This window comes from Notolepis coatsorum (assembly GCF_963971535.1).
Source record: "Notolepis coatsorum genome assembly, chromosome: 8".
Taxonomy (NCBI): Eukaryota; Metazoa; Chordata; class Actinopteri; order Aulopiformes; family Paralepididae; genus Notolepis; species Notolepis coatsorum.
In genome coordinates, this window is record NC_140172.1 from 26,877,318 (window position 1) to 26,949,406 (window position 72,089).

Consider the following 72,089-nt stretch of genomic DNA (forward strand, 5'->3'; position numbering starts at 1 on the left):
CATGGCCACCACATAGTCGTGGATGGTACCTGCTTCCGTGAAGTCCGCCAGAAATGTGGGTCTGTGTTCACAACACACACAAGACATCTTCAGATTCACAGGATGAACCCCTTTGATGTGTTCAGTTTCCTCTGGATTTATTTAGGAATTCTAGAACTTTGAATCAGGCCAGTGTGATCGCACACATAAAAGCAATAGAGTAGAGTAGACCATAGAAGTGACATTCCACTAGTCCTGCCCCCTGGTTCAAAATACCTTAAATTTAACATTGTGCAAATGTGCATCGGCGAATACTGTTCTATCTACAGTAACGATTGTTTAATATGTTGTAAACAAATACAACTGCTACCAATAATGATAACCGTGTATTCACATTTGCATACACATTTACTATGTTTTACACTTTTTTTTGGGTTACAAGTACTCATTAGTAGATGATTTTTCAAGCAAATTTATGTTGTTTAATGCAAAATGTCATACAGTCTCCATAGTAAAGTACAAGAGCTTTTTGATTTTGTGTCACTTCTCCAGACAATTATTTTGCAATGAATTCTGTGTGTGTGTGCGTGTGCGTGTGCGTGTGTGTGTGCGTGCGCCGCTGACCTGTATTTCATGTACCAGAGGATGGTGGTACAGCCAAACCCTGTTGCTAAACTGAGATGTGAATCGGGTTTCGGAAGAGAGGACAGGAAGCTGCTACTGCAGCGGCCATCCTGCCAGGTAACCAGCGGGCTGGTGTCTTCGGACGTGAAGCTGTTTGTGGACCACTCACAGCCTGGAAGGGTAATACAGAGGGGGAAGTCACACTGCTGTTGTTAACACTCTTTCCCATTCATTTGAAATACAAACAGGCCTATACAATTATGTAATAAATGATGGTATGGTACATGGTTCACTTAAGTCACTTTACAAAAGACATGTTCCAACCTATTGCGATAAATGATAAATGTAAAATCTCAATTATTGCCTATATAATCAAATCCACGAAAGAAGACTTAATGTTTTGCCTAAATGGCTTAAAATACATTGTAGAATCAGTGTTTTGAATATATATAACCACGAGGTGGCGACATCAATTTAATTCCACACACAGACAAATGGATAGGACAAGTGTCATAGTATAATAATTATTCAAAAAGTATGCAGATATTTTGTTACACAGGCATGTGGTCTTTTCTTACCGCCCATGGACTTCCAGAACAAAACGCCATGCATTTGTCCAGACACTCCGATTCTAATGACATTTTGAAGTTTATCTCTGGGCAAAAGGGCGATGCATTCGTTGAGTGTTCTTATAATTTGGTCGGTATCCTGCTCTTTGATCTGTATGATGGGCAAACAGATGGTCAGGCCCATAGATCTCTCTCCCCACCGTATGTATATTTCTCTCCCACCCACCCTCCCCTCCTAGTGTACAGTCTCCTCCCCACCGTATGTATATATTCTCTCCCCACCGTATGTATATTTCTCTCCCACCCACCCTCCCCTCCTAGTGTACAGTCTCCTCCCCACCGTATGTATATATTCTCTCCCCACTGTATGTATATTTCTCTCCCACCCACCCACCCCCTCCTAGTGTACAGTCTCCTCCCCACCGTATGTGAATGAATGAAAACTTTATTTAACATATGGGTACAATACAGTACGGCTCAATACATACAATTGTTAAGGGGATGCAGACCTGAGAAAGACGTTTGTCTTGTTTCCATCAGGGTCCCCCATTTTCAATTCATAATATGTATATTCTCTCCCCACTGTATGTATATTTCTCTCTCTCCCACCCACCCACCCCCTTCTAATGTAGTCTCCTCCCCACCGTATGTATATATTCTCTCCCCACTGTGTATATTTCTCTCCCACCCACACACACCCTCCTAATGTACAGTCTCCTCCCCACCGTTTTCTCTTCCCACTGTATGTATATTTCTCTCCCACCCACCCACCCCCTCCTAATGTACAGTCTCCTCCCCATCATATGTATATACTCTGTCAGGATCTATGGGTAACAGTATTATTTGCATATCGTATATGTCACAAATGTAACAGTACTATATATCTGTATGTCATAAATGTCACTATGAATTGAAAATGGGGGACCCTGATGTAAACAAGACGAAAGTCTTTATCTGGTCTGCATCCCCTTAACAATTGTGTGTATTGAGCCGTACTGTATTGTACCCATTCTGCAATCTGTTAAATAACGTTTTCATTCATTCATTCATAGATGACGACTGGTCAGGTCAGTAACTTACATTTGAGAAAATAAAAAAATTTGCACACTTACCTGGGAACTGTTATTGTCAACAATATCCGCCTTAGTAGGTAAACAGTAACTTGCGACTACAGTTTTAGAGGCAATCTCTAATAAGACCACTTTGATTGAAGTAGTTCCTATGTCTATACCCAAAACATATTTTGACATGTTTACTGAGGTTCAGTGTTTACAATCTCCTGATATCCTCCTTATTTTGGCCACAAGGCGACACCGTAGAGAGGATCCATTCGGTTTGGGGGCGTTATTCTTTTTCGTAGCCGCATTTTGCGGAAAAAAATAACGCGGTTTTGCGTGGTATGATTTTAATTTTATTTAATTTATTTTGTTTGTGTTTAGGTTTTATTTGTATTTGTATTCGGTTTGTATAGGGTGGTGATGTTAGTGTTGGGTATTTTGTTTAGTTTGTTCTGGGTTTGTTGGTTTTTCTTTATTGTTTTCTTTTCTTTCTTCCTGGTTCTTGCCGTATCCGCTCCAGTTGCTGGGTTGTACAGTAGGTGGCGGTATGCGCCTTTCTGTGGTTGCGACCCGCCATTAATTCCAAAGAAGAAGAAGAAGAAGAAGAAGAAGAAGAAGAAGAAGAAGAAGAAGAAGAAGAAGAAGAAGAAGAAGAAGAAGTAGAAGAAGAAGAAGAAGAAGAAGAAGAAGAAGAAGAAGAAGAAGAAGAAGAAGAAGAAGAAGAAGAAGAAGAAGAAGAAGAAGAAGAAGAAGAAGAAGAAGAAGAAGTTTAACCATTTCAGTAGTGTTTTTTTTTCTTCTTGAGTTTGTTCGTGAAAATGTCAATTATTTCACTGCAAAGTGTGATGGACGCCATCGAGAAGAGATTTATTGATTGATTGAAAAGTTTATTAACAGATTGCAGAATGGGTACACTACAGTACAGCTCAAAACATACAATTGTTAAGGGGATGCAGACCAGAGAAAGACTTTCGTCTTGTTTACATCAGGGTCCCCCATTTTCAATTCATCATATCAAGATCAAGTACTTTGTTTGCTATCCATGCACATTATGTGTTACCATTGATGGCAAAGAAGAAATATTTAGTATTACTAAGAAGTCATCTATAAATCCCACTCATATTAGAATTAATAATGAAGTTGTCAATGATCCCTCTCAATTGCACTTGCCTTTAATCAGCACTTTAATTCTGTCTGCAGACTCAAATTTAATGACCCCTCATATTCTGATGTGCCTCTTAATAACACCAGATGCAACAGCTCCTTTTCCTTTAGAAGTATCCGTCCGCTTGATGTTCAGAAGGTCATTGATGAATTAAGATTGGGTACTAGCTGTGGTTCAGATGGTATATGGAGATCAAGTTCATCAAACTTGCATCTCATGTTTTATCATATCCTTTGTCGGATTTATTTAATTTATCTTTAACAACTAATGAAACTCCATTAAGCTGGAAATGTGCAAAAGTCATTCCATTGCATAAAGGTGGTGATCCTTCTGATCTCAATAATTAATTATAGACCCATTTCAATTATTAATAGTATAGCAAAAGTCTTTGAAAAACTAATTTTTAATCAATTATCCCATTATGTTAATGAATCTCATATTTGATCCCCATGCCAATCTGGTTTCAGGCCATACTACTCCACAACTACAGCCCTTCTGAAGTTGACCAATGATGTTCACTCAGCAGTCAGCAATGGACAATAACATGGTTACTGGTGCAATATTTATAGATCTCACAAAGGTTTTTGATTTGGTTGATCATTATCTTCTTCTTGACAAACTGTGTGCTATTGGTGTCTCTAATAATTCTTTACTTTGGTTCAATTCATATCTCCACCATAGACGCCAGTGTGTATCATATCAGGGTAAACAGTCTGACTTTTTGATTATGGATAAAGGTGTTCCTCAGGGTTCATCTTTAGGACCATTATTATTTTCTATATTTGTTAAGGATCTCACCCTGATACCATCTGACTGTCCTACTCAATTGTACGCTGACGATACAGTGATTTATTCTTCTAACACCGGTTCCTGACAGGGAGCGAGCGAGCGAACTAGAGACGAAATCGCGCGCGACACTGTCCTGATATGAGGCGGCGCGTGTCCGAGTGTGTCTGTGTGTGTGTGTGTTACCTGGAAGCACACGTGGGGGGGGCTGCGATTCTTGACCAATAAAAAGTGTTTAGGGGCGGGACTCGGCCGCGTAATCGCTCAACTAGAGACACAGCGAGCGAATATCTGAGGGGTGGACGACATCGCTGCTCAGTTCGCTGTCGCTCGCGGCAGGTCAGGATAGTCTGATTGAAACGAATACATTTTAATCATTTTCGCAATCACGCTCGCTCGCGTCGCTCCCTGTCAGGAACCGGTGTAAGTCTGATATTCAACAAATTCAGTACTCTTTACAGACTCATTTTGATGCTGTCCAGAAATGGTTAGCTTTAACAAACTTTTATTAAATAAGAAGAAGTCCTATAGTATGCTGTTTGGTACTAGATCAAATCTGGTGCAAATATCAAATCAGTTGTCGATTTTAAGTTTTTAGAACATTCTCTTTGACACTCCGCCTCAGACTCTTATCCTTTGGCACTAAAAGCTAGACAACATTGTCACCGGTATGGCTGTCCGCAACATGTCATTAATTGCGTGCATGTGTGCGAGAGGTCGATCAGTGACGACACTTAGGCTTGCAGGTCTGCAGCCATTATTGCTGGATTATGAATAGCCCCAACTTTAGCCAAGGTAACGTTAAGCTAAAACTAGCTTTTCAGCTAATGCTAATAACACCAGCAAGCGAACACATCAGAGCTCCCCGTCACACCACTCTGTCGGGACGATGGCATTTAAGAAGGTATCTGCTGTTAAAATGACAAACAGCATTGACACTTTAATTCACGGTCGATTAAAAACACGTTTGTTTTATAATGCTCACTCTCAGCAGGAGGATACCGCATGTGTTGTTGATAAATTACGTCATATGGGATCGGAGCATAGAATTGAAGCGTACTCGCCGCTACCGATACCAGCATTTTAGGCTGTATCGGAGGCATTTCCGATACTGGTATCGGTATCGGAACAACTCTAATCAAAACCAATTGCTTTTAGCTTGTCAATCAGAAGGGTGTGATTGACAGTGTCAAAGGCCTTTTGTAGGTCCAGCATGACCGCGTCTATACTTTCCGTAGCCGCATTTCTGCAGGACGCTCTCTGATTGGCCACTGACTGACGCTCTCTGATTGGCCACTGACATGTTTGCCCAATCGCGTGACGAGCTGTGTCTTTGCCCATTTCCGTGTCGAACAGCCTGCAAACTACCTGGCGTTCTATCGCCATGCTCTAAGACAAACTCTAACCTTAACCTACTTCGAAAGAGTGCCTAAGCCTAACCAGTGTAGAAACTGACGTCGGCCAATCAGAGAACGTCCTGCAGAAATGCGGCTACGGAAAGTATAGACGCAGCATGACCATGCCGCAGTATTTGCCCGCGTCCACCTCTTGTTTGATGTGGTCGTTTAAATGGAGAAGGCATGTGTCAGTGGAGTGGGATGTTCTGAAGCCAGATTGGAATTTGTAGATTCAAATTTTTTTCCGCCAGGTACTTTTCGACCTGTTCGTATAAAAACTTTCCATGACTTTCGAGATGGAGGTAAGGATAGAAACAGGGCGGTAGTTGCCTGGGTCTAATTTGCTGCCCTTTTTGTGCAGGGGTGTTACACTCGCAATTTTGAAGTCCTTGGGCACATGTCCCTGTTTTATGGAGAGGTTTATTATGTGTGTGATGATGACTGGGGTGATGGCGGCTGCTGAACATTGTCACAGGACATGGAATGGCGCTGGATACACACAGTAACAGTTGTGTATTGAGCTGTACTTTGTACTATTGTACCCATTCTGCAATCTGTTAATAAAATGTTCAATCAATCAAACCAGTCACTGATCAAACAAACATTTCCAGCATCCAATCAGAGGTTTGGGGGAGGGCTCTTGGTGTTTCAGATGTTCTAGCAAATTCTGGATCTGTCGTTATAGAGTATGAAGTATCACTCCGCTGTGATTTGTTTTTGTAGATATTTTATATTTACAAGTGTATTTTGCGTCCGAATCTGATTGTAATTTTTTTGATTAATTCAGCAAGATAAATACGACAAATGTAGATTAAATTGTGTTGTACTTTGGAATATACGGTACTATTTTAAAGGCGGATGGATACCACCAAATGACGTATTTAGGTTTCGTATAAATACTGTATCCATCGCAACGTCGAGCATTATGTCGAGGTTTATGTCTTTCTTTCTTCTCGGGAAATATTATTTCCAGAGAAGAAAGAAAGACATAAACCTGTTACTGCTAGCTATACCAATATCGAATCGTAAGTAATGTTCTTCCTTGTATCTTTATTTAATGTAAATAAGGTCGTATGTGTCTTTTATTTTTTTTATCTAGGCCCAATGCTAACGGAACAACATGGCTAACATTAACACGGACACAATATGGTACGTTTTGGGACAATTTAACGTTAACACTTTGAGAGCCAGCCGTGTTTTCCTTTTTACCCCCTTGAATGCCCACATCCACTCCAATGTTAACGTTAATATCGCCTAATCTATGTTTTAAATTATGGCTATGTGTCTAATCTGCCCGTCGCTTATCAAAGACTCATTTTCCAGTCAACATTGTCGTAGCAGATTGTTTTTTTTATCGCTTCATTTCCGTTTGATAGCATTTTGAAAATCACTCGTTTTCTCGGAAAAAACAACACATTCTATGATAATCGCCTTTTACTGGAATATTCTAGAACGTTGTCATTTTTCGGCCTATTTATGAATCGTTTTCAAATAAACGCTAGATGATCGATAGTATATGTGTACGCATGCACGCTCATGCCGCCAGTTGAAAATCGATTATCCTATTTCCTGACCGCGAGCAGAGTCAAACAGCCTATCACCATAATCACATAAAAGCTTATATCCGTGAAAACGGGTCTGATTATCCTAATACTGATAACATAGATTCCTTACCTGAGATCAGATGGTATCCAAATGGATTATTCCAATTTGTGATCGCCATTCGAAAAAATCGTTCATGTGATTGATCCATCGTGTATATTATTACAGTAAAACACATATTCCCCGCGGTTCCGAGGCTCCAGAGTGAAGCTGGTAGACCCCGGTTACATGAGTGAGAAGTAAAATGTGGAGTGCAGGGTTTTTTTCCCCTTCATTTTCATTGAGTCCAATCCAAAAGGGTGATTTACCATCTGGGAGACGATAGGGGGCGCTTTTTTCACATCCGAGCGCCTGGGGTGACTGGATCTCCAACGGTAGACTCGCTTGATGCAATATGATTTCAGATCGCTAATAAAAACGAATAAAACGAATATTCTCGTGATGGGCATTCAACCCGCGGGGGGTAAACCCGAGAAATCTCGGGCGTGGCATGCAAAGTGTTAAGTTAGCAATGTATTGTTGTCACCAATTTCGTCACCTGTGTGTTTGCCGTTTTATTATTGACTTCGACCGGTTAATTTCTGGTAGCTTAGGTAATGTTAATGTTACAGAAACGTAGCGTTAGGCCTCGTGAGTCAGTGTTTCTAGTGTCTGTCCGGGAAGCGGAACACAAGATGGCGCCCGGACTCTACCAGTAACGTTAACCCATTCACTGCCACACGACAGCCGGTTAACCCTTTCACTGCCACACGAGAGCCGGTTAACCCTTTCACTGCCACACGACAGAATGTTAACCCTTTCACTGCCACACGACAGAAGGTTAACCCTTTCACTGCCACACGACAGAAGGTTAACCCTTTACTATCACACAACCGACAGCGATGCGGATGCTCCATCATTAGCTCCGTGGAGTTTTTATTATGGAAGTACTTTACGAACCCATTGTAAATAGGAATATATAAATTTTTTCTATATATATATTTTATACTTGTGATTTGAATAAGTGACTTAACTTGAACAACAACAGACATAGAATAAATACAACATATGTATATACCCGTCTATTGTTAATGTTGGGCAAGTCCTTGTCGGATTTAACAAATATATAATCTATAGGGAATATAGGCTTGGTCCTAAAGGGATATAACACTTTACATTTTCGTTTCTTTGTTTTAGGCCTAGTTACTTTTCACGTCCCTCGACTAGCCTCGAAGCGGCATGTAGTCATTTCAGGCATTATCCAATAATAGTAATACCAGTGGGTTCTGCTTAGGGGTGGGTGGGCACTCCCATGAATTAAATTATGAATGGCGACTCTAAAATTCATATCTATATAGGCTATTCATCAGGCTAATCTTTGCCATCTGTTGGATTTAGCCAGGTATATCTTAGTTCTTGGCTCATGATAGTCAAAACCATATCACAACACTGAAATAGATTTTGATTATCTTTAATTTATCTTAGAAAAATATAATCAATTATCAGCCCCCCCACCCACCTTAGTACGGCTAACTGTAAGATAATGCTATTTGAGATTATGACTAGGTTTGCAGTGGGCTTGCCTGAAATGTATGCTTGATTTGTGGATCTATATAACGTGTTGCACCCTTTATTTTTTTTACTGTACAGGTGCAGAGATGCAGATCTTCGTGAAGATCTGAATAACCGACAAACCCATCACCGTGACCCTAGAGGTTGAGCCAAGTGACACTATCGAGAATGTCAAGGCCAAGATCCGGGACAAAGAAGGCATTCCCCCAGACCAGCAGAGGCTGATCTTGCCCGGCAAGCAGCTGGAAGACGGACGCACCTTGTCCGACTGCAACATCCAGAAAGGATCTACTCTCCTCCTTTTCCGGCGTATGAGGCCTGAGGGGGTAGGCATGCAGATCTCCGTGAAAACCCTTACCGGCAAAACCATCACCCTAGAGGTTGAGCCAAGTGACGCTATTGAGAATGTCAAGGCCAAGATCCAGGACAAATAAAGAGATTATTTTTGTTTTTGTTACTGGTCATAAAACATTGCATTTCAAATTTTTGGCATTGTTGTTAAAATATGGATAATGTATTTACTACTTTTATGGATCTACTAATGGTAGTATGCAACATTTCACATCCGCATCAAGTAAACTGGCAAAATACTGTTTCAGATAGGCGGGAAGTGACATTTCTAATATGGCAGATACAGTGGCGGAAGAGATCTCCAGGTCATAAGACATTTTACTCTGGTGTATTGAATCAACACTGAATACATTTTCTTAAGCAGTACAATTAACCAGTGAAGGCTCTTAAATGTGTTGACTGGCTGTGCTTTCACTTGCAAATGGGGGCCTGGATTCTAGATAATTAGAATCCAGACCACCATTTGCAAGTGAAAGCACAGCCAGGGTCTACTATATACAAATGTATGGGACTCATTTAATTAGTTACTCTTGGGAAAGAGCATTTTGCATACAATATTATACATTATTTTCATTAACCATATGGTTTTGTATGCAAAATGTTGTCTTTCCCCAGAGTAGCTAATTAAATGTCCAATACATTTGTATAAAGTAAACCCAACATTTGAAGCCTTACAATAAACCATACAAGACTAGATTTTGTGTGTGAAGTTGAACATGCTGTTGTAAAATCGATTTAATCTAGAGTGAATGTTTTATGTCTTGGAAGTACACAACCTCTACAGTCTAAATCTGAATAAACTAACGTATTTAGATAAGGTTATTTGGCAATATCACTAATCTGAAAACTAGATTCTTCATCTCAATGTTTAACTTGGAAGCTGAAAGGATAACCTCTCCAAAATATTAATACTTATACAATTGGTTGTCATTGCTACCTACTGTGCAATACTCATAAGTGTCTTCTAGGCTCACATTTGGTTCATAGTGCCTCAAAATTATTTTGTTTTAGGTATGTATAGTAAATGTGTGTAAAGAGTATTAACAAATTAATTCAGCACGATAAATGTAGATTCAATTGTGTTGTACTTTGGAATATATGGTACTATTTTAAAGGCGGCATGGATACCATCAAATGACGTATTGGGTCTGATTGATTTATTGAAAACTTTATTTATGTATTCACTGACCTTTTGGAAGTATTTTGACATGTACATGGGTACCTTGGTCGTGTAGTGTATCTTGTAGACCAGGCCCATTGCAAGTTGCTGTACTCTGCCGTCTACTCTAAGCCATCCTAGGTTGTCAAAGTGGGCAGGGGTGAGGTGGGTTCTAGGAGTCAGGTCAAGCAGTAGTCTGACTAGTTTGTTTTGAGATGTTTGTAATTTGGTTTTTAGTGCCTTTGAGGTGCTTTGGTACCATGTGGTGCAAGCATAGTCGTAGTACCCTTCAGGGTATTCTTGTTTACCAGAGAGGAGATCCGGTACAAGAATCGAGTTCGTTGGTTGACTTTTTTTATTCCATTGGATGCCATTTTGTCACAGGAAAGATTAGCCTCTAGGATGGAACCCAGGTAGGTAATTTCATCTTTCCTTGTGCCAATATTGTCACCTACTGTAACTGAGAAACCGTCGGTATTGCTGAGTTTGTTATTTGAACCGACGAGAATGGACTCTGTTTTGCTCATGTGTAATGATAAGTTTGTTATCGGCGAGCCATATGCAGATTTTGCCTAGTTCCGAGCTGAGGGTTTTTTCAACCTGTAACTTGTTCTTGTCAGAGACCAGCAGGGCTGAGTCGTCTGCAAACAGGAACAAGTTGCAGTCACAAGCTGACGACATGTCATTTGCATAAATTAGGAACAGTAGCGGTCCTAGTATGCTTCCTTGTGGAACACCACAGCTCACTGGGAGGGGAGGGGGATAGGGTACCGTTTACCTCTCTAGGCTTTCCCTGTGACGTTTCTTGAGCTGCCCTCATATTACCGTGTTGAAGTGTTTAATTCCCTGTCTCTCTCCTTGGCCCTGGGGGTCTAGTTCTTCTTGACCTATATTTTCAGAGACGTAGGCCACAACACGTCACTCCACTAGTGAGTCCTTCACACCATGGACAAGGCACTGGTTGTGTGCACATGGGCGCCACCTGCCGCCTACAGATAGCTGGGCCATTGTAGCTACTAGCTACAGTATAAGGAATCTAACAGAGAGAGATATGCCAGAACCACCAAAATGTCCACTTTTAAAACGTGGATACGAGGACACTATCATAGACATAAAGTGGTAGATGGAGACATTTACAATAGCTTTCCATGGTATCAATCACCATTCACTGACGGTGGTGAAAATTAAATAGCTTCTCATGGTCATTGATATACTGGTAGGTAATGATGATCAGACCAAGAAAAACCATGTGGTCTCCTTGATCTAAAACAGTTCTCACCCAGCCTGGACTGTGCTGCTGGCTGCCTGTCTTCAGCTACAGATAATGTCAGATCTAATAATACAACAGGGTCATTTTGACATACTACAAATAGGCCAAACTCAACTAATTGTGTACAGTACTCTCGTCACGTCAGTAAAAGAAAATACATTCGAAAACAGAAAATTAGCAAACACAAAATACATAGAATAAATAATCATTTTAATCAGTGAACATAATTAAAATAGTGAGCTCTTTATTATAAGGTTTGTATCTAGGTTAAATTCTTTTTAGATGTTTATATCATATTTGAGAGGCATCCATTATGATTTGCAAATTATTTCTTAGATTGAAAAAGTAAAATTTGCAGTCATTGAACATGTTGCTGCTATAGGGAAGGTGTGAAAGGCAAAACAAAAAAAATACAAATACAAAACAACAGATACAAGTCTGCATGCTGACACCGCAATGCTATTTTGATACCTGCTCTGCACCCTGCCTCTCCATCCTGCACCTCACCAAGCTGCACGTTGCTTTCTTGGGTGGTAACCACGATGGATCAGTCTATCTCTATGGACATTGTTGATGCCCTGTTGCCTCTGCTTTCCCGTTACAACAGATTTTCCTTGTATTTTACCCCCCCCCCCCCCCCCCCCCCCCACACACACACACAGTTGCCCACCTCAACATTGCACGCTTGTTGCAACCATCCTTGTTGTCCTTGCGGATCTCTCATTGAACTGTTGTTCTCTCATTGAATTGCCCAGGCCACCCTGGTGCACCCAAATCTGTATACCAAAGTTCAAAAGGGCTTAATAAAGTCAACAAACATCCCAATTATAATGTTAGACAATTTATCCTGTAATCCAGAAATAGATCTAATACATAAGACGCTGAGGCTGTGATAAATGAATGATATAGGTGAGGATTTATTTGCTCTCTGGTGTCTGCTTGATGTTATCTTGAGTGTGTCTTATGTCCTACATTCTTATATTATTTTATATTACTCTCATAAAATATTCTATATTTTTATATTTATAAAATACTAAATAGTGTGAATATACACATATGAATACACATATACAATCCTTGGCACATACTGACTGGTTCCATCAAATCCATCTGCACATTACAATCCATATGATTATATTTGACAGCTCTTCATTTCTTTTGTTTACTCTTTTGCTCTTACTTTATCTATTGTAGTAGCACACTTGGAGTTGGCAACAAACATTTCACTGCACATTGTACTTGTACTATGACGGGAGTATGTGACAAATAAACCTTGATTGATTAATTTATTGATTGTCCTACTGCACTATTATCTTGCTTTTCTTGGAATGTGATGGGAATCTAGTTTTTAAAGAAAAAATGCTATGCTCAGAACATTTTTATATGACGTGTAATGGCACTGTTATTAATAGTTACTGTGCAAAACCATTGTTAAAGGATAATCAATAGGTTACAATTTATTTAATGTAAAATAAAAACAGGCATTCCTATTTCCCTTGTCTTATACAGTGGCATCACTGTACACACAACAGCCACATTACACAGGCTTCAGAGCTATTTATTATACTGGCATATGTAAGTACTGTAGAACAAGTATAACACTATGTACTGTACATGGATGCTCTATACTCACAATGCCCAGCCTGTTGCATGAGAGATTGATGCTTCTGAGTGTGTTGTTCTCGACCAGGACTTGAGATATGATGGTGGCACTGGGCTCAGTCAGCAGGTTGCCTCCTAGATGCAGGTCTAGTAGGGTGTTGTTCTTCAGCAAGGCCTGGCCAATGGCTTGACCCCCCTCATCTCCTAAACGGTTCAGACGCAGGTTGAGGGAAAGCAGGGTGGAGTTCTTGGATACACTAGAGGAACTTAGGGAGGCTATATCTGAATTGCAAAGTGGTAAAGCCCCTGGCTGGGACGGCATTCCACCCGAACTGTACCTCTCATGTTGGGATGTAATTGGACCCCTATTACTTGATATGATTCTACACTCAGTCAAAGAGGGGAACTTCTCCAGGGATGTCAATATGGCACTCATATCTGTCCTACTTAAGAAAGATAAAGACCCCACCGAATGCGGTAGTTATAGACCCTTAAGCCTCCTCGGAACCGATCTCAAGCTGTACGCTAAGGTACTAGCCATCCGACTTCAAAAGCATGTGACATCTTTAGTTCACCCTGATCAGACAGGCTTCATAAGAGGCCGCCTGATCATGGATAATATCAGACGGTTACTGCATGTGATAGATTCCAGCAAGGATGCCGCGCCTCCTACAGCTGTATTATCCTTAGATGCAATGAAGGCCTTTGACAGGTTGGAATGGTCTTATTTATGGGCAGTACTTAGAAGGATGGGGTTAGGAGATGGGTTCATTCATATGATCAAAATACTATATACAGATCCTCCCCACACTTCCCTGTGTCGCGCTCGTCCAGACAGGGTTGTCCTCTTAGTCCCGGACTATTTGCTCTATCCCTAGAACCTTTAGCACAGTATATAAGACAATCCCAGTCCATAGCGCCGATCTCAATTAAGGGCACACAGCATCACATTAGCTTATATGCAGACGATATAATATTGTTCATGCAAAACCCTACCACCTCCCTACCGCATCTTCTCAAAGTAATAGATGATTTTGGCAATCTATCAGGATTTAAGATAAACTGGCCAAAATCGGCCTTCCTTCCACTTAATGTGACTGCGAAGGCTACCACCCTCCCAGCAAATATACCCATGGTAGAACACTTTAGATGTCTTGGAGTTGAAATATTCTCCACCATAAGCCAAACAGTGAAGTATAATTATTCCGGATTGCTAGATAGGATCACAAATTACTTCGGCAGGTGGTCAAAATTAAAAAACTCATTACAGGCCCGAGCGTCAATAGTTAAGATGAATGTTTTACCCAGAGTTAACTTCTTCAGCTCGATGTTGCCGTTACCCCCCCCCCCCCCCCCCCCCCCCTGTTGGTTACTGGCAAAAATTACACTCCGCTGCATATACATTTATTTGGAACAACAAACGTCCACGAATAAAAAGATCCACTGCACAGAGAAATAAAGCCGACGGGGGTTTAGTCTTTCCAGACTTCAACTATTACTTTAAAGCGTTCTCTTTAAGACCACTGGTCACCCGGTTTGATTCTCAAGCATCGGTATCCTGGAGACCATTAGAGGAGAACATAGTGGCACCACATAGACTGCAGGATATAGTGTACACCAACTTATCAATTAAGCAATGCAACTTGAGATATGGCCCTCTTATTACACATGTGATCCGGATATGGCGTGACACACAGAAAAAGTGTACTAACCACCATAAATGGCACAGTCATTCTCCCCTATTTAATAACAATTTACTCCTTATTGCACAACAACCTATCAGATTTCCTAGATGGGAAAAGAAAGACATACACACATTGGGGGATATCTTCGATGACCATGGTTTCTGAAGTTATCAAGATATATTTAACAAATTTAACCTCACCAGTTCCACTCATTTTTTCTATCTACAATTAAGAGCAGCTTTGAGAGCTCATGGAGTCCCATTAAATATTCCACTTGAGCACCACAGATTTCACAAATTATTTTATGACAAGGAGACATCGAGAGGCTTCAAGTTTCAAGTTCAAGTTTCTTTAATAGTTGTCATACAGAAGTACAGAATACTTTTATTCAAAATGCTTCTTACTGTTACGCTCCAGAGACTGTGCTAGACAAGATAAGTATGAAATAAAATAAAATAGTATAGCATGTAAAATAGAAGTAAAAATAGAAGTCACAGTGTTCAGTATAGACATATGTACAATGTTCGATGCAGAATAGAAGTAACTGAGTTACCATACAATATACAATATACTATGCAATGTACTAATATACAATACTATATAGTGCAAAGCAGAAATGGGATGAGGTACAATTTAGGTACAATTTACAGTAAGGTGTACGAGTTGTAGTGCAAATCCTTTACCAATAAATATAAAGTGTGCTTAGGTGATCTAAAGTGTGGAGAGTGGGTGCTGCAGTGTGTTGTTTGTTTAAAGTGAGTGTGTGCGTGTGGATGTGTGTGCTGTGTGCATTTGATGGTTGTTGCATAGTGTTTATTGTTCGTTGAGCAGCCTGATGGCCTGGGGATAGAAGCTTCTTCTGAGTCTTTCTGTGCTCGCCATGAGACTCCGGTATCGCTTGCCTGACCGCAGCAGTTCAAAGAGGCAGTTGTTTGGGTGGCTGGAGTCCTTGATGATTCTCTTAGCCTTACCCCTGCACCGCTTGTTGTAAATGTTCTGGAGGGTGGGAAGCCCCCCTCCAATTGTGCGTTCGGCTGAACGTGTCACTCTCTGTAGTCTGCTTCGGTCTTGTGCAGTGCTATTTCCAAACCAGGAGGTGATGTTGCCAGTCAGGATGCTCTCTATTGTATGAGTAGAAGTTTTTTTTTTTTTATATTTTTTTTTTTTATTATTTTTTAAACATAACAACAAATTAGACACACAAGCATTAACAGTAAACATCCAATGAAATCAACATTTGAATTATTATAAATGTATTTTACGAGATATATACCTAATACTTGCTATCTAATACCATACAAACATAATATGCTCCTGCTCGTTCACCCCCCCCGGACCCCCACTTGGATAATCCATCCATTTTCATTCGTTTCTAACCAGGCACTACACTTCATATGCTAGCTTTTATTCTCTCCACCACTTCTAACCAGATTGCAATGTTGGTTTCACTGACACCTAAAATTCTTGCTGTAGATATTTCTAGATAAATCACATCGAGATAGGTAAGAACCCATACCTTCCGGCACATTTTTTCCGGTTGAATCCATCGTGATGCTATCAGCTTTTTAGCAGCTGTGAGACCGGATAAAACTAGTCTCTTTAGCTGTATAGGGGCTGCAAACTGAAATACATCATTCAACAGCAATACAGAGGGATGTACAGGTATGTTCAGAAATAAGAATACTGATAATTGCTGGGACACTTCTTTCCAGAATATCTTAACCGGTGGGCAATCCCAATACATGTGCATAAATGTACCCTCATCCCCATTTGTACATAAGGAACATAGGGAGTAGAAGTTCTTAAGGATCTTCTGACTGACTTGGAACTTCCTTAGGCGCCTGAGGAAGTAGAGGCGTTGTTGTGCCTTCTTCACAACACTGTCAATGTGTGTGGTCCATGTCAAGTCCTCGGATATGTGGGCTCCGAGGTACTTAAAACTGTTCACTCTCTCAACCGGTGCCCCGTCGATGCTGAGGGGGCTGTAGTCCCTGACCCCCGACCTCCTAAAGTCCACAATCATCTCCTTTGTTTTGCTGACGTTCGTCTCTGACTTTTATCGCCACTTACTTACGTCCTCATATGAGGTCCTTCCCCTAGACTCGGTTTGGAGGAAGGATATCCCAAACTTGGAAGTAGATTTTGATTGGGATGCAGTCTGGGCAAACGTTCGGCTATCATCACGCAACCCAGATCACCAACAGATTAATCTAAATTTTGTTCATAGGACTTACCTGACTCCTAGACATTTGCACCTAATGGGTCTCAGACAAGACTCTCGATGCTCCTTGTGTTCAAACGGTGCTCTTGGTACATATATGCATATGTATTGGGAATGCCCTCCTGTTAAGATTTTCTGGGAAAAAGTAACCAATTATCAGAATGTTTATCTCTGACCATACGTACACTGCCTTCTGTATTGTTGTTGAATGATGTTTCTCAGTTATCGACCTCTGTAGGCCCTACATGTAAAGAGACAAATTTTGGCCGGTCTTACGGCTGCCAAAAAGTTTATAGCGTCACGCTGGATTCAACTGGATAAAATGTGCCCGAAGGTATGGGATCTTACCTATCTCGATGTGATTTATCTAGAGATATCCACTGCACGAATTTTAGGTGTTAATGAAGCCAGCATAGCAGTCTGGGTAGCTGTGGTGGAGAAGATAAAGGGAAGCATATAAACTTGTAATTTTCTGATGTTAAATGAAATAGTGGATGTATAGTCCAAGTGGGGGTCCTGAGGGGGGGGGGGGGGGGGGGGAAAGAGCGAGGAAGAGCGAGCAAGAGCACATGTATTGTATTTATTATTTTTATATCTTTTAATCTACATTTATTTTAATGTAATTACTGGATTGTCATTATTATTATTATTATTATTATTATTATTATTATTATTATTATTATTATTATTATTATTATTATTATTATTATTATTATTATTATTATTATTATTATTATTATTATTATTATTATTATTATTATTATTTCTGTCATTGTCCTGTGATTTATCATTGATTATTACTGTTACTGTATTGTTTGTCTAGTTTCATGTTAAAAAAAGGGAAAATAAAAAACATTTGTTCAAAAAAAAAAATTACATTTTGGTTTTGAAACCAAGCCATGTTTCTTCAACCAGTGTACCATTGAGCTCATTTGACCAGTCCAGGCTCTCCAGTTCAAGGTTAAAGGCCTCGCTAGAGTAGGTTTTGAGGTCTCTAGATGTGACTGTTTTGTGACAGCCGGCCTTTTGTTTTAGCTTTTTGCGGGTACAGAATATCATATAATGATCACTTAACCTGCATGCTATAACCCCTTTATTGGAGATCTTGGACTTGTCAGAGGTCAGGATGAGGTCAATGGTAGTCTGAGTTGATTCACATACACATGTGGGTTGGGTGATTAGCGATAGGTTATGTAGATAACCTAGTTATATTAGTATTGGCTGAGCTCCCGCTCTGAGCCTTACGAGATACTCTATATCGCCTGTGATACCTAATGTATCTCCCACGAACAAAAACACATGCACCCCACCTGTATGGGGCCCCGCCCCTTATGGTGGCACCACCCATATAATCATGACTCTGGTCATGACACACCCTTCCTCGCCAAAAACCCGTCCCAGGAAAAGATCCCTCAAGAGGGAACTCAGGGCGCGCAGAGCGGGAGCTCAGCCAATACTAATATAACTAGGTTATCTACATAACCTATCGTTATATTTCGTATGGCATCGCTCCCGCTCTGAGCCTTACGAGATAATGGGGAAGAGCGGGTGCGAGACCCGACAGATGTACCCCCTGAGGACCCGTAAGCCCACATCAAGGGGTGCGGGGAGCCCTGTCACCCCATCCTTCCTAACGAAGGGGGGGCGCAGTCAACTCCACCTGAATGCGAACAAGAGGGAGCCAGAACCCCTTGAACACACCGTACAGGCGGAACCACGTGTGACTCAACACACTGCGGCCCATACCCATACACTCCCGCTACCCGACCAAAGGACGGGAAGCAGGAAAGGCCACAGACCCCAGAACCGCCTGGGAGACAGAACCCCCGGTCATGTCCATGAGGTAAAACCTTACAAAGGAGCCCGGGGAGGACCATGAAGCTGCAGCACAGATGGCCTCCACCGAGGCCCCACCCAGGAGAGCGGCAGAGGCAGCCACCCCACGAGTGGAGTGCGCCCTGACGCCCCCAGGGGGATCCTGCCCAGCCAGCGTGTAGCAGAGGGTAACACCCTCGCACAACCAATGGGACAGGCGCTGCTCCGACAGTGCCTTACCAGCACGAGCCCCACCGTAACAGACAAAAAGCTGGTCGGTAACCCTGAAATCCTGAGTACGGCTGAGGTAAATCCCCAAGCACGGACTGGACATGACAGGTGAAGGCCCGCATCTAACTCACCAGTGTGAGGAGGAGGACGAAACGCCTGAACCACAATATCCCGGGAGCGGAAGGAACTCCGGATATTCTTAGGCACGAAAGCAGGATTAGGTCGCAGAGTGACACCGCAATCGGTCCGAAAAGACAGGCACTCTGGACGTACCGAGAGAGCACAGAGCTCACCTACGCGTTTAGCGGAAGTGACAGCCAGAAGGAACGCGGTCCTGAAGGACAGCTGTCCCAACGGCGCCCGCTCGAGCGGCTCAAACGGGGCCAAGGACAACCGACCGAGGACCAATTGAAGATCCCAAGTCGGAGCCAAGGAGCGTTGCACCGGCTTAACGCGTCGAGCGCCAAGCAGGAAACGCTTCACAAGAGGGTGGCTGAACAAGACATCCCCTCAAACCCCTCATGATAGGAGGATATAGCTGCTGCATATACCCTCACCGTCGAAGCCGACAGTCTATCAAGGAGAGACTGGAGGTAACTAAGGACAGCAACCAGGGGGCAGGAGACTGAGTCCTGGCCCCCCGCCTTACACCACACTTGGAACATACGTCATCTGCCCGCGTAAGCGCGACAGTGGAGGGAGCATGCGCATTCCAGATGGTAACACCATCAGGATCAAGGACCTGCGCCCCTCAACGTACCCGTCCCAACAACTGACCCAACAGATGTATGGGGAAGAATCCCTGGCGGCACGGCATCGGTCCCAGACCTGCCTGGCCATGTCCAGACGCAATCCTCACCCGTCAGGATGAGGGCCGCCCCGCGACAGTACACCTGCACCCACATTCTCCCTGCCGGGGATGTGGGGAGCCCTTAGGCCGCGCAGATGGAGGACGCCCATAGCCAGCCGCCCGCCGCCTGGTGCAGACAGGGGGAGCGTACTCCTCCCTGTCTGTCGATACACGACACTGACGTCGTATCGTCCGTCCTGATCAACACCATTTGTGGACCAGAAGGACCGCTTTCAACACCAACACATTGAACGTAGCGCAGACCGGGCAGCATGGTTTGCCAGCTGCCCCCTACTGCGTTGGCCCGACGCGTCACCAGCGAGGGAGGCGTCGGTGAAAGCGCGACATGAGACAGCGCCGTAACCGTCCTAGGACGGAACCTCCCGAGCGTGTTGACAACACGCTCTGAGATGGATGCCCATAGCCCTCCAACCGTTGACTGGGAAGAGGAATACTCTACATCCAGTCTACAGCAACCCCAGGCTGGTAGAGACCTGCCTGGTACGAGACCTGACGATCCACCTTGACCGCGAAGGACCAGAACGTCATCAGGGCAGAACACTCCGTAACCCCGGATGACGCAGAGGCCCCAGTGCGGCCTCCACGCACTTGGTGAAGATGCGGGGAGCCAGAGAAAACCGAACGGCAGCCTCTGGTACTCATACGCTAACCCTGCAAAGGAAGCGTAGGTAAGCCCTAGGATGGAAGATCGGGGATGCGCATACGCATCCTACAGGTCTATGGAGGAGAACCAGACCCCCACCTGACAGTGTTCAACAGGTAGGAGACGATCCAAAAAATGCTGAACCTTCCCATGGGACAGGTCCAGCCTGGGTCTTACACCCCTCCCTCCCGACTTCTCGGGCAGAGAACACCGGGAGGAGAACGCCACGACGATGGCTTGCTTCGTCCACAGAGATTGGATCCCGTCGACCAGAGCTGTCCCTGCTGGAGACCCCGACAACAGGGTCTGTACCAAACCTGAAAACGGGTGGGGTTGTGTAAACACAAGTCCCCGCCTCACCATTCTCTCCATCTACCTCGACATATGGTACTGCCGTAGTCATATGTGACGACACTCCCAACGCACCCGCCGTCACGTGGCGCAGGTCCGCCAGGAACTGTAGATAGTTGGCCCGGTCCCCCCCGCTGTGCGAAGACAACCCTGGAATCGTGCGAGGAGCGCGTTCCGTGTCGGAACACCTGACCCTGACACCACCCACGAGGCAATCGCACCCAAGGGGGAACCCCGACAGAAAAAGGGCCTGTCTGATACGGGGGGCTTCCGATCAAAAAAGCCCCCCCACTGAACACCCCTCCAGAACATGCTGAAGGAGTTGTTCTGCAGCCGGACATGCAAGGTGTAAGGCCCCCATGGGTTCCTACACACCGTAGCCCTGCAGTGATATCACTACCACCTCAAACCATGTGAGCTGCGACCACTTGCCAATATTCCAGGAGTGGGAGCACCAACATGATACCTGGCCTGGCGAAGGCGAGGCCGGGGAAGCCCGCACTGTGTGCCTCAAAAGGTTTCGAGCCCCCCTGCTGACAACACTTAAGTTGACAGACGTAACACCAGGCTCAACCAACACAGTTCAAGGTGTGGGAGCCGCTTGACAGCACAACATTCTCACGGACAGACCCAGGCTCAGCCATCAACTGGGTGTCAGCCCCTGTCTCCATGAGAAGCGAAGAATGGGGCCGCATACGCTTCAATGAAGGTTCGCGGCCCGCAGCCAAAGGAGAACGCTCAGAGCCCCGCTTCTGGGGGTACCAGAGAGAGGATTGAACGGGGAGCGGGCTGCTCGCGGCAAAATGACGACGGAGTGGTTTACCAACACCGAAATCACCCAAAATGGCCGATCCCTCGGCCGCCAAGACTGTCGGCCTCGCGATACCCTGTCGATTCTCCAACCAGGGCACCACTGGCGGGGGAAACATGGCCGCCTGTCGAGGGCCCCGTCATCGCCGCTGACGAGGCCGTGCTCTCTCCTCTTCTGGCTGCGCGGTGTGAGGCGGTGTAGGGCCTAGGACAATACCGCCCGCGCTCCAGCAGAAGACCAAAATCCCCTGCGGAGAGGGGAACCCTGAGCGGTTATAGCTTGCGGCTGGGTCAAAGCTAATAACGTCAACATCCTCGACGGAGTGGTTTACCAACACCGTGCGCGATGTGTCGACGTCGGCCGGCCCTCAAGGCCCCTCCACCAGACACCATTTCTGTAATAGAAAAAACACCAATTCGAACACAGTTCTAATCGTTGCCAATTCCATACCGTGGCGGTACAAGCCTTAACAGCCCACCAGCCACTCGCCAGGCCGACCATGGTGTCGGCCGGGCGGGGCATTGTTTCAATATATCAAAAACAAAGGACTGACGTTAACATGGAGCACCAGTGGTGATTGCAAACAGCACCCTCCACTGTGGTGTGGACCATGAAAAGGTTAAATGAATAAAAGAGCTAAACCACAAAAACTGTAGAATGAGCAAACCCATACACACAAAGTTTAAGGGGAGACGGACCAGACCCGTCTTCATTCAAAATATTCACAACAGAACACCAGCCCTAGTTTAGCCCATTTACCAAAAAAGGTAAACAAAGCCCCCCCCCCGCACTACTCCCCCAGTATACCGATTGACCGTCAGTATGAATGGTTTGAGAGGAGAGAAAGCTGTAGCAAGACAGCCTTCTCATAGCAGAGTGACAAAATGAAACAATAGCCCCCTACACAGGGCCGCCCCAGGAGATGGGGGCCCTCGCGTCTAAAAACGCACAGGGCCTCACATTTCTCCCAAGCGGCCCTGCCCTTATACTACTGCAGCCTAACGCCAGGCAATGTGGAACCCAAGACAACAATTGCCTGTGCACAGACACGCAACATGTTTACCATGTCGGCTGGACCCATAGCCCCACTACCCGACGCCAACCCAGATGGGAACACCGTTCAACAAACCCCGCCGGAACACAAGGTAATACCTGGCTAGAACCTAGCCACGACCTACCCCGTTGTCAACCCATTTACCCGAAAAAGGTAAATAGAACTCAAAACCCCACAACAGCTACCGACTGACCTTCATTGATGAACCGGGCAAGAGGCGGGAGAGTGACAACATCTCACGGCGGAGACATTAAAACAGCATAGCAATTAGCAGTAGTGATAGCATGCGGCAGTAGCGATAGCATGTTAGCATAGCTTTAGATGTTTTAGCAGCACGCCCAAGACAGCTTGGAAACCGTTCCCTGCAGAGAACGTTCACCAAACCATCTTGCCCCTGGCGCCAACACACAACAAGGTTGTGTTAACAACACAAACCAGCATTACTAACACTAATACCCATGCCTGAAGACACAGGGCCTACCTGAGTACAAGCTGGCCCGACAGCCAGCCTTGTACAGCTGAACCTCGATGTGCAGTCATCAAACGAGGAACATCCCAGGCCCGTCGTGTCGCCGAAAACATGCGTCGAAGATGCCAGGGGCCAGCAACCTCCGGTAAGCTTCCAACATTATTAATCTTCCTTAATCTTTTCACTCCGCTAGCTCGCATGGTGCATAGCATCCAGTACGCTGGGACGAAAATAGAGGAAGGGTGTGTCATGACCAGAGTCATGATTATATGGGTGGTGCCACCATAAGGGGCGGGGCCCCATACAGGTGGGGTGCATGTGTTTTTGTTCGTGGGAGATACATTAGGTATCACAGGCGATATAGAGTATCTCGTAAGGCTCAGAGCGGGAGCGATGCCATACGAAATATAACTGGCTGAGGCCGTGCAGATCACAAAACCTATTGAAGGATTTGAAGACGGGTGCATCTTTTTGTTGTATATCCGCTGACTCCCAGTTATTATAAAACAGGGCATCGAGCTGACTCCCAGTTATTATAAAACAGGACATAGAGCTGACTGACTCCCAGTTATTAAAAAACAGGGCACAGAGCTGACTGACTCCCAGTTATTATAAAATAGGGCATAGAGCTGAGTCCCAGTTATTATAAAATAGGACATAGAGCTGAGTCGCAGTTATTATAAAATAGGACATAGAGCTGAGTCCCAGTTATTATAAAATAGGACATAGAGCTGACTCCCAGTTATTATAAAATAGGACATAGAGCTGACTCTGACTCCCAGAATGCAGCCGGTGATGACGGGAAGCATGGATTCCCACAATGCATTTCGAGAGAACATGGCTGACTGAAGCGTGAAGAGTGACGATTCATAAAGCTGTGTAGCCATTTGTGCAATATTATTATTACATTATTAGGGGAAATAATAATTGTTTGGTGGATCGTTGAGTCGAGTCTACTACAAACGATGTTCATTTGAACGTGTTTATTATTGGAGGAAGCAGCGAATAGCCCTGTGTTTGTCAAGGTGAGCAGCAGTGACGGCACGCTAGCTAGTACGACTGAACCACTGACGTAGGTCTATATAGACAACTTGTTTTTATTGCTGAACATTTCCATCTAATGTACCGTATTGGCATAGTAATGTCGTCCATTCTTTTTTTTTAACTTCATATCATATTGATAATAATAATAATGCCATTAGCTCGAGAAGAGATCGCTTCCAATGTGGCCTAGAGTGAATTAATGAATGAATGAACTTGATTTAACAGATTGCAGAATGGCTACAATACAGTACGGCTCAATACACACAATTGTTAAGGGGATGCAGACCAGAGAAAGACTTTAGTCTTGTTTACATCAGGGTCCCCCATTTTCAATTCATATTGAAACTAGAGGTCTCAAACAGACTAATATTGCTCATTGTTTAAACTTGTGACAGCAGCTGTGACATGTCTTCTTCTAACCTGTCTTTTTGCATGTAGGAATATTTATGATAAAACATAAGTTGGTTAAGAGTTCACTCACTGACCATGCATCCAAACGAATGATCATCTTTCTCACTGCACTCATACATTACATTTGGAAATAAATATTCCTATTTCATGTGGAAAGTAATAATACAAAATAAAGTCACGTTTTTAAACACAATCTTTCCAAATCCTTGTACATTTTTCATTATCATCCCCTGGTTACAATTACATTAATTCATTAGCATTTAAATGTTTTTTTAAGTAATTAAAGTCAGAAAAATAACCATTACCTCACTATGATGGTATACACATTTTCTGATTTTTGAATGGGATACTTAATTATAACCAGTTTACCTAAAATGGGGCCTACTTTTTTTTCTGTGATGGTCCAGTACTTCTGAATAAGTAGAAGAACCTCTTGGAACAATCGATTGACAACCATCTTGCATCATGTGACTTGACTCGACTGTATCACATCATGATCTGACCGGCTAATGTTAATGTTTCGCCCCTGGCAGCATCTTCCTTGTCGACATGGCGGCGGTGGTTGTAGCCAAACGCGAGGGGCCGCAGTTCATCAGCGAAATCGCGGTGAGGGGCAACGCCGCCGTGCTGGACTACTGCCGGACCTCCGTCTCGGCGCTGTCCGGAGCCACAGCGGGCATCCTGGGCCTGACGGGACTCTACGGCTTTGTCTTTTACTTCCTCGCCTCGTTCCTCCTCTCCCTCCTGCTCATCCTCAAAGCGGGCCGTCGGTGGAGCAAGTGCTTCAAATCCCGCCGGCTGCTGTTCACCGGCGGCCTGGTCGGCGGCCTGTTCACATACGTCCTGTTCTGGACTTTCCTCTACGGGATGGTGCACGTATACTGATGACGCCGTTTATGAACCAGATTAACCCTTAACCCTGCTAACATTATCTTGTATATATAGGCGATGAACCATATGGGACTCTTGAACTCTGCTGTACACGCTCTTTATGCAGTGAATGAATGGTGTCAATCACGGTGTAGCTTACTGTACACCATGCAACAAATGAAATGTCCTGATATTTCTCCTGCACTGAACTTAAAAATGTATGAATTTATTTAACGTTGAACTGTTAAGACGGTGCCCAGTGTCGTCCATGGATGTGGGGTACTGTTGCCGTGTTCATGTGGTGTCTGGTATATCGGACGGATGAGTTTCCAACCCTTAAATAGCCGACCATGTTGGAGACCATTTTTATATCTTGAGTTGTGAAGTTATGCCCTTTGACCGCCGGTGCTCAAGTAGTCCGTAGTCTTACGCACATTTATTTTCCAGGTGCCGAGTAGAAAAGGTTGATCCATGTTCAAAATGACTCGCCCTCATGGGCTCTTTGTCAGATGCTGCCATTGGCCAGTTCAGTCACACAATCAAAAGTAGAAGGAACCACACACCTTTTGGTAGACTGCAGTAGAAAATCAACTTGTTAACCCTTTCACTACCACACTACAGAAGGTTAACCTAACCTTTCACTACCACACCGTGTATTGTCACAGTGAAAGGGTTAAACAGTAGTGGCCTAAAGCCATAGTTTGTTTTTCTGAATTATTTACTTTGTTAATGGTAGCAGATTGGATAAAAAAACGTTGCAAAGTCCGCTAACTCAGACCTTCCGAGTTCCCGGGGCCCATGTGAACGTGGAATTGTGATCATTAACCCTTTCACTACCACACTACAGAAGGTTAGCCTTTCACTACCACACTACAGACGGTTAATAGTGTGGCAGTGAAAGAGTTAACCTGTAGTGTGGTTGTGAAAGGGTTAACCCATTGTCGTGTGGTAGTGAAAGGGTTAACCCTTTGGTAGTGTCGTAGTGAAAGGGTTAAGAAAAGCTTTTAGCTAGGAAACGGGTTGCATCTTGGTGCAAAGCCCTAAGCAGTGTGTTTGCATCAACACGTTTTAGCCTTCTATTTGAAATATAACTGATCTGATTTTTTTTGAATAAATTACGTCAACACACTCATACCTGTTTGTATAATTTATCAGTTTCTGAGACAAACATGACTTACTGTATACATAATTTCCAACAACAGACAATTCAATAAATATGAACGTGACCAACAAAGAAGGAAGAGGCAAGTCCTTTGTATTTTTAAATCCTTCCCAACAGGACAACACTAATCACTTCTGACAATGTGGTGTATAGACGTGTAACAACTTGCAACACTTCATGTTTGATTCCACAGATTCCTTATGTTGTGAATAAAATTCTGTTGTAGCCACCCAATGGCTCCAGCAGGATGTAACTGTCCCCACACACAGCACATATACACCATGAAGAACGGTATGGTCAAATACACCTTTCACAGCGCAAGTTATGCGTTATGGTTGGAATTCCGTTATGGTATGGAGTTATGGTTACAAGTGGAACATAATTAAACAATTAGATCTTTAACATTTTTACCCCTCACATCTGGCTTCCTACAGTGGTTTTCAAATGTTTTCTCTTGAGGGTTCACATTTTCTTTTATTTCTCTCATAATGCAAAACAGATTTTTCAAGCCATTGTGTTGACTGATTTCACAGAATTATCCCCTTTTTTCAGGCGTGAGTTATAACTTATTAGTGTACAGTATTCTATTTAACCAACTTGGTTGCAAGGACTTGGAAAGGGTTTTTAGCAGCACAATAAAGTCACTACTTCTGGATACCATCACTCCTAATTTGGGGACCTCAATTTAAACCTCCCTGACCCAGTCTTGTTGGCTCAGACTGCAGGTGAAAGTGGCCCAAATATCAGATATTTTCTTTAACAGTGTGAACAGCACTAATTACATGGAATCTGACCTTTTCAATTCTGATTTGGGCCACTTTCATACGTGGTTCTAAATCAGATACAGGTCTGGTCACATTAAAAAAAAATTGGTTCTGAGCAATACATCAGAATTGAGCACTAAAGTGCAGTGTGAATGTAGCCAAAATCACTTTCCCTTTGTTACAATACTTAAGTACTGTTTTGGGGGATTTGTACTTTACTCAAGTATTATTAGGTTTGTATACTTGTACCTTTACTCAATTACATTTCAGAGAAAAAAAACATACTTTTTACTCCTTACGTTTAAAATGCAGACCTACAAAGTACAAATCTTGCAGGTTCAACCGTTTTAATTAGTATATTTGTTTCTCTGGCCGAACTAACGTTAACGTTATTAATCCTGCGGCCGCACTTTATTTAAAAACATCCCCATCAATGGAAAATGAACCCGCCCATACCCATGCTGATTGGTCCTTGTGCAAGACTAGAAAGTGGGGATCTTTGATTAAACACCTGCTATCAGAAGAATAGACAGTCAGAAAAAAGGTTTTTACTTTTACTTTTTAGTGTACATTTAAAAGTAGAAACTTTTTGACTTTTACTCAATTGTGTTTTTAGCCAGATACTCGTACTTTTACTTGAGTACGATTTTGAGACGGTACCCATACTTTCACTTAAGTATAATTTCTGGGTACTTTTTACACCCCTGCCCTGGTGTATCTTTCTGCCTTAGGATCTGGTGTAGGGACACTGAGGATATTGCAGGATAATTCCACCTTTCTCTTGGCCAACATACCTTGAATCAGAATATGCTCTAGTTGGTAGCATCACCTCTGCTGATGGTGTAGAAATGGGAATCAAATCCCACTTCATACTCCACTCCCGGCAGCATAACGAGACCATCACGGTGCCATTTTCTTTGGCTTTGATGGTGTGAACAAATTGTTAATTTTGTGAGGCAAAAGTGATATGCTTTGGCTCTCCACCTTGTGAATGGTTTACGCCGCCAAAGTACCGTTGTCCTGTGTTACGTGGAATGGTGGGCCCCATTTTCTCTACTGCCAGCTGGGCGTCCACCGTCGTGAGTTCGATTTCCTCCACCTTTTTGGTGGAGTTGGAGTCCTGATCCGTAGTGTTCTTCCTGTGCTTCCTGCTTCGGTGCCCCGTCTTGCCGTCCTTGTTGTGTTTCTCCCGTTCTTTCCTGTCACATAGAAGATTTCACTTTACTGACAGATAAGCACTGACCAATGTGATAGTTAAAGGGGCACTTCACCAAAAAAACAAAGCTGATTTATTTTGCATATCTCACACACATCCAAAAAACCAAATAATTTGCACACATTAAGTTAGTTTGACAGTTCTGTATCACACTAGCTCCCGCTCTGCGTCTGTTGCATATATCTCGCTTCAGCATATATACACTGAATAAATTTCAAAATGTACCTTTAAATGCCAGCATTTATCTGACCACACCCCCATCCGCTTACCTATATAAGCAGGGGTGGTGCCACACACTCATCTCCTTCTCAAATTTCATCACAAGCAACGTGTTGCTATATGCCCACTTGACGTGGAGAAAAATATTACTCTGAGGAAAGGAAGAACAAGGAGATACGTTGACATCATATCTTTATTTTCTCTCTCACTATTTTCGAGAAAATACGGCGATATTGTCTTCGTACTGGAGTGTCTGGAAGATGATGATCATTCTAAAATCCTCCACCGGTTTTCGTATTGGGAGCACGCCGCTGCATGCCTCTCAACTGCAGTTCCTTGCTGTGTTGGTTGGGGTGAAACCTTTCAGGGCACAGCTGAACTGTAGGACGCGCCGCTGTTGTGAGAAGCGGTGGGTTTCAGGTTGGGTGAGTACTGTTTGCTGGCAGGCTCCACTTGTCTGTTAGTGCTATGGGGGCTAATTGACAATGTTTATGAAAATCGGCCCCAGGCTAGGGTCCTTTGTTCAGCCTCTTAGGCGACAGAAGACCTTGGTCTGAAGCCCATTATAGTTTTAACTAGTGGGCCGCGACCATTAACACTGGTGATCCCTGTGTTTTCTGGACGAGTGGTTATCTCTCTGTCACCGTGTAGCCCCTTCTTTCATATCCAAATGAGAGTATTCCTTCACGAGGAGATATGGGCATAGATGTTCGATAGCGGAAGATCTATGTTCAAGTCAGCTACACAGGCCAGTTTGGGTATTGTGCTGGCTCCGTCGGGTGTTGGTAAAATCACCGTTGTAAAGCTGTGTTGACATCTTGTTTCTCTTTTCTCTTAAAAAGTGAGGAGGGTTTCAGAACGGCGGCCTGTCTGGGTGAGTGTTATATCATTGTGTACAAGTTCAGGTGATAGCTGCTTAGCTTACGTGCTAGTGGTGGCCTACTGTTAGCCAGTCAGCTGTTAGCTGCGGCGCTAGCTTGCTGTGATCACTAGGTGGCCTACTAGGTTAGGCTGGGGAACGTTAGCTTGCTGCTATCGGCCTAGGTCCAGCACGGGGTGGCTCCGGCGCCTCGCGCGCCGCCGCGGTTCCCGACTCCCCTCTCCCTCATGGGGAGAGGCGGGGGGGATTCGAAGCTACTCTCTGGTCGCGCGCGCCGTTCGCTTGGCGTCTCGCGGGCAGGGGCGGTAGCGTCCGACGGTTAGGGCGGCCGTTAGCTTAATGCTACTCTGTTGAACGTGCTTTGATTATAACATGTTTTACACTCTTGACTACGACGTCATCTTTGACAGGGGATGTTCGTCGACCCTGCCCTGAGCCAGGACGGCAAGGATTGCGTCAACAAAGGGGACCGTAGCGACGGGTTGGAGCGGCGACGCTGGCCGGGTCGGCAACACAGGACGGCTGTGTTTACTACGTTTTGCTGTAGACTGGAAGTAGAGTTCTCCTCTTCCCAGTCAACGGGTGGAGTACTTGGGCTTTTTCTAAGCTCAAGGTCTATATGGGCATCCCTCTCGGAGCGGCGGCGAGTGATTGGGTTCTCGGCGCGCTTGGGAGGTTCCGTCCTAGGACGGTCCGTGATGCGCCTGCTGCTGGGGTCCCTCTTGGCCTCCTCTTCATGGGGAGGATGCAGAGGTGGTTTTTTCCAGTACGGAAATGGACCCGGTGTGAGACATATGGAAGCGGCTATGTCAGTACTGGGGGACCTCATCTTCTGGGGAGGGTCTGGTGCCCTCACCTGCGGGGTCCCCTTGGGCAGCAGGCTGTCATACGTCACGGTCTTCACCGACGCCTCCCTCATGGGATGGGGGGGGGTGCCGTGTTGGACCAACGAAGTAGGGGGCAGCTGCCATGCTGCCCGGTCTGCGCTACATTCAATGTGTTGGGATTGAAGGCAGTCCTTCTGGTCCTCAAACGGCTCGACCACCTTGTGGTGGGCAAGCGTGATTTGGTCAGGATGGACAACACGACATCAGCGCCGTATATTGTCGGACAGGGAGGAGTGCGCTCCCCCCGTCTGCACCGGGCGGCGGTCGGGCTCTGGCTATGGGCGCTCTCCATCTGCTCTGCCTGAGGGCTCTCCACATCCCCGGCAGGGTGAATGTGGGTGCAGGTGTGATGTCGCGGGGCGGTCCTCACCCTGACGAGTGGGGACTACGTCCAGACATAGTCGGGCAGGTCTGGGACCGATTCCGTGGCCGTCCGGTATTCTGTACGCTTTCCCCCCCTTACACCTGATAGCTCAGCTGTTGGGGCAGGTATGTCGGGAGCGCTGGACTTGGTCCTGGTCGTGCCGGGCCGGGGCTCAGCTGTGTGGTCCCCGGCCCTGATTCAGCTCTGTGTGGCCCCGCCGTGGCCTGTTCCGTGGTCACCGCGGGCCCTCTCTCAGGCATGCGGAACTCTGTTCTGCCTTCCTGTTCTGGGGCAGCCTCTAGGCTTGGCTGCTGACAGTGTGAATCTGGTGGGGATGCGTCTTGACTATTCTGTGGTTAATGCTATCCGATATGCGCGCTCCGCCCTCTACCGCGGCTTACGCTGGGGAGTGGCGTATGGTCGAGTGTGGGGGCGGAACGTTGTTCAGCCACCCTCTCGTGGGACGTTCCTGCTTGGCGCTCTGCGTCTCAAGCCTGTGGAACGTTCTCTGTCTCCGAGTGGGACCTCCAACTGGTCCTGGGCCGGTTGTCGGAGGCCCCGTTTGAGCCTCTTGAGCAGGCGCCATTGGATCTGCTGTCTTGAAGACCGCGTTCTTTTTGGCCATCACCTCCGCTAAACGCGTGGGTGGCCTGTGTGCTCTCTCGGTGCAGCCTGAGTGCCTGTCTATTCGGGCCAATAGCGGTGCGACTCTGAGGCCTAATCCAGTCTTCGTGCCAAAGAATATCCGGAGCTCTTTTCGCTCCAGGGATATTGTGATTCAGGCGTTTCATCCGCCTCCTCACACTAGTGGGTTAGAGGTGAGCCTTCATCTATTGTGTCCTGTCCGTGCTTTGGGGGTTGGCCTCAGTCGGACGCAGGATCTCAGGCCTGCCGATCAACTGTTGTTTGTTACGGTGGCCCTCGCGCAGGTAAGGCACTGTCCAAGCAGCGCCTGTCACATTGGTTGTGCGAGGGCATTGCCCTTTGCTACACGTTGGCTGGACAGGTCCCCCCTGGGGGTGTCAGGGCGCACTCCACTCGTGGAGTGGCGGCCTCTGCCGCCTTGTTAGGGGGGGCCTCGGTGGAGGACATCTGTGCTGCGGCCTCCTGGTCCTCCCCGGGTCCCTTCATTAAGTTTTACCTCTCTCCCAGGCGGTTCTGAGGTCTGGGACCTCCCCTGCATCCCGCCAGTTGGTGGGCTAGCAGGGGTGTGTGGGTGTGTGCCACACTGCCACGGGGTGCTGTGTCACACGTGGTCCCGCCTGTACTGTGCGCTTTTAGGGGTTTCTGGTTCCCTTTTTTTTGCACTTTGGTGGAGTTGACTGCCTCCCCCCCTTCGTTAGGACGGGCGGGTGGACGGGACTCCCCTCCTCCCTGGTAGTGTGGCTTACGGGCCCTCAGGGGGTACACTTGTCGGGTCACGCGTCTGCTCTGCCCCATATCTCATAATGGCAAGAGCGAGACGCGATGACAGTATGATAATATAACGAAAGGTTATCCTATAACCTAGTTATATGAATACTGGCAGAGCGTCTCGCTCTCAGCGCCCTGAGGTCCCTTGGTTGGGTTTTTCAATGTTGGAAACTTTTTTTCCCGAGGGAGGTAGAGTGTGACCATGTCCGGCGTCTTATAGGAAGACGCTGGGGCGTGGCCTGGTCACGTGCATGGGTGCAAATTGTTTGTTCATGAGCACAGTAGGTGCTAGGAGATAAGAGTTATCTCATAATGGCAAGAGCGAGACGCTCTGCCAGTATTCATATAACTAGGTTATAGGATAACCTTTCGTTATTCAGAGTAAGTGATGTCATCAGGGACATTGAATCCTTGTGTTGTGTTAATTACAGCAATAATTTAGCAAGCTCATTTACTCTCAATAACTAAATGGACGTGTGTTTCTTGGTGAAGTGCCCCTTTAAGTTGTGGTATTGATCAATTAAAAACACCATAAATAAATAAATAAATAAATAAATAAATAAATAAATAAATAAATAAATAAATAAATAAATAAATAAATAAATAAATAAATTAATTAATAATAAATAAATAAATAAATAAATAATAAATAAAAAAAAACATATTGAGTCATACTTGAAATTGATGATTTCAAACTTCCTCTCTCGGTAGAAGGAGCTTGTGCTCATCATGTAGAGTAGGATCATATCACAGGCGAACGCTCCCTGAAACAGAGGAGGGTATTATTGTAAACTTGATTTAAATTGGGCAGACTGCTGGGAGACACGCAAGATGCTCCTGCCATTGAAACATTGAATTTAGGTGAACATTTAAAAAATATACCATCGAATTTATGGCAGCAACTAAGTTGGCAATGTGAGATACTGTAACTCCTTGTGTGTGTCAAATAAGGCTGAGACGATATGCTATTTGGAACAATCGATAAATCGGGACAGAATTATCGATAAATATTGATATCTATAATTATTATTATTATAATTATTTTTTTATTATTATTATTTAAACAACTCATTTATGTTTATTTTGCAGCAATTCTTTGTCGTTGCTGCCATCTTTAGTATTACAGATTTCCCCATTCAAAACTACCACAGTGATCCTTCTCATTTTATAGTCGGTGGTCTCTGGATGTGATGGAGGAGTGCACTGCATATTGAATGCACAGTGCAGAGTTGCAATTTAACTGAATTTACATGAAATGGGGATGTTTTAACTAAAACATGCCACAAGACCTAGTATTTTAGTATAGTAGCCTATAAAGTATTAAAAAATATATATCGATTTCACACAGTTATCGATAATTATCGATAAAACGATAAGTGGTCTCAGCCTTAGTGCCAAACGGCATTGCCTAATAAGTAACCTTTTGTATCACTGAACAGAACAAGTGATCAAGCTTATACCACCCTCTTCTAGTGGTGTAAGAATTATTCAATGTATTCATAGGGGAGAGAGAGATGATGTACTAGTGCTAGTCTATCGCTGCTGTCTGGTGAAAACCTTGTATCTCCATGAGTGTACACTTTTAAGGATTAAAGGAAAAAACAACCACATTTTCAGATTTACTTTCAATTAAAGTAAAAAACATGAAAATCAACAAGGTTTTCACACAATAAACAGTAGTGTGAATCATTCTTATAGTACCACAAGAGGGCGCCACTGCGGTTTCACCATTCAATAAATTGTAATATTTAATTAAGTACTTACTGCTCCCAACAAAGCAAGGCCAGACCCAAGAGCAATTATTGTCGGAACGATATTGAATTTTCCAGCCTGAAAAATGAAATGGAACATAAGTAAACTGACATTCATGTTTACTGCTTCACTCCATATGGTGCAGTTGTGTCTGACTCCTCTGGTAGTGTCTCTATACACGTAGCATCTAGTGAAATTCTTTATTAACCGCAATAATTTTACTATGCAACACAGAAACCCAATGTTCTCTTGAGATCATAAAACATAGTTATATATTCAATATAGTATTAAAGTAGTGAGTTTTGGTTAGTAGAATTTCAACCTTGTTTTTAACCCTTTCACTACCATAATACAGAAGGTTAACCTTTCACTACCACACACTACTGTCTGTTTCAGCCCCTGCCCTCAAGTAGGGAGACGCATGCAGCTGCAGACCGCTCAGCAGCGCCACCCACCCAATGGCTGAATTGGAGTATTGCACTGTGCGGGCCACGCTGTGAGATCCGCGCGAGGCCAGAGGATGTAGCTACATACTGTATGAGTAAATTAACTATACTTTTGCTCACACAATATCTTGAATGAATGCGTTTATTTATTTCGAACATAAATTGAAAATAAATAATAATAAAAAACAAGTAATAAACAGATAAAAAAACAAACAAGCAGGAGTAGGATGAAGTGTAAACGTATGTATTCCTACCCCCTTCACACTCTATTATCTTATGCAACTCATATTCACTCCACAAACTGAAATATACATACATTGTTGAATGAGACTCTCCTCTAAATTGTAACCCCCCTCTCTATAACAACTTTTGGATGTTACCCGGGAGTGAATTGTTTCGTGCTTTAAACATGATTTGTGCAGTCTTAAATTCAGCCAGGTCCTCGAGTTTCATGGCATGTGATTTAAAAAAGAGTGTGTTTGTGTAAGTGTTCCAGATATCCTACCTTATTGATAATCAAATCAAAATCAAATGTATTTGTAAGGCCCGACAACACACGTTAATGTCCCCATGGGCCAGGTAACGGTATACTTTTGCTATATGCTATACACTACAGTCTATGTGATGTGGGTATGATGGTAATTAAGGAATGGTGAATATTATGTTTAATGTAAATATGCATACTGGATATGAACAGCAGTATTATAGGCCTACAGCAAGCAGTATTGTACAGCCAGCAATATTATACATTATTATACATGACTATTCTATGCAAGTAGGCTATGTCTAAGCTATTTTACAATATTATACATGAACTATATGCAATTATGCACAAGACTACATAAGACACTACATATGTGGGTATGTCAGGTGGTCTTGTGGTCAAAGTTATGTCTGTGGAATCATATAAGAACGTTCAATTTGACCAATTAGGCCCAATTAGGCCCTCTTTTCTAGATGCATATCACAATTCAAAATGGGAAATCTTTGCCGGAGCTGCACAGATGCACCACGTGCTGCCAGCATTTCCACTGCCCTTTCTGCAATACATCTGTATGCAAGCCGACAAAGTTGAGCAAATTGAAGTGCCTATAGCTGCACTGCTGCTATAGCTCTCTCTCTAAAGTGACGCTTTACTAACATTTACAATGTCTCTCTCTCTCTCTCTCTCTCTCTCTCTCTCTCTCTCTCTCTCTCTCTCTCTCTCTCTCTCTCTCTCTCTCTCTCTCTCTCTCTCTCTCTCTCTCTCTCTCTCTCTGTTCCGTCCTCTGAGCTTTTAAAATGGACAAACTGGTTTAGGAAACTTAGATTACAAGTCAGTTTTTGGAAAGTTATGTGAACACAGTGGGGCAGAGCTCGAGTTTTATATTAAGATATTATGTGAGCAAAAAAGAAAAGAGAAATCTAAGTATATATTTTACTCATACAGTATGTACATCCTCTGGCCTGTTTGTAGAACTTCCCTGTGTTGTTGACAAAGCTAAACCCTATTGATATGAAGTCTAAATATCATGAGAGGATGCCGTCATTATTGCACTACTGAGTTATCTGCTGCTATGTTTCAATATTATAAGAAGAATTATAATAATACTTTTGAGTTTTTATATTGTTTAAAACTTCAACAGCAGAAGCTTATGCTAACCATCAAAACATTAAAGAATATTTAGAGCAATTCCATAAACCTTTCAATATCATAGCAATATCCGAAACTTGGTTTAGCTCTGAGAAAGGAGTTGACTTTGAGTTGAATGGATATGAACTCAATTATATTAACATGATTGGGAAAAGAGGTGGAGGTGTAGCCCTATATATAAAAAAAATAGCCTCAAATATAAGGTTGTAGAATGCAGGTCAACTACCATTGACAACTTGATGGATTGTATCTCAGTAGAGAGAAACGTGATTGTCAGTTGTGTTTGTACTGTCTATCTGTATGTCGTGTATGTCAGGGGTTCCCAAACTTTTCAGGCCAGGGCCCAGAAAATAAGGCGTCAGAGAGCCGCGGCCCAATGCACATCGTCTGGCTTTTTTTTTTTTTTTTTGCCAGGCGACCGATTTTTTAAGCCAAATATCACTTCAATCCTATTAAGTTAGTTCAAGTTAATTATTCATTTATATGTGCTATTTATGAGAGGGCTAACTTGTTGCAAAATAATAATGATAATAATAATAGCCTCATTAAAATACTATTGTTGCTTCGGTTGTTTTCAGCGTTTTATGTGCATAATCTGTTATTTAGTTTGAAATGTTCGTTGAAATAAGTAGATTTTTCGTTTTTGTTTATTTATTAAGTTAATATAAAACCATATAGTCACATTTTAGAATACAATAGAATAGAATTTTAGAATACAATTAGAAACACTGTCCTGGCCTGCTTCTAAGTTCAGTGGCCTGACAAAAAAATAAAAAATAAAAAATAATTTTAAATTTTTTTTAAATCATCTCGCGGCCCACCCGTGGCTGCTCGCGGCCCACCTTTGGGTCGCGACCCCGACTTTGGGAACCACTGGTGTATGTCATATATGTTATGATGAATTGAAAATGGGGGACCCTGATGTAAACAAGACAAAAGTCTTTCTCTGGTCTGCATCCCCTTAACAATTGTGTGTATTGAGCTGTACTGTACCCATTCTGCAATATGTTAATAAAGTTTTCAATCAATCAATTCAATCAATCAATCAATCAATCCTACTCCTGCTTTAAAAAAAAAAATCTGTTTATTACTTGTTTTTTATTATTATTTATTTTCAATTTATGTTCGAAATAAATAAACTCATTCATTCATGATATTGTGTGAGCAAAAGTATAGTTAATTTACTCATACAGCTCACAGCGCGGCGCGCCCGCACAGTGCAATACTCCAATTCAGCCATTGGCAATTCAGCCATTGGGTGGGTGGCGCTGCTGAGCGGCCCTCACAGCGCGGCCGTCAGAGCCCTGAGACCGCCGCTGGCTCTGCGGCTCTGCGGCTCTGCAGCTGCATACTATTGCAGGTAGGCGCTTCAAGTCCATCCTCTCAAAAACCACCAACTTCAAGGACAGCTTCTTCCCAACCGCCTGTCGGACCCTGAACTCCCTTGGCCCCCCTCTCCCCCTCCCCCCCTTACACTAACCAAGCTCCTGACCTGATGGACTAGTCTCTTCCGTGTATTTATGTTGTGCTGTGTCGTGCTGTGCTGTATTTATGTATTTATTGTGTCATGTTGTGCTGTATTATGTATCCATTTCTGGGAAGAGGGGGGTAAATGTATCTATGTTCCAGTTGTATGTACTGTAGTCGAGCTTATTACACTCTGTACCGATTAAGAATACCACCAACCTGGTTGTGTAGCAATAAAGGAATCTTGTATCTTGTATTTACTGTGGTTGTGAAAGGGTTAACCCTTTGTCATGTGGCAGTAAAAGGGTTAACCTTCTGTATTGTCACAGTGAAAGGGTTAACCCCTTGGTAGTGTGGTAGTGAAAGGGTTAATAGCTGTATTCTGGTTTCAACAGAACTTTCTGCAACATGCTTTACCTTCTCGCGGGAACCATAGGTCTCGGTGTTGCACAGTAAAGTTTCCTCCACTCAGAACCACGCAGGTCTCGGTGTTGCACAGTAACGTTTCCTCCACTCAGAACCATTTTGCCCCCATCAATTTGAAGTCCTATCCACTTCCCTCAAAATGCTAGGCCTATATTCCTTCAGCCCTATGTAACTTTAGGCCAACATTATGGGACATGCGCTTACCGTCTTGTCCAGAGTCAGACCAGAAGAGATATATACCAGTTTCCTCTCTGCATTCAGTAGAATGCTATCTGGCTGCCTAGCCTTGTCTGACTCTGAAGAAGACAGTAAGCTGTGCATTCCTCATAATGTTGGTGTGTTCCTTTAATATATGTTGAGGAACGTTGGGCTGAGGGGACATAGAGGTTATCCCAATTTTTGTAACTGATCTTTCATTTTTGCCAGAGGCTACGATTATAGAGAAAATACCTCTGTAGCTCAATAGTTCCATTAAAAATATATATAGTTCAGATTACAGTCATACCTTGCCGTTGATCATAATATCGAAGCGAATCCCAAACACTTTATACAAAGTCCGATAGTTTACACCGGTTTCATCTTTATAGTACCTGGCATATCTGAAGAACAAACAAATCAGCAGATTTGAAACGAGTAAAGTGCATCAAAACAGCATATTTCCTATTACCACTACTAAACATTATGTACAGGATGGAGGCAGTGGTTTGGCAGCTTCATGTACTGTATGTTATTCTCGACCACCAGAAGATGTACCTGAAGTTGTATCCTGACGTGATAGAGTTGTTTAAGTTCATGTCCAAACGTGTGAAGCTGTACTGTGGGCTACACAGTGAGTAGTCCTTATCCAAATCACAGTTCCAGTCAATAAGAATACCAACAGACCCACCCTGAGAGAGAGAGAGAGAGATAGAGAGAGAGAGAGAGAGAGAAAGAGAGAGAGAGAGAGAGAGTGAGACATTGTAAATGTTAGTAAAGCGTCACTTTAGTATCAGGTCTTAGGGTACAGTGATTAAAGGTTGCCAACAAACATGCATGTTCTGCCTGCTAGAGACAATTGGTCACCCTTGAATTGAAGATGATCCACACAACCACTGAACAAATCAAATAACCCAACAACAATTATGATAATAGTTAGGGATGCCCCGATCGATCGGCCACCGATCGTTATCGGCCGATAATCAGTATAAATATGCAATCGGTGATCGGTGATAATGCTTTATTTTCGCCGATCGTCAAAACCGATCGAAAAGCATGATCCAACTCTGAGCGGAGATCTCACTCGCTGAGTTCTGTCTCAGACACACGGAGAGAGCAGCGGCGTCTGCTCCTCCTCCTCCTCCTCCAGCCCCTCCCGCACCTGTGTACTGTAAACACTAGTATAGTCTAGTCTAGTGGGACACTGGGACCTCCGTGAGCTAACGTTAGCTACCATTACAAAATGACCCAGTCAACTATTCACTTTTAGTTTAATACATGAGGCATTGTTAACGGTATCTAGCCGGCTAGCTACTGATAGCTCCTGATATCAACAAATGCTCCAGCAAGTCTAGTAGTGCATGATAGCTCACGTTAGCTCACGTTAGCTCACGTTAGCTCACTGTTCAAAACAAAACATCCCATTAAACTAAATAGTTCACTGAGGCGTTGTCTTAACGTTATATAGCCGGCTAGCAGAAGCTACAGATAGCTCCTGATATCAATGTCTTATAACACTGATTCGATGCGTATTCGAGCTGAGGGCATGTTGAATGTGATCAATATGGTCCAGCTGCAGCTCCGGAGAATCCTGGCCGTAGCTGGAGGCTACTAGAGTACACACAGACAGTGGAGCTGTTTGCAGATAGCGAGCAATTTGACTTGTTGCGTGGTGGCGATGTCTCGCAGATAATACAACTACAAGTATGATTATATAATATATATATTTTATTTAAAAAAAAAATTATATAAAATAACATTTTTATTTTAATTTTTTAATCAAAAACGATCGATATCGGCCGATATGGCTCAAGACGATCGGTATCGGTGGCAAAAAACGTGATCAGGGCATCCCTAATAATAGTACTAGTAGTAACACGTTTAATCTATGAAACACTTTCAAAAACTGAATTAACATGAGCAAAATACAATAATAAATAAATAATAAGTTAATTAGTGGTAGCACTTTATAATAACACCCTGTTATAATACATTTATAAGGTATTTGTAGATAATGAACTAATCATGAACAAACCATTTATATACATTCATAAATGATTATTAAATCATTTATAACTATATTTGTATAACATTTACAAAGTATTTATAACGCATTAGTGGATAATGAACTAATCATGGACAAACCATTTATATACATTCATAAATGATTATTAAATCATTTATAACTATATTTGTATAACATGTACAGATTAGTTCTACATGATCTATAACTCATTATCAACATTGTGTGTACTTGATTTGTTCATCATTAAATAATGTTGTTTAATGTGTAGTAACACATTTGTAGACGCTTTGAAAAATGGATATGAAAAAACGACTATACTGTATCTCCATTTATTTGTTCATGTTCAACAAATGATTTGTTAAGACATTCATAAAACATCTATAAATCATTTGCAGATGCTATCGTGTGCCCTAATCTGAAGTGAAGCCTATTCATCATTAACAAATGTCTAATACAGTTAATTATTTGTTTACTTTTTCATCACCTGTTACAAATGTTGTAGACAGCTTTCGGATACACCCTTCTTTGTGACATCAAACAGTGACAGAATTAGGACTATAGATAATGCAATTTTATTAACATATAAAATACATGTGCATGACATATAGTGTAACATGGAGGGGCACTAGGACCCAGGAGTACCCTGGCCAGGGCTTGAAGAGTATCTAGAGAGGAAGTCTCACGCGAGTGAGACTTGACGTCACGTGTGTTGCCGTCTGTTTGAATGGAAGCACGATACATCCAAGTTATCCGTGCTGCTCCTGCCCCACGCTTTTAATAAGGTATGAGCAGGTTAAACACCTTTTTTGTTGGTAAATCTATTCCATAATTTCCGACCTACAAACAACTCTTATATGTTGTGTAGACGTACTTGATGTGGTGGGCGCTAACGTTACATTTGTTCCTAATGTGTGCTCAGTGCTCAGTATATTATGGTATGTGATGAACACGAGAGTAATAATTATTTGTATTTTCAGACTGTATAGGCGCCGATACAGCCTGAAAATACAAATAATTATTACTCTTGTGTGTCGTGTCATTATCTACAAATACCTTATAAATGTATTATAACAGGGTGTTATTATAAAGTGCTACCAAATTAGTCAATAGAAAGAGAGGGGGGTAGTGTGTATAGATAGATGTCTGGGAGTGAAGGCTATGTGTATGTGATTGTGCATGTGTTGTATGTGTATGTGCGTGTGGGATAGTAAGAGAGACAGAGAGAGATTTGTGTGCGGTGTGTGTGTTAGAAAGAGCGAAGTGTGTTGGTACATTTAAATATCTTTTGGGTTTAAATATCTTTAGATGAAACATAAGAATTATAGACCAATCTCAAACCTGCTGTTCATTTACAAATGTATATATAATTTGTACCCAACAACTGACATTTTCCTAGAATCTAGACTCTCCTCATGAAGCACTCCAAACTGTGTGACACAAGGACACTCCTCTCTTCACTCCCGCCTGGTGCAACAAACCTCTGCATCCTCGCCCAGCCAGTGAAATATATGTGGAACTATTTGGTGAGATTGCATCACAGACATGTTTTAGGTGTAATGCAAGTAATTGTCATGCCCCTCCAGTCCTCCAGATTCAGATCAGATTCCTTTGTTGTCACTTATTTCAGTACTTTACAGCTAGAAGAGTGAAAATCTATTTATTGTGGTCCCTCGACCATAGCAGCTTCCAATAATAAAAATACAATAAATTTAGCGTCCTTGTCCTCTTTTTGCTCACAGTTCCTGCCTGGCTCCACTCCCTGTTCCCCCATCTTGGATTCCCGTGAATGACCTCTGCTTCCCTGACCATTCTCTCCGTGAACATCCCTGGACTGTATGAGGACCCTCTCCTGGCTACGACCCCTACGCCATCTGACTACCCCGTACCTGCTCACTCCCAGGACCGTCTGAATACCCGCTCCTGGCTACGACCCCCCTGCTAGTCTGACTACCCTGTACCTGCTCGCTCCCTGGACATTCTCTGAGTATATGCTCCTAGCTACAACCCCCCCCCCCGCTCTGTACCCTGGTGATTCTGTTACTCTTCTTTTCTGATTAAATACACCCGACATTTGGGTTATACTCTGATTCCACATAGTCTCTGCTTGTTTGTGTCTGCACCTGTGTTCTGGCTTAGTGAAATGTGCTTAGTAATACAACAAGTAGTGTAACTAATTACCTTCCACAGGGAGTAATGTGTAATATATTACTTATTTTGAGTATACCAACCCCAAAATACAATGTTTATAACATACAAAACCCTTAACAGCCGCCCTAGGACATGGACATAGCTATTTACTTTTAAATATTGAGATTATACCAACTGTCACAGACCCTTAGTTCACCTCTAGCTGAGGTCCATCTTTGCACCTCTGTCAAAATCGGTTTACGTTTTTAAATCCAAGTGTTACACACATATCTTAACAGTCCAATTATGCATAGATTGAACTCTCTCCTTCTATATCCTACTTTTTTGTGCTCATGAGCTTCCCAAACCTCAGCTTGTCTCACATGAAGGCCCAAGAAGCAGCAAGAACAGAGAGACTCAGACTCAGCTTCTTCCCCCAGGCCATCAGAACACTGAACACTAATCTCTCCACACACAAACACACATGAACACACACACACACACACACACACACACACACACACACACACACACACACACACACACACACACACACACACACACACACACACACACACACACACACACACACACACACACACACACACACACACACACACAGTCACACACACACACACACACACACACACACACTAAGGCTGAGCCCGAACGTTCGAACGTTCGTTCGTTACGCTGACATTCGGACTTTAATTAATGGGTTCGAACGTTCGGTGAAAAAAAAATAAAGCAGGTGCACGACGTTGAGGCGATGTGAAGCGGCGCGTCCCCCGAGGCGCTCGGCTCAACCAGTATGGTCTCTGCCGGGCTGTAGCTGGATAAATTGTCTCAACCAGAGCTCTCACCCAATGCAATAGAACAATTTTGATTGACAGGCGATTCTGCCAATTACGTCACACCGCTTGCACCCGCCTCTGCTGTTACCACCAATCGGCAAGCGTTTATTATTTTTTTTACTTCCGGCAATCCCGCCATTGATCTGCTTGCGAGAAGCATACGTTAGCTCCCCGCCGAGGAAGTAAAACCTGAGGAAGGATCATTAATGAATACCAGCCTTTTTCGGCCACGGAGCGCGAGCTTCATGGCGGGAGGTGGTTGCGTTGGAAACAACTCTGGCCGAGGGCGGACGGGCGGCAGGCGTGTTGGGAGCCCGGCGGGACCCCGCCGGTGTCTCTGTCTCTCTGCCGTCCCCCGTTCCGAGGTAGACGGTGGACGGGTCTGTTGAGGAGCCGAGGCGCGCGCCTCTCTCCCCTCCCCGTCGACCAAGAGTGAATACCTGTTATTGAACGTGTAACACTAACTATATAACGTTAATAAACGAATGCCTTTGTTTATCTAGCCCCTTACGTGACTGCGGTGTGCAAGGGCTATTGTTTATCATAAGTAGTAACTTTGATGCAGTAGCTTGTTTATTTTCTTCTGAGTGCTTTGTTTAATTACATGTTTACATGAACAGCCACCACTGTAAACAACGTGTTTTTCACCAATAGACTATGCAATGCCGCCCTCCGTAGGATCTATAATAATACAATAAAAAAAATATATATATTATTAAAAAAATTTAAAAAAAATTTTTTATTAAAAATGTTTTTTATTAAAAAAAAAAAAAAAAAAAAACGAACGTTCGAACGTTCGTTCGATAAACCCTGGCGAACATTCAAACCCTAAAAACAGGGTTCGGGGGACAGCCTTAACACACACACACACACACACACACACACACACACACACACACACACACACACACACACACACACACACACACACACACACACACACACACACACACACACACACACACAAACACACACATCCTGCACACAAACACACACACACACACATCCTGCACACAAACACACTACAGGTCACTTTAAAAAAACATAACTGTATGTTTTTGTATAGTATAGTATAGTTATATATAGTATAACTGTATATTGTATAGTATATTGTATAGTAGTGTATATAGGACTCATTACCTTTCATTCGTAAGCTTAGCATTGTATTGTATTTTATCTTAGTACTTTTTATCATGTCTATTTTATTATCTATTCTATTTTATTCTATTATTATTTGTATTTTTTGCACAATCAAGGCGGGCATGGCCACCTTCATTTCACTACATGTCTTGTGTATGTATGTGACGAATAAATCTCTTGAATCTTGAATCTTGAAGATCAAGACAAGTCAGTGCCGCTATCTGTTACTCTTTGCATGGTCTCTTTCCCTGGAAGTAACCACTGTCAGGACCCCTCACTGGCCACGCCCCTCCCTGACCATATATACAAGTCCAACCATGACTGATATATATGAGATATGATCTGTTGTTACACCCAGGCAACAATTGTCTTTATATGGACCCTTGCCTGCTCTCTGTTTACATTCTCAGCACCAGATAAATATGCAGCCCACGCCTACCCCTGCCAGTAACCTGCCTGCACCAGCTTAAGACCTCATCCCATTCTCAATGACTCAAGAGCCCTGAGGATTCTGCTGCCTGATGGGACCAATGCCCTTAGTAACATGTATTATACGTTCAATAACATTTTCATTTGTATGTACAGTATTTATACTATTAATTAGTATATTATTATTAGTACTGTAAGTCTCACTGTGATTGCAATCTTTTTAAATTTTAAATTTTTTTTATTACCTGGCCACAAGTGCAGCATAAAAGACATAGAAAAAGGTTGCAAACGGGGGAGTTGTCTAATGTCTGTTGTCTAATGTCTCATCATCAGTTCAAGCGATCCAAGTCTATGCTGGTTGAACTACTGGTCCTGTGTCATCTATTCAGTTAGTGTCTGCTGTGCGGTCCTGTGTTTTGGTGTGCTACTGTAGCTAGATGACTATGCTCTCCACCTTGCTTTGTTCTCTTTTCTCGATAGTCCAACACTCCCACGCCCATCTTCACTTCCATTCGAGATGGAATGACAGAATGACACTTCATACGGTTTAGATTTGTACCTTAACAGCCATTTCCTGGAAGTCATGTCCGGTCCAACTAATCAGGTCTCCCAGGCGGAAGATGGGGCAATAAGGATGCTTCTCTGTGTCATAGGAGCATCTCTTCAGATAGCTGTCATCACTGGTGTCAAGGACATTGGACCTAAGGGGAGAGAAAACAGCACAGCGGACTGCTCAAGGGGACAGTAGTACACTGCTCAACAGCATAGTAGACTGATCAAAAGCACAGTAGACTGATCAAAAGCACAAATAGACTGCTTACGTAAGAGCACAGTGGACTAATGTACTAATGTACTTATTTTTAGGGATGTCCGATATTATCGGCCTACCGATATTATTGGCCGATATTGGCATTAAGATGTGATATTGGAAAATATCGGTATCGGTTTTCAAAAAGAAAAATCTAAAAAAAAAAAAAAAAAAAAAGTACATTTCTATAACCTTTATTTACCCAGGCAAGCAAGTAAGAACAAATTCTGATTTTATTTATTGTCAAAAGTATGCATAATGTTGTGTTAATTCCACAACAAGAGATATGTAATGTTAATTACCTGAAATTATTCCGTTTTGGGGGGGGGGGGGCACACTGCATATATCGGTATCGGTTGATATCGGTTGATATCGGTATCGGAAATTAATAGTTGGACAATATCAGTATATCGGTATCAGTAAAAAAGCCAATATCGAGGAGCATCCCTACTTATTTTTCTTTCTTTTTTTAAACCAGGCCCTATTTAAACATTGTCTGGCATGATGTTGACTGTGTATAGTATATCGTATACAGATCACTTTTGTATTGAGAATTTGACACATGCTCACATATTTTGGACATGCCCCATCACACTGGGTGACATAAGCTTCCCCACTGAACATCTCCCCGGCATGGACCGCTGAGGATCTGTTCTGCAGCTGGACATGCAAGGCGTGCGGTCCCCACACTGCCCGATAGGGTGGGTTCCTACACACCATAGCCCTGCAGTGATATTACTACCACCCAAATCACTCGCGCCTGACTGACCACCGCCGGGCTTCCGGCCGTGGGAGGCACTAACGTGATACCCGGCCTGGCGAGGGCGGGGCTGGGGGAACTCGCGCTGCGACCCCCTGGGCCTCGAGTTCCCCCGCTGACAACCTTCGTCGTTGACAGACACAACACCAGGCTCACCAAACACAGATGCAGAACGTGTGGCGTGGGAGCCGCTTGACAGCACAGCATTCTCACGGACAGACCCAGGCCTAGCTAGCAACTGGGTGTCAGCCCCTGTCCCCATGAGAAGCGAAACGTGGGGCCGCTTGTGCTTCACTGAGAAAAAGGGAACAAATCAGAGCCCGTATCCTGCTGGTGTTGGGGGGGTGAGTGACCGGAGAGCGAGCTAGACACAGCTAGACGGCGACGGTTTTTTAGGGCGTGCTCATCTAATGTAGCCGATCCCTCGGCCACCAAGGCTGTCGGCCTTGTGATCACCTGTTGTCTTTGTGTCCAGGGTACCTCAGGCGGGGGAAACATGGCCGCTGGTCGGGGGCCTCGCCACAGCTGCTGGCGAGGCCGCGCCCTCACCTCTGGCTGCGCGGTGTGAGGCGGTGTGGGGCCTAGGTCAAATACCGCCCGCGCTCCTGCGGAAAGACCAAAGTCCCTCTGCGGAGAGGGGAGCCCTGAGGAGGGAAAAACCTTCTCTCCTCCTCAAGGGGAGACTGTTCCAACCAAAGATGTTTGTGAACAAGCGTTGACAGCATCCTAGCCCTCCCTGCGGTTATCGCTTGCGGCTAGGTCAAAAGCTGAATAACCTCAAAACCTTGCACGATGTTTTGACGTCGGCTGGCCCTAAGGCCCCACCACCCGACACCATTTTTGATGGTGTCGGCCGGGCGGGACACCGTTCCACCATGTCAGAGGCAAAGGACTGATGCCACCTGCTTCACAAGCACGGAACACCAGTGCTGGCTGCAGACCAAAGTCTACGACTAGTGAACCACTGCCTCACTAGTAGGCATGCAGCAACCTCCACTGTGGTGTGCACCCATGAAGGGGTAAATGAATAAATGAACGAAAACTCCACTAACACACTGCAGAATGGGCTAGCCCATACACACAATTGTTAAGGAGATGCAGACCAGAGAAAAACACCAGTCCCGCACACAATTTATAGATTCACAAAAAGCACACTAGCCCTGAGCCTCAGCCCATCCACCCATGTAAATGGTAAACAAGCCACCCCCAACATTAAACACAGATTGACCGTCAGCATGAATGGTTAAGAGGAGGGAAGACCTTTTAGTAAAGACAGCCCTCGGCGGGGAACTAGGAGCGGCGTCCTAGCATTGTAGCATTAGCATTAGCCGCGCGCTCTAGGATAGCCAGAAAAACACCCAAAACAGAGTCATGACGACCATGTTTTCTCAAATATCCTGCCCCTCGCGCCAACACATCACTCGGCTGTCTCACGGGACAACAAGCAGTATTACTCATGCTAGTATCAATGCCTGCTAATCGTCGCGCGACGTCCCTCAGTCCGCTGTCACGAGACGAGGAAAACCCAGGACAGGCCCGTTGCGCTGTTTAGGATGTGCCGAGAAGATTCCAGGGGCTGGTGAACCTCTGGCGAAAACCCAACATTGTGTAATTTCTCCCTGCGTTTCATAACAGCTAGTTCACGGAGTGCACTGCTACTTCCGTGTTGGAAACAAAAAAGAGGAAGGTAGAGTGTGACCATGTCCGGTGTCATATAGATGGGATGCGGGGGCGTGGCCTGGTCACGTGCATGTGAGTGCATTTGTTTGTTCGTGAGCACATTAGGTGCTAGGAGATAAGACATATCTCATAATGGCGAAGAGTGAGACGCGATTGGCCAGTATGATAATATAACTACCATGTAGTTGATTTTATTAGAACAAGGCTTTATGATATCCTCCACAACACATATATAAGCACAGCAAAACTATGTTTCACCATTTTGAAAATTTTGAAGGTATCTGGTTTCACATTTAGTATATTATGATTGAACAACCTCATTTTCATCTTAAAAATAAGGGACATGATGTGTCTCTGGGGCCATAAAATCAAATTACAATGGGATTATATGGTTATGAATGAAACGTGTAGCCAAAATGTCTTGTCCCAGCTCCTTGCGAAGGCTGGAGATCTTCGCCCTAGTGTCTTTTTTTATATCTTATCTAGCCGGTTAGACTACTGTAATAAAGTTATTATTATTATTATTATCTTCACAGGTGTTTCTGAAGTCCTCCTCCTGGAGAGATTCCACTGCGGTTTCCGAGTTTTCTCTCAGAGAAGTTCCATCTTCATCCCTCCGCCATTTTGTTTCTTTTTCTGGCCACCGGAGCTTCATGTCCGGGCTAGGTTAAGTAGATGTTGAGTTTTACGCTATTTTACCTAAAGATTATTTAACTATATTAGTTAGAATGTGCAGTATAAGTGAAAAAAGGGCAGAACTGGAAGTTAAACGGTTTGAAACCATTTCCACAATAGAACACGCAAAAGACACATCTGATTAAACTGCAAGGTCCCTGGTGGATAAATAAAATAGCAACAAAAATACATTTCTTCAAGCAAGGTAACTTTGGACACTTTTACATTGCATCATTCACATTTTATGCTCTACAGTCGGGATGAGACCGTAGCCTTTTAAAGATTGTCCATGCCCAACCAGAAGAGTTTGTATGGGTTCACTGTGCATCGCTGTTGGGCCATTTTCTCTTGTTCAGCCCAACTTGGCACACAGGTTTAACAGCACAGTATACTCCATATATCTATCCTAAGTATATATCATATCCTAAGTATCATATATCATATCCTAAGTATCATATATCATATCATATCCTAAGTATATATCATATATCATATCCTAAGTATATATCATATGTCATATCATATATCATATCCTAAGTATATATCATATGTCACATATATAATATCCTAAGTATTATATTATTATTGACCGCTGTTGTGTCTGTCTGCTTGAGTGTTTGGTGTCGTGTCTCCTTTGGCGTGGCTGTGGGTCCTGGGGCGCGTGACCTGTCATTCCTCTGTGTTTTTTTTGGGGGTGGGGGTGTGGGATTCACTGGTTTTCCTCGTGGTGGTGGGGGCGCCGGGACCGGGGGAGATGGAGCGGCCCGCAGGGGTGGCATTCCCGTCGCCATGCATGGCGGTGTGAGTGACGCGCGGGCTGTTTGTGTTTTCCTTCGGTCATGACGTGCTTTATCGGGGGTGTGTCTTGGATGGGGATCTGGTAGGGATTGATGTGTGGGGTGTTTGGGGGACTGGCTGTTCCGGGGGGGTTCACATGCCTTTGAGCGACATTGCACTTATTTTATGCCTATTCTTAAGTCTGCACGTTTACATTGCACTACTTTTATTGTCTTTTATACCTATTCTTATGTCTGCAATTTATGCATTGTTTTTTATTCTGTCAATTGTGTGCTGATTTTATGCCTATGTTAATTTTATACTAATTGCTGTGGGGCACTCTGGACTGTGGTCCATGTGTGGAAACAAGTACTATATAGATAGTTATTAATATTTATTATTGTTATATTGTAAAAATGTGTGCATTGAAATGTCTGTAAAGTCTCGACGACATTGAAAATGAGGGTGACCTCAATTGTCTTTTCGAGAATAAATAAAGGTTTGAATGAAGTATACTGTATATAATATATATCCTAAGTATATATCATATATGATATCCTAAGTATATATCATGTCATATATCATATATAATATCCTACGTATACTTATACTGTAGATCATACATCATATCCTAAGTAAATATCACATATCATATATAATATCCTAAGTATATATCATATGTCATATATCATATCCTAAGTATATATCACATATCATATATCATAGTATATATCACATATCATATATCATATCCTAAGTGCAGTGCACTGGTGATTAATCTGGTGTAACGTTTCAAGTGAAATGTAGGAATCTGCATTGCGTGCACGTTCCATTACATTCTCAGACGAGGCGCATCATGTTCTAAACATAGGGGACAAACTGTATCTCCTCACAATCTGTTGGCCACTACTAGTAGTGAACGTTGGGTGGTAATGAATGTGTATGATGAGATTTAACTCATAACTGATGAATTAGCGACAGCACTTGGCATCCCCGCTTCCCCTGTTGCATTGGAAAGACAACACCAGTGTGTTGAGTCAGGGTGAGTCTGGCACGGCAGGCCAGCAGCGACACACAGCTCCCAGGCTAGTAGCCCCATCTGATCTGACACCTGTCCAGGCCGTGGCCTGCTTTCAAGGACGTCTCAGATGACAGCTCCCCCTGTTCCACACTGAGTGCACTGCACAGGCAGGCCTGTATAAATAGAAGGCCCAGCTCACCCTGAAAGCTATTCGGAGTAGCCTTTAGTTAGGACATGCATATCCCCCTCAGCTCACTCCATTCCACTCAGTGATCTGTGCCAGTGTGTCTCTAGACTTAGACAAGGAACCCCCGGTGTAGCAATCAGCACCACTTAGAATGACTTACTTGGTGAATTCAAATTTAGGGAACCTGATGAAATTCTTAATGTAGATGGTGAAGTTCTCTGCTTCACTCAACAAGGCCTCTCTGAAAATGAATGCAAGAGCTGTGTCACCCCAGGGATACTGCAATCCTATATCGGCAATAAATAGAACTTGTGAAATATTTCAATACGTGTGAAGGATTAGAGTGAGCATGACAATATAGTGACACAAAATGACAATTTCAGAAATGTTGCAAGAGAGAAGTTCTTACGGCGGCCTGCGGTTGTACTCGACGGGACACCAGCCATTGATCTCGCAGGTTCCAGTGGCGTTTATACACATCCCAGTCTTTATCCCTACCAGGGGAAAAAAGGTTCTAAGCTAGATGGATCTTAAAGGACCACGCCAGCATTATGGGAAGAAGATAAGATACCAATTTCCTTTATGTGCGTTCAGTAGAACGCTATCCGGCTGCAAGATAGCTTAGCTTAGCACAAATGAATGGAAGCGGACACGGACCGCTAGCCTAGCTTAAAATCCAGGAGAGGTATTTTTGCTAGGCTAGGCTAGTGGTCAGTATCCGCTTCTATTAATTTGTGCTAAGGTAGGCTAACTTGCAGCCGGATAGCTTTCTACTGAACGCACAGAGAGGAAATTGGTATCTATCTTCTTGTCTGATTCAGGAGAAGACAGTAAGCACATTTCCCATAATGTTGGCGTGTTAGAGGTATACTGACACAAGACATATTTTACATGACACGTGTGAAATTTAGGTGTGATTAAACAAAAGGTTACACATTTTGTATGTTCAAGGCTACTATTTGAACCATTATCTGAAATAAAAAAAATCTAACCCTAACTAACCTTACTGTCATGCACTTGTCCTAATAAACTAACCTACACTGCAGCACGCAACACTTTGATGAACATTGTTACTCAGCTGATAGAGTTGTGCCCTTCCTGATGACTTGTCGTACAGAACTTGTAAGTCGCTTTGGATAAAAGCGTCAGCTAAATGACTAAATGTAAATGTATATGGTAATAGGATTGAGTGGATTTGTATGCAAAACCCATAACCCATGAAAGGTGACAATATCATGAAGTAGTTACAACCAAAGCACAAGAGTAGCCTAAAACAAAATGTAATACAAAAATATCTGTTAATTGATTGTACAGGATATGAGAGTCCTCACCATGGCCTGCAACGACAGCCTCGCCCTCTGCACAGTCAGTATCATTTGAACATCGTCCATCTGGCACTTTGTGGCTCTGTCAGACAGTAGAACACAATCAGACAGTAGAACACAATCAGACAGTAGAACACAATCAGACAGTAGAACACAATCAGACAGTAGAACACAATCAGACAGCAGAACACAATCAGACAGTAGAACACAATCAGACAGTAGAACACAATCAGACAGTAGAACACAATCAGACAGTAGAACACAATCAGACAGTAGAACACAATCAGACAGACAGTAGAACACAATCAGACAGTAGAACACAATCAGACAGTAGAACACAATCAGACAGTAGAACACAATCAGACAGTAGAACACAATCAGACAGTAGAACACAATCAGACGAACACAATCAGACGAACACAATCAGACAGTAGAACACAATCAGACAGTAGAACACAATCAGACAGTAAAACACAATCAGACAGTAAAACACAATCAGACAGTAGAACACAATCAGACAGTAGAACACAATCAGACAGTAAAACACAATCAGACAGTAGAACACAACCAGACAGTAGAACACAATCAGACAGTAGAACACAATCAGACAGTAGAACACAATCAGACAGTAGAACACAATCAGACAGTAGAACACAATCAGACGAACACAATCAGACGAACACAATCAGACAGTAGAACACAATCAGACAGTAGAACACAATCAGACAGTAAAACACAATCAGACAGTAAAACACAATCAGACAGTAGAACACAATCAGACAGTAGAACACAATCAGACAGTAAAACACAATCAGACAGTAGAACACAACCAGACAGTAGAACACAATCAGACAGTAGAACACAATCAGACAGTAGAACACAATCAGACAGTAGAACACAATCAGACAGTAAAACACAATCAGACAGTAGAACACAACCAGACAGTAGAACACAATCAGACAGTAGAACACAATCAGACAGTAAAACACAATCAGACGAACACAATCAGACAGTAGAACACAATCAGACAGTAGAACACAATCAGACAGTAGAACACAATCAGACAGTAAAACACAACCAGACAGTAAAACACAACCAGACAGTAGAACACAACCAGACAGTAGAACACAATCAGACAGTAGAACACAATCAGACGAACACAATCAGACAGTAGAACACAATCAGACAGTAGAACACAACCAGACAGTAAAACACAATCAGACAGTAGAACACAATCAGACAGTAGAACACAATCAGACAGTAGAACACAATCAGACAGTAGAACACAATCAGACAGTAGAACACAATCAGACAGTAGAACACAATCAGACAGTAAAACACAATCAGACAGTAGAACACAATCAGACAGTAAAACACAACCAGACAGTAGAACACAATCAGACAGTAGAACACAATCAGACAGTAGAACACAATCAGACAGTAAAACACAATCAGACAGTAGAACACAATCAGACAGTAAAACACAACCAGACAGTAGAACACAATCAGACAGTAGAACACAATCAGACAGTAGAACACAATCAGACAGTAGAACACAATCAGACAGTAGAACACAATCAGACAGTAAAACACAACCAGACAGTAGAACACAATCAGACAGTAGAACACAATCAGACAGTAGAACACAATTCACTGTTGAGGGAAATCCAAAACTAATTATCTATTGAAAAGTAATCTACATTTCAGCTACAACAATACATGGTTTTCGGTTGTCAAATAGAATACCGGAAGAGTTATACATAGTAAATAAAGTGCCATAAAAATTACTTAATCAAAAGAAAAAGAAAAAAGAAAGCTGGATTTGGATTTCAGGTTCACGATAAAGAAAGTAAACACCATTCCTCATGTCGTATATCACTTGTGTGCGTATACTCACCTCAGCGCAGAACCCAAGTCTCTGATTCGGAGTCTCTACATAATTTGTGACAATGAAGAACACTTGCTCACCCTACAAAATAAAATGAAAGGAATACCATTTTATGGCTTGTATATTTATCAACAGGGATTGTTTTGTGTTTGAAATAGGAACCAAAGTGCAGCCTGCTTTCATTATGTCATCCAGTTTCGAGGATTGGATGTCTTGATCTCAGAGGAGCAAAAAGTTAAATTAATTATAACTCTTATCTTAAAACCCATTAAACCCAATATCTTTAAAACCATTAGAACGATGGTGGTGTCAATGATGCCCCTAAGACATTCAACAGCCATCAATTTGGGAGTGATTGTTGTTAACACAATTGTTCCGCATTTGCTTGTGTAATAAAACCAAACTAAAAGTGCTTTCTGCACATGACATCTATAGGCAAACATCTTTGTGCATCTATGTGCAGGTTGTGATGTCATCATTAAAGTGCTACTTGTTGTTCAATCCTGATTAAATGATCTGCTTCTGCCAGACACTTGATGCTGATGATGACGTAATGAAATCAGTATGTGGAGAGTACACTGTACAGTATTGTAATTGTACTTGATTGTACTTGCCAGTTCTCATGTCACAATCTCATGTCAATGAAAGAAACATCAGATAATAGTCCATACAACAAAAACATAAATTTTTTTGTTAACAGAGAGAATGTTGCATAATTATGTTCATCCCTGTTCATCTTATGTCCATGTACACAGTTCATCTTCGCTTTACCTCTGCCTAGAACCAAGGCGCTAAAGAAAACTGCAATGCATAGAGCCATAACATAATTGGAATAGGATCCCATTACATATCATACGGATGGAAAACAAGGACAGTTTCAAAAATAATAATAATAATAATCCGGAAGGAAATCAATATATGTCATGCATGAGTGTAGCTGCAGCCATGTTATCCAAACTTCTTCTGTGTACTTTGTTTTTGTTTTAAAGGTATGGTGAAATGGATTCACCTATGACCTTTTGTTTTATTTTCTATTGATTATGTATGTGAAATATGACTGATTTCCACTGAATGTTTCATATTTGTATGTGTATATCTGTGAGGACCCCAGGAAGAATAGTCAACACGTTGATGATGACTAATGGGGATCCTAATAAACATAAACATCTAGCATCTCACGTTTGGGGGTATGACGTAGTCCTCCGCACCCCAGAGGTGGAGGCCAGACTCAAAGCTGTTGGTCAGGGTCACACCCTTCAGCTTGGTAATGACAGAACTCTGGATGGTCTCCTCTTTCTCCTGGTAGCCCTTCTTAGCCATAAACACCCACCTGGGAATACGAGACATGCTTTCATTCATTACCTTTTCATGTATTTTGCCTGATATCTGAGCCATTTTTTTTTCACTCACAGAAGAATTATTATTATTATCATTATTATTATTATTATTATTATCATTATCATTATCATTATCATTATTATTATTATTATTATTATTATTATTATTATTATTATTATTATTATTATTAGTATTATTATTATTATTATTATTATTATTATTATTATTAGTATTATTATTATTATTATTATTATTATTATTATTATTATTATTATTATTATTATTATTATTATTATTATTATTATTATTATTATTATTATTATTATTATTGTTATTATTCTTGATAGTAGTAGTAGTAGTAGTGAGAAAAGTAGTGGTAGTAATATATTATTAGGATTAACAATTATTTGCATAATTTGTATACAATTTAAACTCTGGGGCAATGCAACTACATCTCTACTTTTCTGATTTATGACCATGTGCTCTATGTTCGAACACTGTGTTACGTCTACTGCACAACTGTCACTGACTCTGTCACATTATATCCTTGTACTCACAGTTCACTTAATATTCTCCAGAGATAGCATGAACACGATAATCTCTCTCCAAAAGCTAGAGATCTGAGATCAAAGACTCTTAATCTATAGTTTACCAAAGTACAGTACAGCCTGGTGCTGCTGCGTTGACAATGAATAGGCTACAATTGAATTTATACAAAACATGTGTCTGAAATGTTCCATCCATGAGCTATATTTTAAAGGATATTATAGTATTGCTATATGGTCCAGTGTACCTCAATGGATCATGGCACTAACTCCCTGTCACCACTTCCACACACAGAAATGTAAGGGGTTGGCTTTGCTTTCGTGGTATAGCTGTTAGCTTTGGATGACATGGAATAGCCTATTTGCATTTCATTCCAGATCATGCAGCCTTATTCCCCTTCACCCTTGTCCTATCACAGTCACCTTTTCCATTTTCATCATTCATTCTCTTATCAGTTGCACATCAGTGTGACATCACAGATTAATAAGGGGCGGGAAAGATTATTGTTTCTGGCACGTGGGAGACATTTAGTGGATTTTACAATAATACCACGTTTGAGCTTTTATTATGTTTGAGGAGATAATTGTGTTTTAGTATGTTTCAAAGCAGGAAATCAGTAACCTATACCCCCCCCCCCTTTTAACAGCAATAGTTAGTCAAATTTCATCACAAAATTACATTTGACAACTCCAGTCCATGTATAGCTCCATTTTCTGACATTGTGTAAAACAGGCCTGGTTGAAACAACTATACTGTCTGTATATACATACCTTACATTTAATTTGGCTATAGCTTTTGCCATGCATACATGCAGAAAGACATAATGCGCCTCACCCGATTAAATATCCCAGCACGGCTATTTGATAAAGTCTAAGTAGTATTCCAATTTTTCTGTTTTCAACGATGACATATTTCTCTGTCTTGTAATTTAACAGAGAAAATAAAAATACTCCACAACCGGCCATTCCTCCTGCAGTGCCACTGCTGCTGACTCGAGTAGTGCGGCAGGCAGCCGGGAACAGCGCGTCTGCTCTCTCCGAGTCCCAGGCAGCTTCATGCAACAGGAGGCAAACTACTATTGTGCCGAACTGCAGAATCAGAGACAGTGAGAGAGAAGATTATATCGAACTTCCAGGGAAGAAGTTAGACGCCCCTGTTCCCCCACAATAACTACTTTTATGAGCGAATTCCCTTTGAGTCGGTGCCAAAGGGATCAACGAGCCCCAATGCGTTGTCGATTGATTGATTGATTGATTGATTTAATTATTTGTTTGTGTGTTTGTTTTGTTTTGTGAATTTGTTGGCGTAATTTGTTAGGGGTGGGAGTAGTCGGGCAAGTTTATATCACATGGATAAAGTGACGGACTGTAGCCACTCATAGATTGATAACTATGGATTAGGTTTGCCTTGTTACCTCTTGAGTTCAATACAGTCTTAAAGGGGAACACCACACAAATTAAGAATAAAAAATAAGGTGCAGACGAGGACTCGGACTTGTTCATTGATAAATACTGTTTTTTGTAATAGGCCCTAATCATTTGGCGTAAGATATTGATGGCTAGTGCATTTGTTTGGCTATTGTGTCACAAAGTAAATAAACTCCCTATGAAATGGTGACTGCTGTGTCATTTATGTGTAGACCTTTTATGTCCACTCCACAGCCAGAGTGGAGTGGACTCAACCTTGATGACTTGGACTCGGACTAGGGTAATGGGGACTCGACTCTGGCTCTTCTTTGGTGACTCGGACTCGAACACTGGGGACTCGAGATTTTGTGACTCGACTACAACACTGCATGTATCTGTGAAATACTGACATTTTTTTGTTTTAATCATTTTGTAAATGATAGAACAAAGTAGAGTGATAAATGTAGCGCAGCCTGGACTAGATGTTTAGCCATGGAGTTGTCAGGGATTCAGAACCTGCAAGGTACGCAGAACCCCTCAAGCAGAGTGTTCTGTTTGAAAGGTTTTTCTGGTCTGTTCTGAATGTTCTACAGTCTTAATAGCACGTATCCTATTTACTGTAACACAATATTCTGTATAATCTACCAGTCCATGTGGGCAGGGTACTCCTCTTGGCTGCTATATGCTGGTGAGAAAACATCAAAGGGAAGGGAGGCTGACAGGCTGAACACACTGATCAGAAAGGCTATACTGTAGCTCAGTCACTGGGCAGAGCCTGGACACCCAGGTCCAAACTGGGCTGATCTGGCCGAGTAGCCCTGCCTGAAGCCCAGTAAGCCTAATATCTCCCTTACCAGGCCATGGGGATCCTCCAGCTGATTTCTCATGCTGGGCATCTGGGTTTGAATTCTTCTCGACGGGTTCTAGTGGTGCTGTGACCTGGATAGGAGGTCAATGAGGGTGAATGTAGTGGAGCACCTCTGCCTGAAACCCAGTAAGAATAATACTGTTTCTCCCATGGCCCAGGGGCGGTTCCCCTTTGGCCCCGTAGTTTTTTTGTTTCCCATGCAGGGGACCCTGGTTGACAATCCAGATGGGTTACACTGGCAGATTAGAAGCATTTTCAGGAACTGACCTCTACAAGGCCTCCTGTGTCAGTGGACCGAGCCTCAGTCAACTAGGGAGCTAGTCAACTTGAGGCGGGTCCACCTTCAGTCCTTTAGCCCTCTTCATATTTGTGATGTGTTCTGTAATTCTCTTACATAGTGGATATGCAACCGGGTTGGACGAATTTCTGCAGTTCAAGATACAGTCCAGTCAATGGTTCTATGTGAGCCTATTTTTTTATTTTATTATTGTATTATTGCACAATCGATGCGGGCATGACCACCCGCATTTCACTGTATGCCCATATTGCCCTGGTATGTATTATTATTTAAATTGTTTTTATTGGTTTTTTTAAGGTTCAACAACATTATATACATACATACATACATACATACATACATACATACATACATACATACATACATACATACATACATACATACATACATACATACATACATACATACATACATACATACATACATACATACATACAAACATACAAACATACATACAATACATGACTACATATAACCACACAATACCTAAAATAAATAAAAAAATAAAGTAGACAAAAAGAGAAAAAAGAAAATAATAATAATAATAAAAGAAAATTGCATCGTTCTTATACAGGTTGTCACTTGCCATACAGAAATTGCCTATCTAATAGATCACGTCTTATGCCTAAGCATCCTCAGCCGGGAATTTTAGATTAAAATAGTCAAAAAATGGCTGCCAAACTTGGAAAAATGTCTGGGTAGAGCCCCTGGTGGAGTATTTAAGTCTCTCAAGTTTTAGGTGTGCCATCACATCTTCGACCCAGCGTCGATGTGATGGAGGAATGGCTGACTTCCAATTAAGCAAGATAAGGCGTCTAGCCAACAAAAAGGAGAAGGCCACAGCATCTGATTGAGCGACAGATATCCTAATTTGATGGGCATGACCAGAACATATGGCAGAGAGTGGCTGGAGCCTGATGGCACCTGGAGCAGGTCGGATCGACATCCGGGTAGATCTCGGCAAGTCTGCTCTTAGAGAGGTGTAGTCTATGGAATACCTTGAATTGTAGTAATCCATGTCTGATGCAGACAGATGATAAATGTATTATTTTAATTGCCAATTGCCAAGAATCGTCAGGGATTTCAAGTCCCATATCCTGACCCCCATGACTCCCTGATACGGTCCAGTGATGGGGATGCCATCTCTTGGATATCACTGTATAGTGAACTCACTATATTTTGTTTTGGGTCTCCCTCCAGCCACTTATCAAGCCACCTATCCGGTTGAAGTACAGGAAAATAAGCGAAATATTTCTTTACAAAACCCTGCACCTGTAAATATCTGAACAAATGTGAGCGGGGAATATCATACCCGCCTACCAACTGTTCAAAGGACATAAACAGCCCTTCTTCACCTTCTTTAGCCCCTTTCCAGCCCATGTTGTGAATGCTGCATCCATGAGTGAGGGTGTAAAAAGTGCATTAGATGCAATTGGGAGACAGGGTGAGGCTTGTTTATATTTGAAGTGAGTCCTAAACTGTGCCCATATACGGAGTGAGCCAATCACCATGGGGTTATTTGTGAGACGCTTTTTACTGAGTGGCAGTGGAGCACACACTAGTGAGGATAGTGATACAGTGGAGCACACACTATTGAGGATAGTGATACAGTGGAGCACACACTAATGAGGATAGTGATACAGTGGAGCACACACTAGTGAGGATAGTGATACAGTGGAGCACACACTAGTGAGGATAGTGATACAGTGGAGCACACACTAGTGAGGATAGTGATACAGTGGAGCACACACTAGTGAGGATAGTGATACAGTGGAGCACACACTAATGAGGATAGTGATACCAGTGGAGCACACACTAGTGAGGATAGTGATACAGTGGAGCACACACTAGTGAGGATAGTGATACCAGTGGAGCACACACTAATGAGGATAGTGATACAGTGGAGCACACACTAGTGAGGATAGTGATACAGTGGAGCACACACTAATGAGGACAGTGATACAGTGGAGCACACACATCTATCTATCTATCTATCTATCTATCTATCTATCTATCTATCTATCTATCTATCTATCTATCTATCTATCTATCTATCTATCTATCTATCTATCTATCTATCTATCTATCTATCTATCTATCTATCTATCTATCTATCTATCTATCTATCTATCTATCTATCTATCTATCTATCTATCTATCTATCTATCTATCTATCTATCTATCTATCTATCTATCTATCTATCTATCTATCTATGCAATTTGCATACAGACAAAACAGGTCCACTGATGATGCGGTCTCCCAGTCCCAAGTACTGCACAGCACCCTCTCTCACCTAGACCGCCAGAAGGGGGGCTATGTGAGACTGTTGTTCATTGACTACAGCTCAGCGTTCAACACCATAGTCCCCACCAGACTGGTGGACAAGCTGATCGAGCTGGGTCTGAGCTCCGCTCTGAGCGCCTGGATACTGGACTTTCTGAGTGAAAGGCCCCAGGCGGTCAGGGTGGGGGGTCAGACCTCCAACACCATCACCCTGAGCATCGGGTCCCCCCAGGGCTGTGTTCTGAGCCCCCTGCTGTACTCACTATACACACATGAGTGTGTGTCCAAGTTCAGCTCCAACTCCATAGTGAAGTTTGGGGACGACACAGTGGTGGTGGGGCTGATCTCGGACAACGACGAGAAGGCCTACCGGGAGGAGGTTGAGGTACTGGAACGCTGGTGCCAGGACAACAGCCTGCTCCTGAACATTGGTAAAACCAAGGAGCTGATCGTGCATTTTAGGAGGAGACAGAGACACACACACCACTGAGGATAAACGGAGCTACCGTGGACAGGGTGAGCAGCTTCAAGTACCTGGGGGTCCACATCTCAGAGGATCTGACATGGACAACACACATAGACTCAGTCATAAAAAAGGCGAAGCAGCGCCTCTACCACCTGAGACAGTTAAGGAAGTTCAGAGTATCTGAGAAGATACTCCAGTCCTTCTACTCCGGAGCTGTAGAGAGCATCTTGACTGGAAACATCACTGCCTGGTATGGAAACAGCATGGCACAGGACAAGAAGGCCCTACAGAGAGTGGTGTGCTCAGCCGAGCGTACCACGGGTATTGCACTACCACCCCTGCAGGTTCTATACAACAAGAGGTGCAAATCCAGAGCCTGCAGAATAATGAAAGACCCTCACCACCCCAACAACAGCCTGTTCATGCTGCTGCTGTCAGGCAAACGCCTGCGAACACCAGTAACTAGGACAGAGAGACTTCGGCTCAGCTTCTTCCCCCAGGCCATCAGAGTCTTGAACACTGAACTCTCCACACACAAGCACACATGAACACACAAACTGTACACGCTCACACACTAGCAGCCACTTTAACATGAGCACACACACACTCATGCTGCACACGCTCACACTTATGGTCACTTTACAAAAGGAAAGGTCACTTTAAGAATAGTATAGTATAACTTGAGATTGTATAATATAGCATTGTATAGCAGTGTACATAAAGACCCAGTGCCTCATCCGTAGCTAACAGTGTATTGCACTAACACAGGACCTAGCATGTCCTACTGTAAATAACTCATGTACAGATACCGATATGCCCTACTTTGTTTACTGTGTTATTGCACAATGTCGTTCTATTGGATTCTTATTATATATTACTATTGTATTATGCACATCGTTGCGGGCAAGACCCCCCCGCATTTCATTGTATACTTGTATGCTGTGACAAATAAAACTATTGTATCTTGTATCTTGTATCAATCTATCAATCTATCTATCAATCTATCAATCTATCTATCTATCCAAACGTTTAACTCAATAACTCTCAAACCAAATTAATTTGTATAGATGTGGGAGATTATGGCCTAATATATTAGCTGTCGTTTTTGTTGGAGCATTCCTTTAAATATGTCAACACAACTTTTCACACATTTCCAAAAGTTCAGTATCCTGAAGTGCATTTGGAGAAAAACAGATGACACATAATGGCTGAAGGGAGAGACATCCTGGTGGATAGAATGGCACTTCAAAGTTCCTGTGGCCACCTCCTTCCTTATCCACGTTCCAGTGTCCATCCCCCTCCTCCTCCTCCTCCTCCTCCTCCTCCTCCTCCTCCTCCTCCTCCTCCTCCTCCTCCTCCCATGTTCCATTGTTCAACTCCATCTCCATAAAGCCATTTATGGTAATAAATGGCTCTGCTTGTACCAGTGCAACGTCAGAGGCCAAGTCAATGATCCACTTCTCATGTGAGGTTGTCATTTAGAATAGCATGCTCTACTACTGTGTCAAATGATGCAATCAGGTGTAAAATTATTTAAATCAAACATTCAGCGGCATTGATCATATTCATACATGGACATTTTGCTCTATAGAATCCCAACATAAGATATAAGAGCAAAATGGCCACTGTTTCAATATGGTAATTTACTTTGGAAAGCATTGTTTCTGTGCTATGAAATGCTCTAAAACCACATCAGAATATAAAATAAAAAAAAAACATAGCTCAAAATATATATGAATTTCTCTTTGAGCTTCTTGAGGACTGCATGCATTCATACTGTATATCATTATGAGTTAAGTGGGTTTGGGGAGGGCCCATTCACTGAACTTTTTAAGAGGCCCAGCCATTTCTGTGTCCGGGACTTCTGGCCTGGTTATCCTACAAAACACCACACAACTGGTGAGATCTGCAGTGACTATAGTCATTGTAAGATTTTAATTTAGTCTCAATTTGTTCATGATTTAAAATAAATAGAGGCAACTTTTTTCACCCAGTCCATTCCAATGAAATGGGTAAGATGACACAGCCCAGAAGAACATTTCTACATTTCTTTTTTAATTTGTAGGTAGTGAGAGTGGTTAAGGTTAGGGATAGGTTTCATAAACAACTTTCAATGTGAAGATCATGACAACTTGTGGCTTTGCAGCTTGGTCAAACTGGAAGACTCCCAATAAAACGCAGCTGACCCTGTGTGTTCTATGCAGCACAGGAAGTAGTGAGACTCTGTTACTAAGGAAACGGACAGTCAACACAAGCAAGCCCATGGAGAAAGGACGACGTATTATACTGTCTGCTGACACAAAAAATAAATATCTGTCGTTTTCTTTGAGAATATATTAACGTTACAATACATCGCTAGACAGTGGCAATAACTGTAGATAACTGTAACTCAGCCCTGCTGGTCTCTGACAAGAACAAGTTACAGGTTGAAAAAGCCCTCAGCTCGGAACTAGGCAAAATCTGCATATGACTCGCCGACAACAAACTATCATTACACATGGGCAAAACAGAGTCCATTCTCTTCGGTTCAAATAACAAACTCAGCAAGATCGACGGCTTCTCAGTTACAGTGGGTGACAATATTGTCACAAGGAAAGATGAAATTACCTACCTGGGTTCCATCCTAGAGGCTAATCTTTCCTGTGACAAAATGGCATCCAATGTAATAAAAAAAGTCAACCAACGAACTCGATTCTTGTACCGGATCTCCTCTCTGGTAAACAAGAATACCCTGAAGACTCTGGCAGGAGCACTCATTCAAGGGTACTACGACTATGCTTGCACCTCATGGTACCAAAGCACCTCAAAGGCACTAAAAACCAAATTACAAACATCTCAAAACAAACTAGTCAGACTACTGCTTGACCTGACTCCTAGAACCCACCTCACCCCTGCCCACTTTGACAACCTAGGATGGCTTAGAGTAGACGACAGAGTACATCAACTTGCAATGGGCCTGGTCTACGGGGTGCCCATGTACATGTCAAAATACTTCCCAAAGGTCAGTGAATACCACAACCACTACACCAGAGGAAGCTCAACAAATCATGTTAAACCCAGATTCGGCTCAAACAAGGGACTAAACACGTTTCGCAATTATGCCACAACAATGTGGAATGCCCTACCCAAAGCTGTAAAGGAATGTGAATCCCTGCCCACATTCAAAACCGCTCTTAAAGAGCACCTACGGGAGGCTGCAATTCAAAACTGGCCACCGTAAATGCCCAAAACCCCCACCACCTCCTAATAGACAGTCTCCTCCCCACCGCATGTATATATTCCCTCCCCGCCGTATATATATTTCTCTCCCACCCACCCACCCCCTCCTAATGTACAGTCCCCTCCCCATCATATGTATATACTCTGTCAGGATCTAGGGGTAACAGTACTGTATATTTGAATACCATTTATGTCACAAATGTATCAGTACTAAATACCTATATGTCCCTATGCCATAAATGTCATGTATGTTGTGTATGTCATAAATGTCTATATGAATTGAAAATGGGGGACCCTGATGGAAACAAGACAAACGTCTTTCTCAGGTCTGCATCCCCTTAACAATTGTATGTATTGAGCCGTATATTGTACCCATTCTGCAATCTGTTAAATAAAGTTTTCATTCATTCATTCATTCATTCATTCATTCATTCATTCATTCATTCATTCATTCATTCATTCATTCACACTACACGACCAAGGTACCCATGTACATGTCAAAATACTTCCAAAAGGTCAGTGAATACCACGATCACAACACCAGAGGGAGCTCCACAAATCATGTTAAACCCAGATTCGGCTCAAACAAGGGACTAAACACGTTTCGCAATTATGCCACATCAATGTGGAACGCCCTACCCAAAACTGTAAAGGAATGTGAATCACTACCCACTTTCAAAAACACTCTCAAAGAACACCTACGGGAGACTGCAATTCGAAACTTGCCCCTACAAATGTCCTAACCCAGTTGTACAGTAAATGACCATGTATGGCTTTGTCAGTATTCCAATGTACAGTCTACACTGTCCCCCACCCACCCCCTACCCACCCCCCCCCCCCCCACATCCAATGTACAGCCCCCCCACCCCCACCCCCACCCACCCAACCCCACCCCACCTACCCAACCTCCTCCAATCTACAGTTTCTACTTCAAATGTATATACACACTTTTTCTGGACACTTTTTGTATCACAAACAGTACTGTATTTGCAAATCTGGTATGTCATAAATGTATAGATGTAGCAGTACTGTCTATCTGTATGTCGTGTGTGTCATATATGTTATGATGAATTGAAAATGGGGGACCCTGATGTAAACAAGACGAAAGTCTTTCTCTGGTCTGCATCCCCTTAACAATTGTATGTATTGAGCTGTACTGTACTGTACGCATTCTGCAATCTGTTAATACACTTTTCAATCAATCAATCCCCATTTTCAATTCATATCGACATTTATGACATACACAACATACAGGTATTTAGTACTGATACATTTGTGACATAAACTGTATTCAAATATACAGTACTGTTACCCATAGATCCTGACAGAGTATATACATATGATGGGGAGGGGACTGTACATTAGGAGGGGGTGGGTGGGTGGGAGATAAATATACATACGGTGGGGTGAAGACTACATTTGGAGGGGGTGGGTGGGTGGGAGAGAAATATACATACGGCGGGGAGAGAATATATACATGCGGTGGGGAGGAGACTGTCTATTAGGAGGTGGTGGGGGGTTTGGGCATTTACGGTGGCCAGTTTCGAATTGCAGCCTCCCCACCGGATACGAAGGATGAATGAATGAAAACTTTATTTAACAGATTGCAGAATGGGTACAATACAGTACGGCTCAATACACACAATTGTTAAGGGGATGCAGATCAGAGAAAGACTTTCGTCTTGTTTACACCAGGGTCCCCCATTTTCAATTCATCATAACATATATGACATACACGACTTACAGATAGACAGTACTGCTACATCTATACATTTATGACATACCAGATTTGCAAATACAGTACTGTTTGTGATATAAAAAGAGTCTAGAAAAGAGAGTATATACATTTGATGTAGAACATGTACATTGGAGGAGGTTGGGTAGGTGGGGTGGGTGGGGTGGGGGGGTTGGGTAGGAGGGGTGGGTGTACAAGCAAAACTGTACATTGGATTATTGACAAAGCCATACTTGGTAATTTACTGTACATTGGAGGGGGTTGGGTTAGGACATTTACAATAACAATAATAATAATAATGGATTGGATTTATATAGCGCTCTTCATGACACCCAGAGCACTTCACAGAGTCCATTATTCGTTCATACACAGTCATACCGGTGGTGGTAAGCTACAATTGCAGCCAGAGCTGCCCTGAGGCAGACTCACTCATTTACAGAGGCCAGTTTCGAATTGCAGTCTCCCGTAGGTGTTTTTTTAGAATGATTTTGAAAGTGGGTAGTGATTCACATTCCTTTACAGCTGTGGGTAGGGCGTTCCACATTGATGTGGCATAATTGCAAAACGTGTTGTGTGATAGTAAAGGCGGGGCGGACTAACCTTCTGTATTGTCACAGTGAAAGGGTTAACCGGCTGTCGTGTGGCAGTGAAAGACTGCAGACTTGTATCTGTTGTTTTGTATTTATTTTTTTTTTTTTTTTTTTTTGCCTTTCACACCTTCCCTAGGCAGCAACATGTTCATTGACTGCAAATTTAACTTTTTCAATCTAAGAAATAATTTGCAAATCATAATGGATGCCTCTCAAATATGATATAAACATCTAAAACAGATTTTGAACCTAGATACAAACCTTATAATAAAGAGCTCACTATTTTAATTATGTTCACTGATTAAAATGATTATTTATTCTATGTATTTTGTGTTTGCTAATTTTCTGTTTTCGAATGTGTTTTCTTTTACTGACGTGACGAGAGTACTGTACACAATTAGTTGAGTTTGGCCTATTTGTAGTATGTCAAAATGACCCTGTTGTATTATTAGATCTGACATTATCTGTAGCTGAAGACAGGCAGCCAGCAGCACAGTCCGGGCTGGGTGAGAACTGTTTTAGATCAAGGAGACCACATGGTTTTTCTTGGTCTGATCATCATTACCTACCAGTATATCATTGACCATGAGAAGCTATTTAATTTTCACCACTGTCAGTGAATGGTGATTGATACCATGGAAAGCTATTGTAAATGTCTCCATCTATCACTTTATGTCTATGATAGTGTCCTCGTATCCATGTTTTAAAAGTGGACATTTTGGTGGTTCTGGCATATCTCTCTCTGTTAGATTCCTTGAATACTGTAGCTAGTAGCTACAATGGCCCAGCTATCTGTAGACGGCAGGTGGCGCCCATGCACACAACCAGTGCCTTGTCCATGGTGTGAAGGACTCACTAGTGGAGTGACGTGTTGTGGCCTACGTCTCTGAAAATATAGGTCAAGAAGAACTAGACCCCCAGGGCCAAGGAGAGAGACAGGGAATTAAACACTTCAACACGGTAATATGAGGGCAGCTCAAGAAACGTCACAGGGAAAGCCTAGTTTCTTTGTTTTTTAAGTTAATTATTAACGTTTTCAGCGTGGAACCCAATTAAAATAAATCTCACCCTGGGACGCCAGCTCATTAAATTATAGTAGATATTATAATGTTGCCATCTGCGAACCACCAGAAATAGGTCTGCAACTATCTGCACCCATAAATAGTTATGGCTGTGGCCAATGCATCTTTCTTCTGCTTGTGTAAGGAAGTTGAACTCTCAATTTAAACATATCCCAGTTTTGCGCTATGCCATTTTCTTGTTTTGAGGTTTTTCCCCCACAGGTTTATGTCTTATTTCTTCTCGGAAATATGCCTGATATTACAATGGATACAGTATTTATACGAGACCCAATACGTCATTTGGTGGTATCCATCCGCCTTTAAAATAGTACCATATATTCCAAAGTACAACACAATTGAATCTACATTTATCGTATTTATCTTGCTGAATTAATTTGTTAATACTCTTTACACACATTTACTATACATACCCAAAACGAAATAATTTTGAGGCACTATGAACCAAATGTGAGCCTAGAAGACACTTATGAGTATTGCACAGTAGGTAGCAATGACAACCAATTGTATACGTATTAATATTTTGGAGAGGTTATCCTTTCAGCTTCCAAGTTAAACATTCAGATGAAGAATCTTGTTTTCAGATTAGTGATATTGCCAAATAACCTTATCTAAATACGTTAGTTTATTCAGATATAGACTGTAGAGGTTGTGTACTTCCAAGACATAAAACATTCACACTCTAGATTAAATTACAACAGCATGTTCACACACAAAAAAAATCTAGTATATGGTTTATTTGTAAGGCTTCAAATGTTGGGTCTATACAAATGTATTGGACATTTAGTTACTCTGGAAAGACAACATTTTGCATACAATACCATGCATGTTAATGAAAATAATGTATTATATTGTATGCAAATGGGCCTCATTCAACAATACTCTCTTATTATTTTTCTTTTTTTTTATCCACTTTTACTCCCATTTTCTATTTTTCTCCCATCCCAATTTTCGTATCATCCAATTCAACCCTCCCCTGTCTTTGAACGCTGTTTCTTGCCTCCCACAAGCCGGCTGCAATGTGGACTAAGTCATACATATAGCACGAGTCCCCTCCGATACTCGAGGTAACAGCAGTCGCATCTTTCCACCTGCGCGGCTCGATCTTTCAGCGTCAGGGGTCTGGGCTTTGGAGGGGCCCCGCCCCCGTCGCTTCCTGATTCTACTGCGCAGGCGCACCAACCGACCTGTAGGAGTCGCTGTCCACAACGCCCGATCCGCACCCATCAGTTTCCATCCCCCTAATACTGCCAATACGACCAGCTAAACTGAAAGCAATGTGGAGCGCTGGGCTCGAACAGGGAGGCGAACCTGTTCGAGACCAGTCTCCAGTATTCGTGGTAAGCGCCTTGCCCACTGCACCACGTAGCCACCCTTCTTATTATTTTTCTTATATTCTTGCTTACCTGTCTGTTAAGAGAACAATAAGAAAAGCCACCGCCACATTCATCAAACCGTTCTTAAAGTCCAAATCTGTTCTTACCCAGGTTTTTTGAATGGTGAATTCCACTCATTCTAAACTGGATGCGCGTTCTCGCGCAAGTCATTTGCATACAGAGACACGCCTCGCGGGCTCATTATAATACGAAAGCGGTGGGTCTGCATTGTATATGAGCGGATACGGGATGCATGAATACTTTCGGCAGCCAACATGCCCTTCCGCGTTGCTCTGATTGGCCAGCGTTGGCTAGCGATCTACGCTCGTTTACCCCCTACGCCGCGCATGCGCGCGAGGCTCCCCCAGGTTAATAATAATGCGAGACGCGACACGATAATCCCCCTGGTTAATAATAATAAATGGGTATCGCAGAACACGCCATATTAGCAACGCTGGTTAATAATAATAAGCGGGTATCGCAGAACATACATGATAATACAGCTGTCAGAAACTGTACATTGTAACGTTATATAACATAACGCTATATAATGTTATTTCGCGTTTTATTCATGACGTTATTTCGCGTGACAACACAGCCCAGCTGTCAGAAACTGTACATTGAGGGGGTTTGAATCAAAGCCCTATCGAAAGTACTGAAGCTCTACTGTCTTGAACTAGTATAAAGCATCAATGTGCAGAAACTGTACATTGAGGGGGTTTGTATCACTGTACATTGAGGGGGTTTGAATCACTGTTTACACTCCCCACTTACTGTACCATGTTCTACATATAGAACCTAATCTCATGCACATTGATTGATTGTTCAAGAGTGGATATATGTTGCAGAACATGCCTGTTAATTACCTTTTAAATATCTGTTATGTGGTTAGGGTATGTATGTTTTTTAAATAAATGCCCAGTCTTGTGCTTTGTCACCACCTGTCAATCTGTTCTGTTATTGGTCCATGATGGCAATAAATTGATGATTTTTACAGCCTGGTGGGCGAGATTATGCATGACCAGCCTGTGATCTAAATATTACCTATGTGTTGATGGAATCACGTCAATATAGAGAGTAGTGACGAATGCATAATTTACACTTGTGCCAATTGCGTGCGTTTGTCTAAGTATTATTATTCTAAGTATTATTATTATTATCTACCGCCGTGGCGGCAAAACCTATTAATATTACCTATGTGTTGATGGAATCACGTCAATATGAGTAGTGACAAATGCATAATGCCGCGGCGGCAAAACCTATTAATATTACCTGTGTTGATGGAATCACGTCAATATAGAGAGTAGTGACGAATGCATAATTTACACTTGTGCCAATTGCGTGCGTTTGTCTAAGTATTATTATTCTAAGTATTGCTATTATTATTATCTATTGCCGCTGCGGCAAAACCTATTAAAACCTGCTTGTGTGTGAGCTTGTGGCTGTGTGGCGTCAAAAAGAAAATGCGCATGCACGCGTTACCGGCGTAGGGGGGAAACGAGCGTAGAAGATCGCTGGCCAATCAGAGCAACGCGGAAGGGCATGTTGGCTGCCGAAAGTATTCACGCATCCGGGATCCCCCGGCCGTATTCAAGCGCTGGAGCGCTTTGCGATGGATCAAAATTAGATAGGAATCAAATGTATTGTCATCATCATACAGCACCTATAGCTATTGGAATAGACTGTATTAATATAGTAATATAATAGTAGTTGGCTAGTTGCACGCTTCTGGCCACCTCCCGCAGTGCGCGCATATACACACGTACTGTTTACAGTATGCACTGTAAACCCGCATGTTCAAAATAATCAATTAGTTTGAGTAGGGTATACTCAATATTCTATGAAAGTTCTACTAACTTGAATGTCTTGAGTTCGTGTGATGTGTTCTTATGTTTTGAGTAAATAAAACTCATCGTTTTTGATTGACTTGGAACTATTCACTTATTAAGTAAGTATAATGTAAAAGCATAACTTAAGTACAACTTAAGATAATTAAGTAGATACAGACTGTAAACCGCATGTTCAAAATAATCAATTAGTTTGAGTAGGATATACTCAATATTCTATGGAAGTTCACCTAACTTACATATGTTGAGTTTGTGTGACTTGTTCTTGTTATGGTTTGAAACCGACCCCAACAGCACGGCACAGACAGGTAGTTCAGAGTTAGCCAAACACTAGGGCGTATTTATTACAGAATCAAAAATGAGCCAAATAACAAATCAGAATTAACAAAAAGGAGAATGCTCTCGGCAGAGTTGTCTGCGGCTCTGCAGATCCTCCCGGTTTAGAGGTGGGGAATCGGCGTAGGCGCCACTACCTCTGCGGCTCTGCAGATACTCCCGGATCCAACTCAGGGAGGAAACGGAGAGAGAGAGAGTGGTCAATAATCAATCCAACTGTACACAGAGGCAGTGCAGTTCAGTCCTCCTTAGCTGAGTCCAGTATAAATCACAAGTGACTTGATCTTCGGTGTACCAACACACAAGTTAGCTGAGTCCAGTACAAAACAAAAACGGTATTTCTTCAGTGTTATCCAAACACACAAAAAACAGATAATCCAAAAGGTTTGTTTCCAAAAACTCACCAAAGCGCAAACGCGTAAAGCGAGCAACGAGGCACAGCTCCAACGGATGATCGAGATATACACCAGCGGCGACTTCCAAAGACGTCCTGGAGAAGAAGTAGACGAGGCACAACAACGGGGGGGAACAGGCAATAGCAGTAGTAATCCAAAACGACCCGACAACGATTGATAGAAGGCCCGAGTATAT

The 72,089-nt window shown here is 42.8% G+C and overlaps 3 protein-coding genes across 3 annotated transcripts in view; 1 reads left to right on the plus strand and 2 right to left on the minus strand.

The window, feature by feature from the left end:
• shpk (sedoheptulokinase) overlaps positions 1 to 2,489 on the minus strand; it is a 14,773-nt gene extending 12,284 nt beyond the window's left edge. Inside the window, exons 1-4 of the mRNA XM_084319960.1 lie at positions 2,285 to 2,489; positions 1,182 to 1,323; positions 604 to 775; positions 1 to 61 (exon numbers count right to left, since the gene is read on the minus strand). The exon at positions 1 to 61 is cut by the window's left edge and continues 92 nt beyond it. Coding sequence (XP_084176086.1) covers positions 1 to 61; positions 604 to 775; positions 1,182 to 1,323; positions 2,285 to 2,422 — 513 coding nt within the window. The 5' untranslated portion in view covers positions 2,423 to 2,489. The remainder of the gene's footprint in view (positions 62 to 603; positions 776 to 1,181; positions 1,324 to 2,284) is intronic.
• Positions 2,490 to 24,108: 21,619 nt separating this feature from the next.
• emc6 (ER membrane protein complex subunit 6) lies at positions 24,109 to 26,717 on the plus strand. The gene is made up of 2 exons (XM_084319995.1): positions 24,109 to 24,289; positions 25,253 to 26,717. The coding sequence occupies exon 2, from the start codon at positions 25,269 to 25,271 to the stop codon at positions 25,602 to 25,604; it is 336 nt and encodes a 111-aa protein (XP_084176121.1). The 5' UTR covers positions 24,109 to 24,289; positions 25,253 to 25,268; the 3' UTR covers positions 25,605 to 26,717.
• Positions 26,718 to 28,458: 1,741 nt separating this feature from the next.
• On the minus strand, positions 28,459 to 56,959 carry p2rx5 (purinergic receptor P2X, ligand-gated ion channel, 5; the record flags this gene model as incomplete). Its single annotated transcript, XM_084320016.1, has 12 exons — positions 28,459 to 28,714; positions 33,170 to 33,258; positions 34,259 to 34,324; positions 38,724 to 38,817; positions 38,972 to 39,105; positions 45,549 to 45,690; positions 51,058 to 51,138; positions 51,307 to 51,391; positions 52,229 to 52,304; positions 54,120 to 54,191; positions 55,290 to 55,440; positions 56,829 to 56,959. The coding sequence occupies 12 exons, from the start codon at positions 56,957 to 56,959 to the stop codon at positions 28,459 to 28,461; spliced, it is 1,377 nt and encodes a 458-aa protein (XP_084176142.1).
• Between the last annotated feature and the right edge of the window lie 15,130 nt (positions 56,960 to 72,089).

Coding starts and splice junctions, on each gene's coding strand:
- emc6 (XM_084319995.1), top strand. CDS start 25,269: ATGGCGGCGGTGGTTGTAGCCAAACGCGAGGGGCCGCAGTTCATCAGC.